The following is a 72,089-nucleotide window of genomic DNA, read 5'->3' as shown; positions in this document are numbered from 1 at the left end:
TTTCTACCTTCATCTTTGAGCAGTGGCTTTATCTGTGATTTAATATCAATAACCAGATCAAAAGGATGCTGAAATAACTCCACAATGATGGTGATTAGTAAAAAGTGTCAAGTTAAGCTTTGTTAGGTCTGTCTGTCTATGGTGTTATATTTGTGCCACATTTATGAAGGAGCAATGTGAGATTTTGAGCGCAGAAAAATATATTTTGCGAGCACAGAAATTATATTTTGAAGAGAAATGATACGCGAGCAAAACATAATGTCATTTGAGCAGGCAAAAATATATAACTCTCACTCAGTTTTACTCATGCCCACTCTCAAACTCTTGCTCGCTGCGCTGCTGACCGCTGCACGCGGGCTCTCAATCTGTCCCTTCTGTGCACGCTCAACTTTGTCTTTATGCTCGTTCAATTTGGCACAGCGTTACAAATGTGCCACAATAGCAACCAATCAGAGACTTGAAGAAGCTTAATTCTGATTGGCTGTTTCGTCTCCAATCCTGACGCTTTCATAACACGCCGAACGAGTGGGATTTTAGATTTCCAGCCGGCAGAATGGCTAGAAACTCATAACTCACCTGACATTGTGGCGTATTATTCTTTTCACCATTTGATTCTGCCATTCTGCCGGCTGGAAATCTAAAATGATCAATCGGTAACATCAGTGGCGACTGGAGGAGAATCTCAACGTTCACATCGCAGTGGGAACTCGGATCCATTCGCGTCTTTGCGCCGACTTTGTATGTCATCACATCGCCCAAAATATTTGCTTAGCGTTTGGTGTGAACACAGCATGAGATCCACTGAAACAGCCAGGAGTCAGCTTGAACTCTACTCACCCCTTCTCACTATACTTCATGGCGCTGTGGATAGGGTAGCCAGCACCACCAATGACATCACACTTGGCCCCACCCCCCAGCAGAGCTCTGACGGCCTCCACGCGTCCCAGACGGCAGGCCACGTGGAGCGGTGTCTCCCCGTTGTTGTTCAGGTCATTGACCCCTGAGCACATCCGCGAGCACATGACCTGAATGAGGAAAGGATGGCTTGATGGACACCAGCATGGAAACAAGGCGATGAGACTGCTTCACGAGTGTTGCTTAAAGTTGGATCAGATGTAAGAGTGGAGGTCCGTCTCACCTGGATGATGGCAGGAGTGTCCTGCTTGGCGGCACAGTGCACTGGCGTCTCTCCGTTGTGGTCTTTGATGTCAGTGCGAGCCTGGCTTTCCTCCAACAGCTCCTTCACACACGGTGAGTCGCCGCGCTCACACGCCAAGTGCAGCGGCGTCTGACCCGACGCATCGCGAGCATTGATCTGACTGGAGACAGAAAGATGTTGTGACCACTCTGATATGACAGTGAGCTTGCAGATACTTCAGAGTTGATACATGAGGAAACCTCTGAGCTGAACAAAGATGTTAGCATGAGCTAAGTCACAAGTCAGCATCCACGTTCTTCGGAGGCTGCATTTAAACAGCGGATGCATCACAGCAGCTTCAACCAGGCTCTTTCATTTCAAAGACTCCTTCTAATGCAGGCCAGAAATGCACCCTTCCTTTCCCGGATGCAGAGCATCCAACTACTGGAGGTTCACGGCGATGCTGTGATGATTGGATTTTAATCAACATGGCATTTACCTGCTACACTCTCAGCCTCTTGCTTGTCAACAGCAACTGGTTCCTAGGCAACGAGAACGGCAAAGGGTGAGGGCAGGAACAACAGGTAACCCTCTATAGAGCAGACCGTCTCCTTTCAGAGACCGCTCGGTTCGTCTTTCCCTTCTTCAAAAGGACGTGGCCTTTGAAGGATGGATGGTGAATTGGGACACGACTATTGTTTGTGCATTAAAGTAACTCCAGCATACTTTTCAATGGAAGAACAGATCAAATGTCCTTTTTATGATGTTCATACTTCCTCATTGTATCTTTAACCCTTTCATGCATGAAATATGATAACCTCAGTCAGGATTTTTTTTCAGGTGTTTTTATTCATCGTTACGCATGAAAAACAAGGTTTGAACTTTTTTCAACCCTTATTAAAGATATAATTACATGTACACTCAGGTGGACAGAATGCATTTTTGTAGAAATGTATTTAACAAACAACTGAATTAAACTATAAAATATAGTGTGTTGAAATGTGAAATTTTCATGTGAACTATAAAATAATTTAATTTATGCATTCATAACTAAAACACCATTGAGGAATTCCCTCTCCTGTATAGATTCCCAAGTCTCTTGCTCACGATTCATCCAGCGCTAACTTACACTGAATGTTTTCATGGCTAGCTGTACTGCAAGGAAACCTCCTCGACATACTGTTTTATAAGCCAGGTCAATGCCGGTCCTTTTCCCTTGAGTTCTGTTAGGTGATGGTTTAGGTGATGCATCCTCAGCCTCAACTCCCTCACCATCATTTGCATCTTTAGCTCCCTCAGCCTCATCTTCCTCAGCATCCTTTCCAGATTCAGTATCCTAAGCTCCACTACTACTAGCATTTGCTAACCCTTCCTGTTCTGGCGGACCTTCCTCCTCAATGCTATTATCATCATCCTCACTTGAATGTGGTAATTCCTCCGCTATCCTGGAGGCCTGTCTATTATGCTCTGCTCCTGAGCGTTACAAAATGTAAAGATCTACAAAAAAAAAAGTTTTTTCAAGAACAGCTGCAGCAATTCGTTCTTGAGAAAGTTCCTAATATAAGTCCGCGTCAGATTCAAAACATGTTCTTAAACCTGTTATTGTTGGTATCTGTGTTCTTATGAGGATTTTTCAATACATTTTCTCACTCAAATTGTTTCATTTATATGTGTTATATGATTTAATTTAAGTATTAAAGTAATTAAAGCAACAATTAAGAACTTTTCCTCATCGGTCCCCCTACAGGTTGGAAGGGAATTGTCAATTACTGCCGTCCTAAATAATTTAGCCTACCGCAGCCTACCGTCGCACGCACGTTATTTGTTTGTATGCAGAACCGGCTCTGAAAACGATGAACGAGTTGAACGATGTCCAGTGACAAGGTAGAGTAGCTAACGCCTTAGCTAATATTAGCTAACATGAGCCATAGCGATAGTTACATATATATTAGCACAATAGCTAACGCCTTAGCTAACGCCTTAGCTAACATGAGCCAATAAAATAATCGATGTATTGTACACAGATGCACACTGTTGGAAAAAAAAATATTTACTCAAGTACTGTACTTAAGTACATATCCAGAGGATTTGTATTTTACTTGAGTATTAGATTTCTTTGGTACTTATTACTCTTACTTGAATACATTTCCAAGACAAATACTTTTACTTTTACTCAAGTTAATTTCTAGAAAGGCTGAAAAGTACTCGTTACTTTCAGGTCTTCTTTTTTTTTTTTAAGTACTATTGGACACAAGCTGTGTTTGTCAAAGAAGGTTAACCTATCACAGTGCACGCTCTCCACTGGGATCTACGTAAAAGCGGAAATACGTATCCCTCCCCATAAGGATCCTGCCAAAGTAGCCACGCTCTCGACTGTGTTTGTGTTTGTCAACACAAAACCGCGACAATGGCTGAGTCTCAGATAATGATCCGGAGGAACTTTCAGAAAATCTTTGGTCCTTATCTGGACTCCATGTTTGAGTTTTACAGAGTAAAAAACATGGACACAGACAAACAGTCATGTATTTTCAAATGTGTATTGAGGGGGTTCCAGTTCCCAATGATAGAGAGTTAGTTGGACCGTGCAGGTTCATTTTGTTACAATTTCAATGATTGTTAATAAATATCTGCATCTGCAACATCTGCTGTAGTCCTGTGATCCCATTCATTTTATTTGAAATTTACTCTTACTCTTACTTTTACTTAAAGTAAATTTAAAAGCATGTACTTTTGGATACTTAAGTACCTTTAAAAGCAAGTACTTTTTTACTCTTACTTGAGTACCATGTCGACTGAGCTACTTTTACTTGTAACGGAGTCAATTTTGACCAGTAGGCTAGTATTTATACTCTTACTCAAGTACTGGGGTCGAGTACTCTGTCCATCTCTGTCCAGCAGCAACAAAGCCAAGTCACCATCCGTCTTGCATTTTGTAGCCTCCTTCAGCTCTCGCCAACGAGTGTGAGCCGGTCCGATATTCACTCTCGTTCGAGCTCGTTCTTTGTCATGCTCCCGTTTTCTTTCCTTCGCCTCATCGGACATTATACTCCTCCTTTTCTTTGCAGACTCTGCCATGACGTCAATTTAAAAACTACCTAGCTGCAAGGTATCTTCCATGCACCTGCCGGGTGTTCTCCCACTGATCTCCATGCAGAGCCTCCACCTACCGGCTTTTGTAACGGTTGCCGTAAGGCAGGTCAAATTGGTAGTCTCATTAGAACTACAAAACCACTACCCGACGAGGCAAAGTTACATAGTGCGGTTACAGCCAATAGAGGGCTGCAGAGCGAATGCGGAAGTGCCATTCACCCGGTTTTGAGGTGATGAACCACTGAAACTATTTTGGAAACATTATTTTAAGGCACTAAAACATACAGCTTCCCTATTTGCTGAAATGTATTTACTATTTTAATAGTTTTTCAAATGAATAAATACTGTACTGTGTAGAATTTGTATACACTATAATACAGTACAGCATGATATATAAATTGTAGCTTACTGTAGTTAGTTGCTTATATAAGGCTACATGATATTAGTGTTGGTCCCCCTCCCCTCCCCCTCCACACGTTGCTATTTAAGTTTCACTTTCAGTTGTGAATCATTTCTGAACGTTTCTGATGTGAGATTCTGCTTGTAGCAGCTCATCACACGGATTCTTGTGGGTCGATTCATCCTTATGTTGACAAAACTCAGAGAAAAGTTTTAATAAACTTCTTCAACATGACTATCGATCACTCTGTGTGTGTGTGTGTGTCAGCCCCGCCCCTCGGTGAAACAGACAAGAGAGACCCTGGATGAAGCGGTGTGCCCGTAAATTACATTAAACACAGTAGACACTCTCGACAAATTGTTTCCATGAAATTCCATGAAATTATGCGTTTAACAGTTGATTCCATTTCCATTGTAAATCCTGCGTTTCCCTCTGTGTTTTTAGCATCGTGGAAATCAAAGAGCCCTACTATTAGGGCCTTTCCACACGAAAACGTTTTCAGTGCGTAAAGGCAGAAGTCTTGTGCGTTTCGCCCTTCCGTCCATACGGATCCGGCGTTTCCCCGGCGTGATGGTACAGACACACCAACTCCGGCAGCGACGGATATGGACGCAACGGACGGTCGAACGCACCGGCGAGTGGGCGGTTCTGTGTTCAAGTTGGACGGGACTTGAGTTTCGCTCTGCCGTTTCCAATATGGCGGCCGGGCCACAAACGATCTCATTTTACAGTTAAACTACATGCTAAAGCATGTTTCTGAAAACATTTGAGGCGGGAAATGTGTAGTGCAGTAACATAATCTGGATTCATATTTGATCAACACTGCCTAGTTTAATAGTTTGAACGAAGTTTCTGGAGCCGGCGGCATTGCGCTGGACGGACGTCATTTGCATAAAGTTCAATCTATCGAACTTTATGCAAATTCACATACGCCGACGGGGCCACCAACTCGACGTGCCGTATCCATCATGCGGAGCTCCTGCTCTACATAGACAATGAATGGGATCCGTTGATTTGGTGTGTCTGTACCTTGAAAACGCACTTTTTTTAAACCAGCTCTCAGGATGAAAAAGAAAAAAACGCCCCCCTCCGTTTCGTGATCGTTTTCGTGTGGACGGCGAAAACGAAAACGCTGACGTCATCGCCCCGCTCCTTGACCCTCGAGCCTGAAGACCAAGTTATGCTTCCGCGTCGACACAACGCAAGGGGGCTTGCGGACCCCTTACGTCCTTGCGGACCCCCCTTACGTCAACGCAAGGGCCTGACGTGTGCCTCCCAAAAATCCTCGACGCGCGTCGAGGCGACGCAACGCCAACGCAAGACCAACGCAGCGGCATTGGCTGTGATTGGTCCGCTAACTACATCCGCTGGAGACCGCTTTCCGGTTTCCACTCATAAACACCGCCATTTAAACTTTTAATAGGCTACTTTTATTGTTTGCACCTCGTTTTATTGTTTGCACCTTCTCGCTTTTGCACAAAGAAATAAAACACCAAGTTCTGAAAAATTGTGGACGTTTAAAGCCGGAAAGTAAACAAATAGGCTATAACGAGGCTAACGACGATATACGTCAAGCGTCTCGATTGGTCGGTCAGTCTTTACAAAAAACATAGCGCCCTTTACCGGTGTGGCATTGAATTGCATTTCGACACGTAAACCCAACGCAGAACCATCACGGTCTCCAAGCAACTGCGTGGCCGTTGCGTTGCCGTTGCGTTGCCGTTGCGTTGCCGTTGCGTTATCACTACGCGGAAGGAGTGAAGAAGCATAATCAGGGCTGACAGCCCTGATTATGCTTCTTCCCCCGCGACGTCTCGTAACAACAACAATAACGGCGGCCTCCGTGCTCGTAGCAGATATTCTGCTCGTCTGTACGACGGCGTATCAGGGCCACTGTATGAAAAAAAAACGGAGCCGAGAGAGGGGGGCGATATTCCGGGAAAAAGTTGCAGATATGCTACTTTATTACGATGCTAACAAACAACCGCTAGCTAACTTCCCATGAATGTAGGCATTTATTTGTCTAATTAATCCATCCCAACGTGTGACAACGCCTCGTCAAGGTCTTTAGGGTGACGGCTGTTGGTGCTTATTGTTGGTTTTATTTATACGGGCCAAATTGTCATCTTATGGGTGTTTATTGATCGGGTGGTCGGGCGGAGATTAGCCCTCCCGTATTGCCATAGCAATTGCAAACATCCGGTCACGCTCCGTCTCTTCTTCTGCGTTTTTGTAGCAGAAACAGCGCCGCATAAGGGCCTGGAATATGTACTCTTCTTAAATGAAAACGCTTGATGCTTTTATGTATAATATATATGCTTTGTTGAAATGAAAATATTCTTGGACTTTTGGGAAATACAATTTCAAACAACATATTGGCTTTCAGGAAACCTTCTTAAGCTTTTTTCTCAAACACGTTCAACCTTACCTCTGGACATAGTTATGTTTGAGACATTCTTTCAGGCCTGTTCCCACGGCGATGTGGGCGGAGCTCCAGTCCGGGTGGTTGCGGATGCAGTCCACGATTGGCTGGGTTGTCTCAGACTTCAGAGAAAGAGTCTCGTAGAAGGGGCGGAGCTTGAGGGCATACTGGGGGAACCAGTTCATAGCGTCCTCCTCCGATGCCACTTGAAACAGCCTGGTTCACACAAATGATATGATTAGTCACATTTTATTACATATTCTTATTTTATTACACATTCACATTTTATTACACTGTTACATTTCACCATAGGGGCAAATCTGAGTGAGTGCACTTTGCAGTAATGTTTATATCATTACTCTAATACTTGTATATGTTCATATTCATTAATATATTGTTTGTATTTGTTTATTTTGTTACTCTTTTGTTTGTAAAAATGTTTATATCATAACTATAGTTTATATGCATCTATATTTATGGCTCCATTGTTAACATGTTTATATTGTTACGCTCTGATTTGTATTTGTTCTTATCGTTACTCTTTTGTTTGTATATGATCATATTAGTGGTGGGAATGGTCAGTCACCTCAAGATCCGATTCAAGTACGAATCAGAGGGTCACAATTATATTATTAAATGATTCTCGATGCATCACGATGAATCTTAATTTGGATTTAAATATAATGAGAATTTTTACTTCAAATCTTTCAACCCAATTCCTATTGTATGATACAGTTAATCTGCTACATTACTTATATACAATGTGGAAAGATTCCTGAAAAAAGAAAATGTAAAATTGATAATCCTGACTTGACTGCATCAATACAGAACCATTCAACAAAGCATTGCGTTGCATCATAGAATCGATTATTTCTCCCACCTCTAGTTCATATTGTTACTTTTGTTTGAATATGTTTATAACATTGTGTTGTGTCATGTTACTATTTATTATTAACATATACTGTATATTTTAATATTTATGATTCTATTGTTATATATATGTTTATATTGTTGTTCTATTGCTTCTATATACTCCAGCTCGCCCACTCAACTCTGCATCAGCAAATCAGCTTACTGCTTCCTGCAGCTGGTTATTAGGCTCCATGGTGAGAGGTTAACGTTACGTTGCTGCAGTGGTGTCAGTGCCGTCATATGGGAGTAGTTGTATAAGGCTGTAGCCCCAGAGCAGGATCAGGCTTCAGCCCAGGAGACAACAAGATCTCCCCCTGTGCTTCTCCACCACGGTCTGGGAGCCCAACACCAGAAAGGGTATAACACATGTTTAGCATTACTCTATTGTTTGTATATGTATTTATTACTCTATTGTTTGTATATGTTTAAATGTATTACTCTATTGTTTGGATATTTTTACATTTATTACTCTGTATATATTTATATTTATTACTCTATTTGTATATGTCAATATGTATTACTCTATTGTTTGTATTGTATTTATTACTGTTTGCATATGTTTATATGGCGTCCTGTCCAGGTGAACCCTGCCTTCACCCAATGATAGCTGGGATCGGCTCCAGCCCCCCGTTACCCTGAATACAGGTTAAGCGGTAGACAATGGATGGCTGGATGGATGTTTATATGTATTACTCTATTGTTTGTATACATTACTGTTTGCATATGTTTATATGTATTACTCTGTATGTGTGACTGTATTACTCTATTATTTGTATATATTCATATTTATTTATATGGTTTTTATATGTTTATATTGTTACTCTATTGTTTATATGTTTTCAAATGTATTACTCTATTGTTGTGTATGCTTACATTGTTACTCTTTTGTTTTTAGGTTTATACTGTTAATATCTGTTTTTATATTCATAGTGTTACTCACTGTTTGTTACTATTTTGAACCTTGACCCTGCTTCTTAAATCTATGGCTGAATGAGCGATTCATTCATGATAAGGAAGCTGTACAGGTCTATAGTGATCTAAGCTAAATCAATAATACCACATGCTGAAGTGCTGTTGATAAACATCCTGCTATAATGACAAATATGACACCACTTTGTACATGATGAGTCCCGTACTGACCTCAGGGTCAGGTTAGGCATCTCAGGGCACATCAGCAGACAGTCCCATGACTGGCATTGACTGTTTTTGTACAGGAACATGCGTCCCTCCTCTTTCAGCAGGACTTTGCCTCCTCCACCATAGTCGGACAGCGGCACGTCCCTGACCCGGTAGGGGTTGGTGAAGAGGCTTGACACAGAGGACACGGTGTCGATTAGCCGGCCAAGGAACTGCATTGTCACCTGAGAACAAAGACGGCTTAAGCAGGCATATATATATATTATAGTAGATATAGTAATAGCCATCTTTACCAACTGCAACATTAAAATCATGACACACGAATCATCAATAATTATGTTAATAATAATAATAATATATTGATTGGAAATGGGTCATTTTGCACAATGAGTACTTTTACTTTCCGTATTTTCTATGCTAGTACGTTTACTTAAGGAAGATTTAGAATGCAGGATAGAGTATTTTGATACCGTAGTACTCCTACCTTTACTGAAGTAAAGCTGTGAATACTTCTTCCACCCCTGTCTACTACGGCAGTCTGTAGGATGGTAACTGACCTGAGACCTCGTTACCACAGCCTGGAGGACTGCTGTCAACATTAATGAATGATTCATTCAGACACACAGTTCCCTCTAAACAATAGCAACAAGTGATTGAAGTGAGTGCACAAGATATTCCTCATTATGGCTGCTGGCAGTCTCTACAACGGGTTAGACGGGTGGAGTGACCAAAGCTGATTAAAGTAACCATACCGTGATGAGCTAGCACATTAGCTGAACTCTCCACTATTGGACGTTATGAGACGTTTTAGAGTCGGGTCAAACTGAGGCTGGTCCTCATGATGCTGAACAAGTGGCTTTATGCATGCTGCTCACGGGTTCCCACTTCCACAGAATCATCTGCAGACGTTGAACGCGAGGCGGCGGACGGCGTCGGCGACAATACATGTAGTCATTTTTTAACAGAAATACTCTGAGCATCTATACTACATCTAGCTTCCTGCTAAGTGCCGCTAATAGCATTAACCTGCCGCTGCGTGTCCGTCCTTACCTGCTGGCGCTCTTCTGTGTCGGCAGGCTGACTTCTGACAGCGACATCAACAGTCATGACACTGCAACCAAACGTGCTACAAATCGTGACTGACGCGCGTTGCTCCAATCAGAGCTCAAGGAGCAGAGCTGCGTTGTGAAAGGGGCGTGGCATAATACATAGAAGATGCTCGGGGTTTTTTTTCTGTCATGTTTTTTTTACACTGGAAGGTCCCAGAGAAGTCTTTTGACATCTTTGGTTCTTTATAAGCTGAAGCCATTGACAATGTATCTATTAATTGTTTAGGACTGATATCCATAACTGTTTATTATTCCATCTTTGATTTCTGTTGCACATGTAATTTATTTTATGGACAACTTGGATGTATGTATTTCAGATACTGTTAATCTTTTGATTATTTTGGGAAAATATTACATTCATACGGCACTACTCCCCTTCTACTCTAGTACACTTTCTCCAACTAGTTGAAAATCTTGTGAAAATTGAACAGTAAGGCAAAAGGCATTTCTCATCCATTTCTCAATGCTTCCTGTTTTAATGTCTCTTGCCTAGCTCCTTTGTGCTCCTTGTCTGTTGACCTTCTTTATTTTATTTATTTATTCATTTAAAATAACGTTTCTCTCCTATATTCCCATATAGTGTTGTCCTTTTTGTCCCATTGTGGGGCTTCATCTCCACCTTGGCTGTGTGGGCTGATTTTTCATCCTTTACTCTAGTCTTTAGTCTACTTTATTCTGCAACTTGGATTTGTACATTGTATTAAATAAATAGATTAATAAAAAAAATATCCGCCAATGTGATAAAAAGATCCTGATGTCATAATAATGCAGCATAAAGCAGCAACAGTGTTACTTCACTCGGAAACTCATCATTTCCAAGGGCTGTCAGCACCCAAACTTCACTGCTTCTTGAGTGAAAGGGGCAGTAGGTTGGCCTGCACTGTGTTTAGTGCACATAGCTGTTGCTCTGCACTGCTACATGGCCCTTACAGCTGATAACGTTGTTCTGACCGATGCTTAGCAACCACTCTCAGGTCCCCCTCAGCTAAATACTGTTAGCTTTGTCAGCATGTTGGCTGTTGTTTGCGATGACACCGTATCCTGCACGCGCTGCGACCTGCAAACTATAGACGGGGTGATGATAATGACTTTTGGGCTAAAGAGGTCGCTGTGGTCATTTTGGATGAAAGAAGCTACGTTTCACTGCGCGTAATGATGCACAGGCACATCTAATCCATCCACTAATACATTGATCAGAAACCACTGATCGTTTCGTCCGCACAAACTGAAGTCCTCACTATTCTTTGGTGCAGAATACATGTCTATGCACAAAGTAATCACTATTGATGATTATAATAATATTTAAAGTATTATTGAGGTTATTACATTGCTATATAACAACAACATTTATATTTACACTATTTATGAATAATAATAATAATAATAATAATAATAATTACAACAACATATTATCATTGCAGTCATGTTGTTATTGTATTATATTTAATATTATAGTTATTAATATTGGTATATTTTATATTGGGTTATTATAATAATGTATACATAATGTTAATATAAACCGCTAAAATAATAGTAATTGTTATTACTATTATTATTATTATTATTATTATTATTGTTATTATTGTTGTTGTTGTTGTTGGTTTAATTCATCTTAATGCTGTTTTCATCTCTGTTCAGTAACTAAAGAATAAACTGCCCACTGCACAAAAAGAGCAAGAATCCCAAATATCCGTTTTTTGATTCTGTTTAGAATATGGACTTTTCTGATGCATATCCTGAGTTTTGTTGATATGCACCATATCTGGTCAAATATTAACCCATTATACATCATGAAGACAATATATTGTACAAACAATATTTTGATTTTGTCATGTATGTGTTCCGTAAATGTCCTCAGGGCGAAAATACCCAGAATCCCTAAATATCCATTTTTTGATTCTGTCTAGAATACGGACTTTTTTGATGCATATCCTGAGTTTTGTTGATATGCACCATATCTGGTCAAATATGAACCCATGCAATATGAAGACAAAATATTGTATTGGGATACGAGCAGCATTTTACATTTTGTCATGTATGTGTTCTATATATGACATTAGATCATATCTGATCACAATATTTTTTCCAATGCATATTTAAGTTTTTGTTGACATGAACCCCTAATCAAATATGGATGACGTATACATCTTCTTGTCATATACAAAGTATGAATATGATGCAATGCAGAATATAGGAATATAATGACACCTCATTTTGAGTAGAATAATTGCAATATCTGTAGCATATATATCACCTTTTCTCATATAAAACATATTTATTACAGATTTTGCTGCTAGGCCTGTTTTAGGTGAGATATTTAACTGATATTGATAGGTCATGACAATGGACAGAATCTGGTGATTTATACTGGGAAAAAAGGGCCAGAATCCCAGAATATTTCATTGGATATGTCACTGAATTTTCTGTACAATACAGAACATTTCTGATCCATATCCTTAGTTTATTGATATCCCATATTTGGTAAAATATGACCCCAATATACATCATGGGGACATATCTTATATTAGGATACCACAACATCTTATTTTTGTAGTGTGTGTGTGTTCCAAGTATCACCTCAAATCATATCTGGACATATCTGACTGATCACAAAAAAATGTCTGGAATATGGACCAAATCTATGGCATATCTGAATGTGTTACATACTGTATACAGTCTATATTAAGTTGATATATCACTTAAAGCCATATCTTGACTCTGGAACCGCTAGAAAATACAGACAATTTCCAATGCATATTTGAGGTTTTGTTGACATGAACCCTATCTAATCAAATATGGATGAAGTATACATCTTCTTGTCAAATACAAAGTATGAATATGACGCAATGCAGAATATAGGAAATTAATGACACCCTACTTTGAGTAGAACAATTGCAATATCTGTAGCATATATCATCACCTTTGCTCATATAAAACATATTTATTACAGATTTTGCCACTAGGCCTGTTTTAGGTGAGATATTTAACTGATATTGATAGGTCATCATATTTCAATCATTTAGTTTAGTTAATAATGCTAATATAAATTAATTGTCACATGACAGCTGCATGAATTGATCCTCCTTCACCCAGACAGAACAGCTCTATGTGTGATATTCCTGTTAAAAGCCCCGTGTGTTGGTGGCTTTGTGACGGACGTAGTGCAGCAATAGTTGGTATATAGATATGCTGTCTTCTTGGCTAATTTACAGTCTTTTTCAGTCGCTAACAAGCGTTTGTCCAACCAGTTTTCACAACCACATTTTCAAAAGTCTAAACACAATTAGCACACCATTGGTCTTCTGTGGCCATACCATTCACACATTCCATGTCGTTTTCACACAATATGCAGTCAGTGAACACATTTCCTCAATGCTTACATTTTCTCAACAGACAAGCTTTACCTCCCAACAAAATTATGGATTGTTTTTGTATTATTTACGAATGTTAACACACAACTACGGAAGCGCATTGCATTCACTGGATAAAAAAAAATTAGACGAGATCTTTTCTCGTAATTACGAGATCATGATCTCGTAACGAGATCTTTTCTCATAATTACGAGATCCTGATCTCATAATTACGAGATGTTTTCTCATAATTACGAGATGTTTTCTCATAATTACGAGATCATGATCTCATAAATACGAGATCTTTTCTCATAATTACGAGAGCCTGATCTCATAATTACGAGATCTTTTCTCGTAATTACGAGATCCTGATCTCATAATTACGAGATATTTTCTCGTAATTATGAGATCAGGTGTCTAATTTATTTTTTTTATCCAGTGAATGCAATGCGCTTCCGTACTTATTGAAGGTGTTTGATTGTAAAAAAAATATAGGAAAAATATGTAGAATAGTGGTATTTTTATGCAGAATGAAAATGTTACTTAATCTGAATTAGATGTATTATTATAGATATTTTACTTTAATTTTAGGGTTTTTGTTTGGCAGCCGTAGCTGCCAGTCATTTGACTGTTTTTAAGGTGCTTTTAACTGTTATTAAAAGGTGTTTGATTGTAATAATTTAGGAAAAATCTGTAGAATAATGGTATTTTTCTGCAGAACTTTTAGCATTGTCACTTTATTAAAGGTGTTTGATCATTAAAAAAAATAGGAAAAATCTGTAAAATAACGGTATTTTCCTGCAGAACATTTACAGTTTTTGCCTAATGCTTAAACACTAAAAGTGGTTGCTATGCCCAAATCATCACAACCTCTAGCTTTGGTGACCATGCCCTAAACAAAAGCACCAAACCTGCAAACACAATATATGCTTTGCACTGTGTTTGAAATTCTCCAACACACTTCTTGCAAAACACTACACACTGTTTTTTTACATAAGACACATTGTTCAAAAAGGAAGACTCGTGCAATCATTGGGAAAACACATCGATTTCAAATACAAAACACAACTAAAATTGGAAAAGCACACTGACTCACACACATGAAAACATTTAACATCTAATTGTAGACCAATCAGTCTAAGCCATAGCACTACAAATACACCTGATGTGAGCTCAGCTCCTTTGTGCCAACTTTGGAAACATGGAGGCAGGAAGAGGGAGAGGAAGAGCAGCAGCAAGACGAGGAAGAGGACGAAGAAGGGGAGCAGGCAACAGAAGACAGATATCCGATGACATGAGGGCCACTTTGGTGGACCATGTTATAAATCATGGCCTTACAATGAGGGAGGCTGGGCAGAGAGTCCATCCAAACTTGAGTCGCTACTCAGTAGCCTCAATTATTAGAACGTTCAGACTGGAAAACAGGTATGTTTTAAAGTTTCCACACTAAAATGTACCAAAGAAATTACAGTATTGCACATTGTTCAAATGCACAGTACAATACATTGCTGTATTACTGTAGGTCTATGGGTTTAAAGTATGATGTTTCATTTTCTACAGAACTGCCAGACGACCTGCACAGGGTGGAAGGCAGGCTATGTTCAGTGATGAACAGGAGGCGGCCATGGTCAATATTGTTTTGGCAAATAATGAAATCCGGCTTCGTGATTTGAGAGAGCAGATCCTTGCAGATCAAATAACCTTCACTGGCATCAACACTGTCAGCATATCTACACTCTCCTGATCCTTAAAAAAGCACAACATCTCACTGAAGCAGCTATATCGAGTTCCATTCGAGAGGAACAGTGCGAGAGTCAAAGACCTCCGTCATGACTATGTGCAAGTAAGCCACACACACACACACACACACACAGTATTGTGTGTAAATGTATATGTGATAGTCCTGTGTTTTCAATCACACTATATTCACTGTACATTATCTACATTTTTCTGTTTTAGAGGTTCCTGGAACTTGATACAGCTCCACAGCAGCATGAGTTTATTTTTGTAGATGAGGCTGGGTTTAACCTGGCGAAAACCAGACGTCGGGGCCGAAACATTATTGGGCAAAGGGCCATAGTGCATGTCCCTGGTCAGCGCGGGGGAAATATCACCTTGTGTGCCGCCATCAGTGTACAGGGAGTCCTGCATCACCACTCCATCCTCAGTCCCTACAACCCAGGCCTCATTATTCGCTTTCTGGACACACTTCATGAAACAGTAGTCCAGGACGGGCCAGAGCAGCTCCAGTTTGTTGTCGTCTGGGATAACGTCAGTTTCCATCGGGCTGCTCTGGTCCGGGACTGGTTCACCAACCATAACAGATTCATTACACTCAACTTGCCACCGTACAGCCCATTTCTGAATCCAATTGAGGAGTTCTTTTCAGCATGGCGCTGGAAGGTTTATGACCGTCAACCACATGCCCGCATGCCTCTTCTACAAGCCATGGAAGAGGGATGCGGCGACATTGAGGTGAGGTCCATACAGGGTTGGATTCGGCATGCAAGGAGATATTTCCCCCGTTGCTTGGCAAGGGAGGACATTGCCTGTGATGTGGATGAGGTGATGTGGCCAAATGCCAACAGGAGACGGGATCCATAGCCTAAATGTCTTCCAATCCTTTTCTTACAGCTCTGTTTTGTAGAACATTTTAGTTACCATGTCTTTGTGTTTTTGTTTTTTTTACTTTTGCAAAAACCTGAAAAAAAAATAAAAATACATTCTGAAGCGTTTCCATTTTGTTTTCATGTGTCTAGATCAACTGCAGTGGAGCAATCTTTCACAAAAAAAATCTATATGAGACTTTTAAAGTCAAAAACCATCCAAAGTACTAAATACAGCTGTGTTTTGCATAAAGCACATCTGTGTGTTGTTGCTGCTAGGAAAGAGCGCAAACAAAGGTGCATTTGTTTAATGTTTTGATGCTAAAAACAGTTTTGAAATGGGATTGTTAGGTTTTGTTTCAAGAGTTTCATTTTGCCATATAAGTTAAGAGTTTATCTCCATGTGCTGTGTCTTACTCGACCTGTGTGTTAAGTTATGACACAGTGAGCCAAAGTCTGCAACATGTGTGTAAGCATTCGGCAAAAACTGTAATGAAATTTTCTGTAATAGTAATGTTTTTGAACTTTATTTGAAATAAAATATTTTACTTTAATTTTACGGTTTTTGGTTGGCAGCCGTAGCTGACAGTCATTGACCGTTTTTTTTTTTTTTAATTTCTTACAGTGTATCCTTTTGTTGTAGCAATATATAATATGAAACTGTTAACGGATTTAGCTTGATAACCGTTGTTCCTCTGGTAACGTTGCAGCAATGCGAAAAAGGGAAGTGAGCGTTTTCGGTGGAAGGAAAACGGGTTCGTTACGATTTTTCACGTGATATGACAGTAATGAGAGGAAACACTGTGTTTAGACCAGTAAATAACGGTTGTCAGTTGGGGCCTACCCGCTTGGCGGTTAGCGACATAAGACGTTTCAAATCGTAAACCCAGCCAATAGGGGACCAGGCCGCTTTAAATTATAAGCTGTGTCCCAATTCGGGGTCTGCAGCCTTCGGAAGCTGCATTTGAAGGCCGATTACGTCACAGAGCTGCGCGAAGGCTGTCCCAATTCATCCAAACTCGAAGGCTCCTCCAAATGCGTCCTCCTTTTCCCTGTATTCGGAGGATGCATCGCTACTCCTTCGCGGCCTTCCATATCCCAAGATGCTTTGCGCGCCGCTGTTAAACGAACAATGGCGGCGGGAAACGGCAGCAGCTCCGGCACCGGCAGCAGTGTATATTTAAGTGTTAAAATGCGTGAACTTAATAATGCTAATACGTGTAGTCACCAGAATGTAGGGCCAGCTACGTGATGTAGCTTAAAGCCCAAGTTATGCTTCCGCGACACAACGCAAGGGGGGTTACGGACCCCTTACGTCCTTGCGGACCCCCCTTACGTCCACCGCAAGGGCCTGACGTGCACCTCCCAAAAATCCTAGACGCGCGTCGAGGCGACGCAACACCAACGCAGCTTGTTTTTGCCAAGTTAATAAATACTTTGATAAAGGAACATAGAAAAAAACTCCAAGGCACCTCATGGCATGGTCATAAACTTCAAAAACAGTCCTTCAACGCATCAAGCCTTCATCAGGAAGTTAAACATTAATTTTCTTCATTTCTTTATCACTACATGAATCCCATTACAAAGAGTTCCTCAAACAGTTTTTTTTTTGTCCATGAAGCACTCCTTTTGGGAGGCCCACTGCTGCCACCTGGCCCTGGTTTGTCCTCATGGATGAGGTATTGGGACAGAGGCCGTCCATTACGCCACCTGTCCTAATTGCCTCCATCCCTGAGGACACACCAGGGCCAAGTGCTGCAGTGGGTGAGCAGCAGCAGGAGGAGGAGGAGGAGGAGGAGGAGGAGGAGGGGGAGGAGGAGGAGAGGCAGCCAGGACCAGCAGGAAGGAGCAGAAAGAGGAAAAGGGATGAATTGGTGGAATTGATAAGGGAAGACATGAGATTACAGAGGGAGATTGAGGAAAGGAGAGAGAGAGAGAGAGAGAGAGAGAGAGAGAGAGAGAGAGAGAGAGAGAGAGAGAGCAGAGAGAGAATGGAAAGACTTTTTGGTTTATTGGAGAGTGTGATTGAGAGGCGTTAATTTTTTTTGGGGGTGTGCAGGTTTTTTTTCTGTTCAATTAAGTTCTGTGTTTGTAATTTAATTTGTTAATGAAAAATATTGTATATAGTTAAATTAAAATCTTATTACCTACACTATCTGTTCCACTTCTTATTTACTATAAAGTAAACTTTTGAACTGCTTTTCACAGTGACAAGAAAGTACATTTATTTTTTTGTGTCATTAAATATTTACAAAGTTACAATAATAGACAAGTGGGTGTTAACATGTAGAACTATTTACAAAAGATCATCAGAAATAACTTTACAGAGAACATGTAGGCCTATACAGTATTGGCTGAGCAGGAGTGGTGCTGCTGGACTGGATGGGATGCCACAATAAGGACCCCGGAGTCTTCTGGCAATGAGTGGGACATCATCTGGGAGGTGGGGGGTGTGGGATGCATGTCTCCACTGTCCACCACATCGTCCATCATCAGGGTTTGCAGGGCTGAGGCAATCGGCGGATGCCATGTTACTAAAATGAGAGGCAAGAATAAAATACTAATACTAAATGCTACTGCACAACATTTAAACATCCCACCACAAACAACTTCAACAAACAAAACTTTACAAAACACTTTAAATAGGAATGATTAAAATGATTTTACATGCCCTCTAAAGGTAGTGATGGTCGAGTAACCCCCCCCCCCCCCCCCCTCATCCTTTGGCATGTCGTCCTGCACTTCATCCTCTGGGGCCATGAGCGTGCCCTGGAGTGATGGACGTTAAAGCGCTGGGCTCCCACACCTTGCACTGGTCGTTTGTAGGGAGTGATGAAGGGGAGTGGATGTTGGAGGCATGGGTATCCACCGTCTGCCAAGATGAAGTACCCTGGAGGAGGGTAGATGCCACGCCTGAACAGTTTGCTGTGCCGGAGGACCCTGGAGTCGTGCACCGACCCCGGCCAGCCCACATGCATGTCGATGAAGCGGTCCTGATGGTCACAAACTGCTTGCAGGGGGATGGAAGTACACAGTGCAGGCTATGAACGCAGGTTACTTTCCCGCTGCTGCTGCCTCTATGTTGGACTCCAGCACTGCAGGAAGGCTACACTTCAGACTCCGGTGCGGTCAAGGGAGGGAGACTGACATAAACCACGTCAGGGGCGGGGTTAGGGGATGGCTTCTTGCGCTCAAGCCCCGGATGTTTTTGCCAAAGCCCCGAATGTTTACAGTAGGGGGAAAAAGCTAAAAACGGTTTATGTCAGTCTCCCTCCCCTAACCGCACCGGAGGCCGGGTGGTTAGAGCGCATGCCATGAATGCGCACATACGCAGCTGACCCCGGTTCGAATCCGGGCCAGAGGCTTTTTGCTGCATGTCACACCCCCTCTCTCTGCTGTGTTTCCTATCTGTCCACTGCTAATAAAAGGCGTCTATGCCAGAAAAAATATTTAAAAAAATATTTAAAGTTATAGTTTTTGCTAGATGGTTTTCATTACCATTAGTTGTAATAACAGTTTGCATAAGCAGAATATAAGCCAGAACTTTGCCAGAACAAGTTTTTGTTGGGTAAGGTAACTCGTCCATGCCTTTGTCTCCACCAGGCTGGACTACTGTAATGCTCTTCTTGCCGGGATCTCCAACAAAAACATCCAAAAACTCCAATACATTCAAAACTGTGCTGCCCGGATCCTTACAAGGACACGAAAATTTGACCACATCACACCAATTCTCAAATCCCTCCACTGGCTCCCTGTCCCATTCAGGATTGAATACAAGGTTTCCCTACTGACCCACCAGTGCCTCCATGGTAATGCTCCTATTTACCTGAAGGAGCTAATCACCCCTCAGCCCACTTCACGACACCTCCGCTCCGGTCAGGCAAACCTCCTGCAGATCCCAAGGACCAAACTCCGAACCATGGGAGACAGAGCTTTCTGTCACGCCGCCTGTCTTTGGAATGCTCTCCCTGACCACCTGAGAGCACCACTGACCCTGGACACTTTTAAAAAAGGCCTAAAAACCTACCTTTTTAAAAAAGCCTTTCATTAGTTGTTTCCTTTGTAGAGACGCTCTCTCTCCAAATTTTAACTTTTACTTTTCTTTTTTTATGTTGCACTTTGAGATTGTTTGCTCAATATAAAGTGCATTACAAATAAAATTCATTATTATTATTAATGTTTCACAATGATGGTCACATCATAGCATTAGTTGAGCATTAGTTAAGCATTAACAAACATTAACAGGTAACTAGTGGTCAAAAATCACTAAATCTGTTGAGCATCCTCAGGATGGGGTCCCGAGTCTATGTACAAAGTTTGGTTTCCATACATGAAAGTGTTGCTGAGATATGGATTCGCTTCCTGTTTTAACCGATGGTGGCGCTAGAGCGTTCAATGAAGAGTCCTGAAAATTGGTGTGAGTGATGGGACAGTGTCTTGACTCCAGGTACCAAGTTTGGTTACGTTGAGTCAAAGCATCGGTGAGACGTCAGCCCACTTCCTGTTTGGCGGCTTCGCCGCCATTTTCAATTGCCTCTCACAGGAGAATAAACTTGAAATTGAAAAAATCTTTGAAATAACTTTTGTGCAGATTGGTCTTAAGATCATCTGTGTCAAGTTTCGAGCGAATTGAACGAACTTTGTGACCCGTGAAGATTTTTAAAGCTTTCTGAGATAATCCAATATGGCGGAGGTCCAATATGGCCCTAAGTGACGGGCCATGTATCATTGAATTTGGGTTGATCCAAGGATCACAACGCTACCTCACTTGTGAAAATCAGATGCACAAGTCAAGGTCCACGTCAGGAATGCATGTCCAACTTTCACCCATTGGTGGCGCTAGTGTTGGGCATAGAGTTCTGTTAATTGGTGAGAGTGATTATGGAACAGTCCCGAATCTGTGCGCTGAATTTCATAACTTTTGACCAAGTGGTTCAATTTTCGGCCAAATTTTGACCCGTTGGTGGCGCTAGACGGCTGGGTTTAGAGGTCCGTAAATGAGTGCGAGTGGTCAGTACAGTGGTCCGAAACTTTCCTCCAAATTTCAGCACTTTTTACCAAGGCGTTCTATGGGCTGCCATAGACTGCAATGGCAGAGGAATAATAATAAGAAAACATGGAATCACTATAGGGTGCCTCGCAGCTTCGCTTCTTGACCCCCAATTATAAATTACAGAAAAATGTTAATATATAATGATTGAGTGAGTTTATTTTTAAATCTGACACTACACAAAAAATAATAATGATTCATTTTTGCTAATCATTGACCTATCCCAGACTGTGATTGTGTGACCATTGTGGCCAATTTGCATTTAGTATATGGAAGATAATTCATGTTTTATATATATTTTTTTCATTGTTTTTTATTATTATTTAATAGTTATCATCAGGACAGATGCTAATGAACAAAATTGAGTAAAAGATAAAAAAAATGATATATAATAATTGTACGTTTACTTTTTTGACACAGACATTTTTGTCCTCTAAGGGTCACAGTGTATAGTCAATTGAAAGGGTCCATAAGGGTATAATAGCTAATAGTAAAATAAATGATAATATTGTGCTTTCACGGAGGAGCGCGCGGTTCTTTGCATCCTCGTGAGTCTTCATCGTTGCCAGGACGACAAACGGGGCTTACCCGGCCATGTGACCACGTGACAGATAGGTTCGTGCGTGCGTGTGTGCGTGCGTGCGTGTGTACCCGTGCGTTTCAGAGAGACAGAGGTGTATGTATGTACATAATCTGATGATCGCCACCACCATCTCCCCTCTATATATATATATTATTTGTTGGTGTCAGTTGAATGCATTGTGTGACATTTCAAATGTCATGCCATTAAAACCTTGTGAATTGAATTGAATTTAGAGAGAGAGAGAGAGAGAGAGAGAGAAAGAGAGAGACGTCCGTCCGCGCGCGCGCGCGCGCGCACACACACACGCACACACACACACACACACACGGTTCGGCAGCGGTCGGCCCGAGCAGACAGCCGAGCTTGACGTCTGGAGAGGGAAACAGAGACGCTAGCTCACTCCGGGCATGAAAGAAAAGATGGAGCTCTCTGCGACGGGAGATCGAGTTTTCGCCGCGGAAGCCATCCTGAAACGCCGCGTCCGTAAGGTGAGTACAGCCGCCGGCCGCCCTGTGTGCTTCAGCCCCTAGTCGTTGGCCGCGGTTATCACGGCTCGGCACGGCTCCGGTCTGTTGGCCCGGGGCTGTCTTCTTGCGCCTATACAACGCTTATGGAGGCCTTGTGGCTAGCGGATGCCTTTACTATGCTAGCCAGAGCTAGCTAGAAGCTAACCAGCGAGGCTATCAGTCGGGTGTTTAAGCAGTAAAAGCAGCGACACGGAGACGGTGCTGGCTGCAGAACGAGGCGGCCCAGCCGAGGTGGTGATGACGGCCGGGCTATGAAACGGAGGGGACCGATGTGTCTTTCAGCTAATGTCGCTAAAGCTCGTGTGGACGAGGAGCAGCAGCCCGTTAAAGCCTGCTTCAGACCACTGGTCCTCTGCACGGTGTGGACAACGGTTCCCCACACATAGAAGCATTCAGATAGTGTTGATGGAGGGAATCAGGCTTCTAATACGTGTCTCAGTGTTTTATCACCAGTGCGGCCTGCGCTCTGGAGAAGACCCTATACATCATAGTGGGGTACCATCTTAAGTGGCTGGTAGTCCCAGTTAACAGCAGGCCTCTGGGTACTTCTGAATTCCCTGCCAGAACTTCCAAGTTGCACCTTTCCCGCTGAGAAGTCATTCAAGCATTTACACCAAAGCAGGAGATTTTGGGTTAGGGTCAGCAGCTTGCACAGATGTTCAGTGGCTCATCCTTTTTGTAAATTACGTAAACGTCATATAATGTTCCAAACAACTTGTAAAGATGTATGATGCCCAGTATTGAATGTATTTGATGAGTGATAACAGTGAAAGGGCTAATCACATGAGAAGAACAAGTACAATTTATTCATTGGAGTACAATCAAGCTCCAATAGGATATTTGCTGCCCATGAGTTTCAGATGAAATGCATTCAAAAGTCTGTTGTCACATACAAGCTGTTTTCGTTGATCCACCTTCTGTCTGTTTCTTGCAGGGAAGACTTGAATACCTGGTCAAATGGAAAGGATGGGCAATGAAGTAAGTGCTTCTCTTGACTTTACCTCAAATGGGAATTAGCATCTAGGAATGGGACGATATGAACATTTAATATCACGATTATCCTGGCCAAAATAATTGCTATAATATCCTAATATTTCTAAAAATATGCTTAAAACTCTTAAACTCAAACATTATGGACTCACTTTAACTTTCGTTAAGAAACACATATTGGTATTGCCTCACAGATATGACACATCCTTTTTAGTGAAAAACAATAAAATCATCTTCAATAAGATGATCCTAACTCATAATGTCAGTATAAATAAAAGTCAAATAAATAAAATGTATTTGTATCATGTATTTTTTAAACCAGTCTCTATTTTTTCACTTCTCTACCATCATACTGAGCTGGACAGCTTTTTTAAAGTCAGTGATGATATTTACGATTATCCTGATAATGGAAATTCACCACAATCAACTTATTGGGAGCGTTTTTTCAATTGCAATCCGGCTTCCATGAATACACTCATTCATGGCTGAAAATCACCACTTTTGCCAAACAAAATTAAATTTAAATGTCTAAAAATACACATTAACATGAATACAACCTATAATAGGAATAATATAAATCTTCCTATTTGTAAAATGTTATGTTGTGAAATTCTGGTGTATGTTGAATCAGTCAACAATTGCTAATTATTTTAATAGCTTGGCATTACATATATACATTATTATGTAACACTGTTATACCTGGCACTATAGGCTGCACAACACATTATTAGTGGCCCAGTTTAATAAGGAACACAGTTATATATGAAATGTAATAGGGGGTCCCTCCACTGGGTCACTATCAGCCGAAGCCCTCTGCTGTAGACAGAAATACCATACACAGTCACACATTCATACACACAGTCTGGTCTGGTCTCTGGATTCATGAGGATACAAGATTAGTTTCCTTCACTTCGCAACAACACGAGGAGAATCTCAATGCTGATAGGCTTTAATGACACTGCATAGAGTGTAGCAATATATAGTAGAAATGACTTGAGGGAGTTTGCATACTTGCCTTATTCACGTCGTGTCATTCACACCCCCAGGCTGCAATTCCTGTCTGCATTGACTTTGTATGCAATAGTGCCTCATCAAAATGATGTTTGCAATTGGCGTGAACACAGTATGAGTCATCAGCGTACATGAGGTGGTTAATGAGACTCCATGCATCCAGACGTACACTCATGCAACAGGTGACAGTATTCCTAGGGCCTTATGAAATCTGTTTGAATTTTTTCCAGATTCTGTTTTATTTTTCCCCAAATTCCTTATTTTAATTTTTATTTAATTTCTTCATGTTGCTGCATCCTTGGTTTTTTAGGCACAGCACTTGGGAGCCAGAGGAGAATATTCTGGATGACAGGCTGATACTGGGCTTCGAGCGAAAGTGAGTAAAGCAGTACGTCAGGAGAGCACAAAGTGCAGTCTCGCTTCGCAAAGACTTAAATGTGGTTTGAGTCCGTCATTGTCTGCCATGCTGCAGAGTTTGACTAATTTGGTTAATTTCAGTCTTCATTTTGCACATTGTTTTATGCATTTACTTTACTTTAAGAGCTCCTGCGAGAGTAGAAGATATGATATAGCTTTTTCTTCTATGGCATAAAAACAGTCTTACATTGTGCCTCAGTCACGAATATGTAAGTAGAAATATTCTTACTGTGCACAGAAAATAATTTCCCTCAGATTCACGATATGTGAGCACCGACCAATGTTGTTGTTACCACCGTGTCAGTGCCATTCCCCTTCAATGTAGCAATGTTAAATGCTACACTGGTTACAGTGTTGCTGAGCAGCAGGCTGGTGACCGGTGGCAGCAGGCTGGTGACCGGTAGCAGCAGGCTGCTGGTGACCGGTAGCAGCAGGCTGGTGACCGATGGCAGCAGGCTGGTGACCGGTAGCAGCAGGCTGCTGGTGATCGGTAGCAGGCTGGTGATCGGTAGCAGGCTGGTGACCGGTAGCAGCAGGCTGCTGGTCACCGATGGCAGCAGGCTGGTGACCGGTAGCAGCAGGCTGCTGGTGACCGGTAGCAGCAGGCTGCTGGTGATCGCTAGCAGCAGGCTGCTGGTGACCGGTAGCAGCAGGCTGCTGGTGATCGCTAGCAGCAGGCTGCTGATGACCGGTAGCAGCAGGCTGGTGACCGGTAGCAGCACGCTGCTGGTGATCGGTAGCAGGCTGATGACCGGTAGCAGCAGACTGGTGACCGGTAGCAGCAGACTGGTGACCGGTAGCAGCAGGCTGGTGACCGATGGCAGCAGGCTGGTGACCGGTAGCAGCAGGCTGCTGGTGATCGGTAGCAGGCTGGTGACCGGTAGCAGCAGGCTGGTGACCGATGGCAGCAGGCTGGTGACCGGTAGCAGCAGGCTGCTGGTGATCGCTAGCAGCAGGCTGCTGGTGACCGGTAGCAGCAGGCTGCTGGTGATTGCTAGCAGCAGGCTGCTGGTGACCGGTAGCAGCAGGCTGCTGGTGATCGCTAGCAGCAGGCTGCTGGTGACCGGTAGCAGCAGGCTGCTGGTGATCGCTAGCAGCAGGCTGCTGATGACCGGTAGCAGCAGGCTGGTGACCGGTAGCAGCACGCTGCTGGTGATCGGTAGCAGGCTGATGACCGGTAGCAGCAGACTGGTGACCGGTAGCAACTAGCTACCTAGCTAAGTTCTAACTAGCAGACATCCGTCTCCACAGCTGTGTCCTCTCTCTTCCTGGTGAGCTGTGACATCACTTTTCAGCCCCACTAACATGTGTTGTCACCATAACAGCGAACAGCAATCACCATTTTATTTTATACGAGTCATAAAAACAGTTCCATATCCGTACTACCCCGGTTCTATTTTTGTGTTTTGTGTCTTTTCGTCTGTCCTCCTCCTCTCTTCCTGTGTTGTAAAACGTCCATTTCTGGTGTCAAGCCACTTTGAAAGAGAGCAGATGTTTACTGCAAACTAAATGGGCTCATCAAAGTGAAACTAAAAGGGTCACATGAAGACAGGATGTTCAGACCACCAGCTGCTCTACTTTCACTCCCAGCTTTCATCACCGTCTCTTTTCACTCATTACGTTTGCTCTCATTGTGCCATTCTTTGCCAGCCTGTCTACCGGTGTGATCTCTAACTGTCGTTTCCTGTCTCCTAGGGAGCGTGAGAGGGAAATACACGGGCCAAAGAAACGGGGACCAAAACCCAAGAGCTTTGTCACGAAGGTACGCTGTGTGATGCTGCTTTTGATGAAGATGAGCTCTCAGTCCCACACGCTGCGACACATCAGCACATCATACCATCTGTGTCAAACCTGACATGCTTGATAAGAGTCCGGTCCAGGGTCTGTGGATGTACACAGGCCAATATTGACCCATAGTTATAGCGCCACCTACTGACAACAGGAAATGAGCCACATGTGACAGTCATCATCTGATTTCCAAGACATAACCGTGGTGTGGCCTACGTCTGATGTACAGCGATATGATGCGTGATGAGTGTTGGCTCTCTAGCGCCACAAGGTCCAAGCTAAGTATCAAAAACGCACGCCGTCCCGCCAGAACCCACGTGGAGTGCGAGGGCCCACTCAATGCTACTTGCAGCTTTAACACTGCAATAACAGGAAGCACCAGTTAAAAGCAAGATTGGCCTATGATAAATAATGAAATCCTTAAGAATTCTTCTCTTTCCTTGACCTCATGACGTTTTCTATTGAGAGTAGTTAGGAAAAGACATCCATGTCCACGGACCGTGTAGAACACAGAGCTAGGTAACTAAAGCCCCTTATACACAACGCTCTAGTGTAATTGGGCCTTCACACAAAACACAATGCAAATTATTAATGTGATCAAGTTATATCATCACCCTCTTCAAATAATGGCCAATGTCATATTTTGGAGCCAAATATGTTTTATATTTATTAATAATTTCACACAAAAAGGTTATACAACTATATTTTATTGTGTAGATGACAATTGTCATAAACAATTGTTACATGTTACTTTTTTTAACATCAAGACATGCGTTTTAGGCTGCTATTAGCAACAGAAGTTGTTGATCCATATTGTGACGAAGGAGGCAGGTTTTCTACAAAATGAAGCACAAATCTTAATGCTTTATCATCTCCATCAGGCTCGTGCTCAGAAAGGAGGAGCCTCAGATGCCTGCCAGACTACGTCACGCTCCTCTTCGTCCGCTTCCGGACGAGCAACTCCTTCCTCCTCCTCATCACCTCATCCAGCGTCTTCGTCCTCCTCATCCTCAACTGTGGCACCTTCTCCCAAACTCAATTCCCTTGCAGCCACCCACAAGCTGAAGAAAGACATTCATCGTTGCCACCGGATGTCTCGGCGCCCTCTGCCCCGCTCAGACCCCATGGCGGCCTCCTTCTCCAACCCCGGTGGCTTCCCCTCCCGTCTGCACGCCTCCCCCTTCTCCGAGACCGTCCGCATCCTCAACCGCAGAGTCAAACCCCGGGAGGTTAAGAGAGGTCGGATCATTCTCAACCTGAAGGTCATTGACAAGCCAGGAAGGGGAGGGGCTGCTGCAGGCAGTAGAAATGTTACAGCAGGACGCCAAAACATCCCTTCCCGCAATCGCATCATCGGGAAGAAGGGAGAGGCACCATATAGACCTTTTCAGCCCCCTCTGAAGATGCTGGGGTTCCCGATGTATGGGAAGCCGTTTGGGCTGCAATGTGGAGGTCCTTTGTCCCACCCAGGTTCCAGCACGGGGGCCAGGAGCACCCTCTCTACATCCTCACAGCACCAGTCACCTCCTTCTCCTTCCAGCTCCACCGGCGCAGAAGGAAAATCTCAAACTAATGCCTCAGCTGCTCAGTCCCAGCCCACCACAGCAGCCGCACCTTCTAGTGAGGCTCCCAAATCCAGTAAACCTCACACAGAGACCCAGAAGCCTGCTACTACTGGCCTGTCCCTGAATGCCAACCCTGTGGCATCAGCATCTCCTCCCCCCCCCTGCTCACATTCGTCTTCTTTTGACGAGGAGGACGATGGCGCCCTGGACCGTTGGACGACCCCAGAAGGAGGCAGGAAAAGTCCTTGCCAACGCAGGGCTAAACACCAGCAGCCCGCGGCCCCTGCATCCATCACCCCTGGGGACAAGAGCTCTGCCCCCGCCGAACCCCAAAGGGCACCTGCCGAGGGCGACCCCAACTGGCACCCTGAAATGGCACCGAGCTGCAAGGACGTGGTGGTCACTGACGTCACCACCAACCTTGTCACTGTCACTATAAAAGAGTTCCCCTCCCTGGCCTCTTGCCCTGCCTCACCCGCCGCTAGCCCTGAAAATGCCTCCTCACCGCCCCCGAGCTCCGCCTCTGACGAACCCTCTCCAGCCAAGCCATAGGAGACCAGATGAGGTCGATTGACGATGGAAGAAATTATCATGCCAGGGTTACCACTTCAGCCCTAAAAGGTTTGTCCATACTTGTGTAACGATTAATGAAATGTAACCGCCCAGCCATTGAATAGTAAAAAAAGAGCATATTTTTTTTTAAAAGAAGTGTATACATTTGAAAACGTGCAGCTAATACGCCCTTAAATTGCCATATTTTGTCCACTTGCACAACACAGCACTGACTCTCTGAGGCAGATTCAGATAGAAATGGTGTTTGTTTTCTGTTTTTTTTTTTTTGGTCCATAAAGTGACACCACTGTGGTCTGTGTGTGGTGAACTCTTATCAAGCACTCTGTCAAAGAAACGATGCCATTTGAAATCAAACGCTGCTGCGAAGGCCGTTATTGCCAGCCTTCGGGTGTTCTGCCAGTTTCGTGCCCCCTAGTCTCATTGGAAGTCCAGCTTGGTAATGATAAATGAGGTGATGTGTTTTTGCACTTAACACTGTTGAACTCTCATATATTGCATCAATACAGCGAGGTAAACGCAATGCACTTGACTGCATCAAAAAACGACCTATTTTATGTAGTTCATCAATTTTTCAAGGCCTTTTCCTCTCGCTCTGTTGAATGCACATGCATATACAGTATGAGTAAGTATTTATATCCACGCACAACCTTATAAGCTGCAAAAGAGAATACAAAAACAGTAATTTTTAAGTTATTGCTGTCCTTACCGTCTTTACCTGCTTGCCTAGCTTTCTCACAAACCCACCACCTTCTTTTACTCTGACGTCCACCAAGACTCTAAACTGGCCGGCAAAACGTTCCCCGATTTGCACCATGTGATGTCTCAACTCGCTGGGGTCTAGAAGATCCATGGGCTGAACACAGTTCAGGCTGAAGCCACCAACTGATGCAGCTCAAAACAATAGTGTGTTGAATAGTGTTTGAGCTACTTGGCAGGTGTTTGCAGTGGGTTGGAACATGTATCCAGGCAGCTTCACCTTGTACAAATCAATAGTGAGTTCTTCTCTTCCCTTCCACTTTGGGGGGTTAGGGTTTCCCATTCCTTTGGCCTGCTGTGTCTAGACCTTGGCTCATACTCTGGTGTACCTGTGTGTAACAATATTATAAAAGAATCTTCCGCATGTGTTGCCTTATAGCTGCTCCGTTCAATCCCGGCTGCACTTCTGGCGACGTTTACCTCGTCTTTCAAAAAAAAAAAAAAAAAAAATGAGAGAGAGGGAGAGAAAATCATGATATTGCAATTGATGAGGAGTCTTCTGATGTTTCTTTTTCCATTTGTTGTTCAACATTGAAGAGGAAGATGTCTCCTCCTCTCCATGTACTGGATGGTTTTAGTTGTTGTCCATACTCTTTCAATACTCTCATATGTTACACGTGGAAGGATTTATTCCAAAACGACACATCCATTATGAAGAAAAAATAACTAATGAAAGTGGTCTGTAGCTCAAATTCAAATTGAGGTGAAGGGACAGTACTGAACTTAAATCCTTACTTGACAAAGTGAAAACAGATCTATATTTTTCAGAAGTGGATGAACTAAAGGAATATTTTCTTCTCCGAATGGATTTATCCAGATTTGGAATAGATTTGTTCATCTACTAACTATATCTGTAATATATCTGTAAGTGGTGGATAGAAGTGACTCTTGCAGTTGGTAGATGTGTGAGGTTTGTTTTTTGTTTTTCTCATCTGGAGTAGCACAACTCAACTTAGTGGCCTCTTTTTCAACCAAATAGGGCTCTTGATTTTATTATTTGACTTTTTTTAAGCCTTTGGAATTGTTTTACATTCATGTGATGCCATTCTAAGTGCTCGATATATTTGGCATTGATAGGTGGGGAAAAGGAAGGATCTTTGTTTTAAATGTGTCAATAAAGATGCCTAATGAATTGTGCTTTTTAAGACAATTTTTTTCTTTCTTTGTACTGTAATACTTTTTAAAAATAAATATGCATAATATTGTTAATGTGATTATGTTTATGTTAATGCCCTTTTTAATAGTCCAATATGGGTTTGATCAGCAGGCAAACTCTGATTTTAATGTGTCAAGACTGCAGTTTTGTCTGGTATAATGCCTATATGAATTATGTACATTGTGTTTCTGGTAATTGTGTGGAGGGTGATGATGATGATGGCGATGTTGTAATGTATCTGAACTTCTGAAGCATGTTTTGCAAACCCTTATTGTACAGATGATGTATTCCATGTCATGTTACCTGTTTCTGTGTTCTTGTACGAGGCTTTTAATTAAAAGCTCTTTAAAAAGCCATTTGCTTCTTGTTTCTTTGGGTCCTCTCATAGATTTTGTTTGCTGCAGGTTAAAGGAAGACACCGCTACATAAAACGGCCAGTTAAGCTTTAGCAGCAAAAATGAACTGAATTAACAGCTGCAGAATGAGAAAGTAAAACCGCTTCTAATTTTTAATTTCAAGAACTGCAGCGACACATTTTACACAGTGGTGTACTAGTAGTAAGTATACTGTAACACGGTTTTTATGTTTTCAGCTTACTTTTAAATCGTATTGATAATGAACGTTACTTCATTGTTGTTGGAATTGTACATTAACTTTAGCCCTCGAAGGTACTGCTAGCCGGTTAGCCTACTGATGCTAATTTACCATCAAGGTTAGCGAGCATTAGCGAGGCGGCAAATGTGCAGTTTTAACCGACGTTAACTATAAAGATAGTGCCCATCTTAAAACGTGGTTATATAATAACTAACGGTGATTACAGTTTTTCTCGATTGTTTACACACATTTTCTGAACGCATGCCTCATACTCTCAGAACTCTACACACAAATCAAAAAACACACACACAATGGGCAAACCCCTCAATTCTCCTGCAAAATGAAACTTTACATTCAAAACAATGTTATTTCTTCTCAAAATGGTATTTTGCTTTCAAATGACACACACAAACCATGATATGAATAGACATTTATAAGAACCAGTTGAACACTGATGTGCTCAATGTAAAACACGATGAACACTTCTTCTCCATTTACCATAATGACTTAGGCCTTTTTTTGTTCAGTGTTACACTCACTACAGACAGTACATACATAAATGTGTTGTAAAATATTTTAGAATATTGTTTTTATATATTTTATTTTTCCCACAAGAATACTGTAATGTACACAGTGTTCATCCCAACCAACACAAAGTTGCATATACAGTGGTCTACATACAAAACCAGAAGAATTGACTGTATACAGTTACAAATAAGACAAAAAAACAACAACTATCCCGCATCCTCTCTTCTGTTTCGCTCTGGCCACAGCACCTCATCCACATCACAGGCAATGCAAGCGATGGCCGAGCAGCGGGGGAAATATCGTCTAGCATGGCAAATCCATGCTAGGCTCCTGCTCGTACCTCACTCCTCTGGCTCTGCCTCTGTTGCCAATGTTGGCATCCATTGCTCCAAAACAGAAGAGCTCACCTGTTGCACTTTTATGCTAATGCTCTGATTGCAAATTGTAAAACTGTGTTGCAGGTGTTTGCCCATGTGATGAGTCAGTGTGCATAGTAGGGAAATTAACTTTAGAATTTTGAATGGCAGTGTGTTCCTTGTGAAAACAAGAGATTTTCTTCATGAAAATTGTGCCAAATGCAGAGAATTGTGTGTAGTGTTTTGAAAAAAGTACGTTTTAGAACTGCAATTTGAGTGTAAAGCAGGAATTGTGCTTTCAGTTTAGCAGAGTTAGTTCAGGGGGTTGGTGCATGAGTTACATGTTGTGGTCATTGTGTCTCAAGTTCCAGTATTTGTGTGTAAACAATGGAGAAAAACGGTAATCAGCTCTCTCTCTCTCTCTCTCTCTCTCTCTCTCTCTCTCTCTACGTACTGTATGTTATTTATTTTAAGACCCATCATGTGATCACTTTTAATCAGTTCATTGTGTATTTTTTTATTATTTTTTATACTATTATTATGTTGGATTGTGTTGTAAATATTGTGTTTTACTTTTAATAGTTCTGTTTAAGGTGTATGGTTTTATAACATCTTGCCAAAAGGACTACAGTTGCGAATTAGCCAGCTGGCTAAAACTGGAGTGGCACATTTATGTGTACTGTCCTTTTTAAATAAATAAACTCAAACTGAAACTATGTTCAATTTAGTTCCTCCCAGATAGATTCTCTTATCTATCTGGAAGCTTACTGAGAACGCCCCTCGACTCTGTTGCTCCTCTAAAAAAGAAAACTATAAAACAAAGTTAGCTCTGTGGTATAACTCCCAAACTCGTAAATTTACATTTACATTTAGGTCATTTAGCAGACGCTTTTGTCCAAAGCAACTTACAATAAGTACATTTGTCAAAAGAAGGAAACAAAGAAACCACAACGTATCATTGCCGATAAAGTAAGAGCTAAAAATAGAACAAGTGTTAGGTCCTCATCTGAGTTTTTTTGTTTTTTTGGGGGGGGGGTGTTAGTGTAAATCAAAACAAAAATTGCGTAATCTTAATAAAGATAAAACATTACAGCCTGTAGACGACCTCAGCCAAATGCTATACATTATTTTGCATTTAATAATCTTGTTTGGTTTGTAGGATAATCATTGCCTGTTGCATCTTGCGCAACATCACCATGAATCATGGTGTAACATTTCCCCTTCAGCCACCACAACAAGAGGATGTGCGTCCTGACCCACTCCTGGGACCAGACAACAGACCTGACCCACTCCTGGGACCAGACAACAGACCTGACGCACTCCTGGGACCAAACAACAGACCTGACGCACCTGGGATCAGATAGATGGAAAAAGCTTGTGTTATCATTAATGTGTTTGCTGTCTGTATGTGCAATGTGGATGTCATGAAGGTCAAAAGGTCAACTAAATTAATAAATTAACCACTAAAGATGAGTGCAGGATGGTTACCAACTTTAGATCAGCTGTGTGCCAGCAGGTGCAGCCATCACATTTCGGTTTCTGATGCTTTTGTCTAAGCATTCACTTTTAGTGTGGAAACAACTGTAACAGTAATATTCCTGCTGTAGTGCGTAAATGCTCCTCAGAGAGGCACTGTAGGTGCATTCATGATCAGGGAGCAGAGCAGCATCGGTCTGTTTTCTCGCTCATGAGAGCTGGGTGACATCAAGGTCATCATGTGTGTGCATATATATATGCTTGGACAATATATATATATGCTTGGACAATATATATATATATATATATATATATTGACTTTATCCTATAGGCCTCAAACTAGGCTGGTCATCTCATCATAGTTCTAACTGGGAAACAAGAGACAATCACACACAAGGCCTCGTGGCTGTCACACTGGCTAAAACAGATTGCACCATCTCTGGTGTCAGGGTCACATCATCTCAGTTTTAGATAATGCTGCCTCCAGGGGGAGCTGTTCTTCCTCCTCTCCACTTAATACAACTTTAAGGTCCCACATCACACACAAATACATGTCAATTCACACACAAATGGATATCGGTATGTAAAAATATGTATATGTATATATATTGCATGTATGGTGCATTTATGGTGCATGTATACTGCATGTATGGTGCATGTATGGTACATGGTGCATGTATACTGTGATAAATGTAATAAGATTAACACAAACGAAAAATCAGTTTCTATTTTTTTTTTTTTCTAACATTATCATGAAACAACTAAACCAATATGCAACATTTACACACTGAACGGTCCCTTTTCTCTCTGTCTTCCTCTGTATCGATCCACTGTACACGCAAACGCACGCACGCACACACACACACGCGCACGCGCACACACACACACACACACACACACACACACACACACACACACACACACACACACACACACACACACACACACGCATCCCTGCTATGACTGACGCATGCTCACACCCTGGCTCCTCCTCTCCTCGCGGTCCCCATGGTAACGCGCGGAGGAGAGAGCAGCTTAGCAACACGGAGACTGAGAGGGAGCATCTCCGGTCCAGACAGCGCGGGGACATCAGAGGGCGACAAGAGTCACCAGCAGAGACATCTCCGGATGTAAGGCTCGTTTTTATATCGAATGTGATGACGTCCATGTGGTTTAACTAAAAGAGATCGCTTCTCTTCCTGTTGTGTCCACGTCCTTCTTTCCACAGCAACAATGAAGTTCGTGGTGGTGCTCGTGGGAGCGGGGACCGTGGTCATCCTGGGCGTCGTCATCTGCATCGTCGCCAGTGTTTATCCCCGGAAACGCGCCGAGCCTCTCGGCAACAACGGCACCCTGTCACCGGAGACTCTGCTCGAGCCCCTGGAGTCCGGATCGGTGGCGCATGCCGGACCACTAGGCGCTCTGCACGGCGCCGAGTCCTTCAACGGAGAGAACGGGCTCGGCGGCATCGGCCTGGAGGTTCCCACTCTCAACGAGCTCCATCTCGGGGAGGAGACCGGCGGTGGCTCCGCAAAACAGTTCAGCTTCAGCCGCTTGATCTGCACACCTGTACCGGTGGGAGAATGCAAGAGCAAAGACGTGAGGCAGCAGCAGGCGGACGAGCCGCTGTACGGGGCCGGGGACGAAGACTGGACCTATCTCCGGAGCACCGCGGAGGAGCTCCGTCAGATGGTGCTGCAGCAGAACGACCAGATCCTCATGGACCAGAGGACCATCCGGGAACTCACGGGGAAGCTGAGCGAGTGTGAGAGCGGCCTGGAGGACGAGAGGAACGTCCCGGAACGGAGCATCGGGGTCTGGAGCGGCAACCGCCGCGTCATGGCCGGGGATGATGTGAGCTCTTCCGCCGCGGCGCAGCTGCAGACGGCGCGGGCTGTGGAGGAGCTGGCCAGGGCCATCATGGACCTGAAGGACCGCATCGAGAAACTCGAGGTAACTAACCTGTTTGAGTTTAGACAGCAGGGCTTCTGGACCGAGTATAATTCTATTCTATTCGATAATAATTCTCTCAGATTTCCCTATTTATCTAAATTTGAATATTCAGACTTCATACGTATGCAGAACTAATGAGATGCTTTAGTTGGTGACCTGCTGTCTCTCTAACTCATCTATCCTCTTCTCCCCTCACCTCGCCACTGACTACCTGTTTTCTATTTTTCACATAGGCCTACTAATCTGTCCACATATTTTACTCATAATTATCAGACATTTTACGCAGATTTTTCCACCATTTCTTCGACTAATTTTGATAACATTTTTAGATATTTCGATATTTATTTTTCAAAACAATTTTCCTGTTGTTCACATATTTTATTCTTAATTCTCACAGATTTTTGTTTTAAATATATTGCAGATTTTTTCACATACTTTTGACTGGTTTCCATGTATCTTACATATTTTAATAATTATATTTTCTCAATATTTTCCAACCATTTTCCCACATTTCCGACCATTTTCTCGAATATTTTTTCCAATATTTTATTCTTAATTCCCATATATGTTTCCACAACTTTTTTGTATATTGTATTAATCGTTTTCAGATAGATTTGGACATATTTGACACCTTTTTCTATATTTTTCCATGAATGACTCGTGACAGGAGTTCTTGCACACGTTTCCCATGGACCCATGGGAAATCATACCTGCTGGCCCTACACACCCTCCCCCCATCACGTCAGCCTCTACCCTCAACCTCTTCATCCGATAGAGACATAAATAAAAGATGAGGATGCTGGACAGGAAGGAGATGGTGTATCTTTGTATGTGTGTGTGTGTGTGTGTGTGTGTGTGTGTGTGCTGCATCACTGCCAGTTCTTTCCAAGCACACTCAGTTACAAGAAGTTTGTCTCAGTCAGTGTGGATTTATATCCTGACTGTCCAGGTCCAGTCCTGCCTCATCAGCCCTCTTCATAATATATATATATATATATATATATATATATATATATCACCCTCCGCCGCTAATAGCAGCATCTCTTTACTGCTGTTTCTATTTCCAACTTCTGCTGTGAATACTAATCCTGCGACACCAACACACCGCCTCTCACTGTGTTGCTCGTTGTCGTTTCACTGCCCTTCCTGCAGGTTTATTTCAGGTTAAACCCACTAACATGAATAGAAAACCAATCCTGTTTGCTACAAAGAGACTTAATGTTAAAAGTCAACCAGCTAGCAACAATAATAGTAATTCACAAATAAGTAGGACTCACAGTTTATTCTGCTTTAATGAATACTAGCAGTGAGACTCCTTCAGCATTCAGATGTCCTCCGTTATCAATAGTCACAGACAATATTACTGATCAGATTAACATCAGCTTGTTAACACCTGCTCAACATACTGTGTGTTTAAATGGCTCATCTTTAGAAAAGACGGATCTGCTCACTTGAGTTCAGTGTCTCATTAAAAAGCCAAGCTCTTCATTTGCCTGTAAAAGGGAAACTCTGAGCTTATCATGACATTAAAGAGCACAGACATGCACAGAGCTACACCTGAGAAACACAATTCACAATCAGAGCTGAAACAATCAGTAGACAGAAGACTGGTGGGTGATTGGGGTTGAAGGGGGGGGGCAGGATTATATTCTTTTATAGGGCCCCAAATCTCTAGCGCTGCCCCTGCCACTCATACAAAGACTTGCTGTCATATACTCGCATGTTATAACGAGTAGAGACATGTTTTTCTCTGACTTTTTGAATCATTTTCTCCTGCGCCCCCTGCAGGCGGAGATCGGCCCAGCTGCCTTGAACGTCACCGACACGTCCATGGGTATGACCAGCAGCAGCCCAGCTGGTAACAAGCCTCCCGCTGCGCCCACCGGCAGTGCCTCCTCTCCACCGGCAGCAGCTGCCCCGGAGGGTCGCCGTCCTTCCTCCCCCTCTTCCCCCTCTTCCCCTGCCACCAAGCCTCCATCTAAGAGCTCCCCCGGGCGCGGAAAGGGCACCTGGAGAGTGGAGGACCTGGAGGGGGAGCTGGAGAGGAAGATAAAGCTGTTGGAGAAGGAGCGTCAGGCCATGAGGAAGGAGACGCAAGGCCAACACGAGAAGATCAACCAGGGCATCGACACGGTCACCCACCGGATCACGGAGCTGGAACACAGTGAGTCTGGAGCAGAAGGAGAGTAAATGAAGGGTGAACTAATGAGGTAAACAAGAGCAAGAGAAGGTTGAAATGAAACTTTAATGAGCTCTGTGGGTGAACTGGGTCAGCACAGCAGCAGTTCATATGATGTTGTTGAATGTCAACTAGAGCCAGGAGCTGAAAGAGTCATCACACAGCACAAACAAAATGAAATGAAAAAGAAATGACATAACTTGTAATTTATAATCTTATCTCCTGTTTATGTTGTTTGGTAATGTCACATTATTTTTTTAGATACGTTTTGATTTAGACTAGTCTTAGTTTTTGGATGGAAAAGCAAATTAGTTTGAGTCAAATTTAGTCTCTTGTATCCTTCATAGTATTAGTCGCTGAAAAGTCATTACATTTAGTCAACTTTTAGTCCAAATGTTTCCTCCCTTAGTTTTGTCAGCATTTTTTAAAATGAACTTTTAGTCCTATGACAAATGTCATCATAGTCTTGCCAAAAAACCCACTAGTTTCATCATTTTAATCAAACATATTTCACATAATATTGAGGCAATATCTGATGAAAAACATACAAACATATAAATATGGAACAAATACAGTTAAAACATGTAAGAGCCACCCCACTAATACTCTTAAACAGTAAAGACTCCTCATCAAGAATTTCAGTTAAAACACTTCTGATCGTCCTTATTTGTCTCTCCCATACACCTCCCATGTGGCTCGATGATGGGAAGTTCATTATGAACTCACATCCATGTTCCTTCAACTGTTCGTGATCCAAATCCTTCATTGCATTCATGAACTCTCCTCTTGCGCCTACAAAGTTAGTGCCTTGATCACATCTCAACTGTCTTACATGTCCACGTATTGCGACGAATGTACGCAATGCATTGATAAATGCATCTGTAGTAAGGTCATCAAGCATTTCAATATGTATGGCTCTAGAACACATACAGGTGAAAAGAAGACCATACTTCTTCAGTTCCTTTCTTGCTTCCTTCACATAGAACGGTCCAAAACAATCTATGCCACAATATGTGAAAGGGGCTGTTGTTTCCATTCTTTCTTCTGGCAAATCTGCCATTTTTGGATCTTGTGTGTTCCGTCTGTACTTTCTGCACGTTGTGCACTTGTAAATCTGCGAGGCAACTGCACTGCTGCATCCTATGACCCATATTCCATTGGATCGCAATTCATTGGCAGTTATTCCTCTTCCCTGATGATGCACCTGTTCGTGGTAGTGCTTAATAAGCAACGATGATACATGACTCTTCCTTGGCATAATGGCAGGATGCTTGACATGTGGGTGAAGAACAGATCTTGTCAAACGCCCTCCAACCCTAAGCACACCATGCTCATCTACAAATGGGCTTAGCCTGTGTAGTTTGTTTGCTTTGTCTTTGGGTTTCACTTCCTTGCCTTGCTTTACAGCTTTGATTTCACTGCTGAATGCTTCCCTTTGAATCAGCTTGATTATGAACAGTTCTGCTTCCTGTCTTTCTTCGATACTTGTAGCTTCACTTACTTTAGCTTTGATGCCCTTGATCTGCTTAGCATGTCGCTTTAGACAAGCAATAGCCTTAACAGCTCTTTTCCAGTCAGAGAACTTTGTTAGGCGGTCTAACAATGACCTGTCTTCCTTCACCTTGGTGTTGAGCACCTGGGCCTTTCGAAGTTCTGGATCATCATCATTGACTTCTCCCACCATAACATCTCTTCTGGGTAGCTCCCTTTTCCATAGAAAATCTGGTCCAGTGAACCAATTTGAAGCAACAAGCTGATCTGCCGACAGGCCTCTTGAAGCATGATCCGCGGGATTATCTTCAGACTGTACGAAGTGCCATTGTTCGTCATCTGTAGTGGACTTGATTCTTTGGACTCTGTTCGCTACAAACACATGAAACCGATGACAACCTTTGAGTCTGTCCAAAAATGTTCTTGAAGACCTTCTATTTCAAGCTCATTTCTGAGCATAACACTTGTCCTTGCTGCTACCACTGCAGCTGATAACTCAAGCCGTCGCACTGTGGTGACTTTGGTAGGAGCGACACGTGCTTTTCCCATGACTAGTGAGCAATGAACATCTCCATTGACATCGACTACTCTGAGGTAAGAACACTCCCCATAACCGGTGACACTGGCGTCTGAGAAGTGGTGAAGTTCATACTGCTTGACATCTGTGAAGTTAGCTGGTAAATAGCACCTTCTTATCCTTACCCTAGACAAGTTTCGCAGATCTTGTAGCCAAAATTCCCACTGTGGTCTTAGCTCTTCTGGGAGTGGCTCATCCCAAGCAACCTTGTCTCGACACAGTTGTTGTAAGATCTGCTTTCCACGGAGGATAAAGGGCGCTACAAACCCCAACGGGTCGTAGATGGAAGCTACTGTAGAGAGTACTCCTCTTCTGGTAGTTGGGTGTTCCTTAACGGTCACTCTGAACTGGAAGTCATCAGAGGATACACACCATTGGACGCCAAGAGCTCTTTCCATGAGCGGCTCTCCCAAAGCCATATCCATGTCCTTGACGCTTTCAGCACACTCCTCCTTCGGTATCGATTTCAATACCTCCTGGCTGTTGGAGACGAACTTGTGTAGTCTAAGCTTTCCTGTGCTGCAAAGCTCTGTCGCTTCCTTGATTAGCTGGATTGCTTCAGCATCAGACGTCGCACAAACTAGTCCATCGTCAACATAAAAATTTCTTTGGATAAAATGAACAGTGCTGGGGTTAAACTTATCCTGACCTTGAGCAGCTAGATGTTTAAGTCCAAAATTGGCACAGCCAGGTGAGGAGGCTGCCCCGAATAGGTGGACCTTCATCCGAAAAATTGATGGTGGAGATGCTGGATCACCTATCTCCCACCATAGGAACCTGAGGTAGTCTTGATGTTCAGGCCTTACGTGGAACTGGTGGAACATACGTTCCACATCACACATGATGGCAATCGGGCCCTTGCGAAACCTACAAAGGACTCCCACCAAGGTGTTTGTGAGCTCTGGACCAGTGAGAAGGTGGTCATTCAGTGACGTGTCTTGGAACCTTGCTGAGCAATCAAAGACCACTCGTATCTTCCCAGGTTTTTGAGGGTGGTACACGCCATGGTGGGGAACATACCAGACTGGCTGCTTGTTAAGCTCTTCTTCAGGGACCTTTTCTGCGTCACCACGAGCAATGATGTCCTTCATAAAGCCTATGTAGTCATTGCAGTATTGCTGGTCTCGCTTGAGCTTCCGTTCCAAGGACATTAGGCGTTGTACAGCACATGATTTATTATTTGGTAGATTTGGTCTGTCTTGTTTGAAAGGTAAGGGCATTTCAAAATGACCATCTTGCTTCTGTCTGATTCCATCTTTCAGCTTTGCCAAAAAATGAAGATCTTCCTGAGAGAAGGTTGTCTCTTCTCCACCTCTCTCACTGAAATCAGATTCCAGCACCTTAATTACATCATCTGGAGTGACCATTTCACTGACCTGGGTATTGCAAACATAATGGACTTCTCCTTTTAGCTTCACCATTGCTTTCACTTCAGGCATGACTTGTTTTACGATGATGCGGTGACTTACTCCAATAGCATCGCCGTAGTGTTCACCTGGGTCACCATAACTCACTATGCTCCAACCTAAATCGGTCTTCTGAGCAAATGGCTGGTTTTCCTCTCCACAAACGACTTCTCGTGGCATTAGAGCTTGTGGGCAGTTGTAACCGATCAACAGACCAATTTCGCATTCCTTTTGAGGCGCGATGTGTTCTGCAAGATGCTCTAAATGAGGCCATGCCTTTGCTGTCTCAGGCACTGGGATGTGTGTGCGATTAGCAGGGATGAAGTCACGTGTGTAAACAGTCGGCACTGTAATCTTCTTGGATGAAGATAGGCCCCTTATTTGTAGGATATTAAGTCTTTTACAGTGTACAATTGTCCCCTTTGACGACATTGTAGATAGTTTTAACTTCACTTGTTCTGTGTTTGTATCAAGAACATCTGCCACTTCATCAAGAATGAATGAAGAGTCACTCTGTGAATCTAACAGAGCGTAGACGAGAACTTCCTTGTCTGGATCACTTGACATTGAAACATAGACAGGTACTATTTCCGACGTCTGTGTACTATTACCATCTCGTACAACCCTGTTTGATGTTGTTTCCTTTGTGACATCTTGTGGTTGAGTGCATTAACATACACAGTACAAAGTAAATACAAATATATTCGGGAAATACAAACGTTACACATACCTCGCTGGCTGCACATAACCAAGAGGGAATGAGAAAAACACCCGGTTCAAAGTAAAAATGAAAAACATTTCCTTCTTTAACTCCACACAGTAACTTCTTTGTCTAAAACAGCCGAAGAGAAAAAACGTCTTGCCTCGTGTATGGTTTACCCATCGCACCTTACAGTGTCCGAGTGCAACGCAAACGAACTTTAGTTCCTAATTAACTCAATATTCATAAAAATAGATTAAATAAATATAAATTATTTAAATAAATAAACAAACATATCAATAATGACAGAAATAATATTTATGGCAGTTAAACTCCCACCAAATGACAATTTGTCATTTCACTTTACAATTAAACATTTCCACCATACAGTATACTATGAGCCTTACAGTTACCCAAATACTGTTTTTATGAAATTGCAACCATAACCTTTATTCTGCTTCAAGCAGTAGAATAGTCTTTTGCACCGGCCTATCAAGGTAAAGTGGCTTGGAAGTGCGTCTTCCCTGGCTGTCTAAGGTCGAGTCACTAATTAACAGTTTCACCTTCCGAACCCTCCCATCAGCGCTCGGATACACCTCTGTCACTCTTGCCAATCTCCATTGGTTACGTGGAGAACTGTCCTCCTGCAGGATGACAATGTCGTTAACCTTTGTATTTCTCTTGTCCTTTTGCCATATTTGTCTTTGTTGAAGATTAAGGAGATACTCCTTCTTCCACCTTGTCCAGAATTAATTTGCCAAAAACTGCACCTGACGCCATCTCTTGCACAGGTATAGATCCTGACTCACAAACTCACCAGGAGGTGGGAATATTATGTTGGACTTCATCATGAGAATGTGATTAGGCGTAAGGGGTTCAAGGCTTGTTGGGTCATTTAAATGCTCTGTTGTCAGAGGTCTGCTATTTATAATAGCCATCACTTCATACAGAAAGGTTCTGAGCGAGGAACTGTCGAGGCGTTTAGCAGACTGGTCAAGAATTTCAGTTAAAACACTTCTGATCGTCCTTATTTGTCTCTCCCATACACCTCCCATGTGGCTCGATGATGGGAAGTTCATTATGAACTCACATCCATGTTCCTTCAACTGTTCGTGATCCAAATCCTTCATTGCATTCATGAACTCTCCTCTTGCGCCTACAAAGTTAGTGCCTTGATCACATCTCAACTGTCTTACATGTCCACGTATTGCGACGAATGTACGCAATGCATTGATAAATGCATCTGTAGTAAGGTCATCAAGCATTTCAATATGTATGGCTCTAGAACACATACAGGTGAAAAGAAGACCATACTTCTTCAGTTCCTTTCTTGCTTCCTTCACATAGAACGGTCCAAAACAATCTATGCCACAATATGTGAAAGGGGCTGTTGTTTCCATTCTTTCTTCTGGCAAATCTGCCATTTTTGGATCTTGTGTGTTCCGTCTGTACTTTCTGCACGTTGTGCACTTGTAAATCTGCGAGGCAACTGCACTGCTGCATCCTATGACCCATATTCCATTGGATCGCAATTCATTGGCAGTTATTCCTCTTCCCTGATGATGCACCTGTTCGTGGTAGTGCTTAATAAGCAACGATGATACATGACTCTTCCTTGGCATAATGGCAGGATGCTTGACATGTGGGTGAAGAACAGATCTTGTCAAACGCCCTCCAACCCTAAGCACACCATGCTCATCTACAAATGGGCTTAGCCTGTGTAGTTTGTTTGCTTTGTCTTTGGGTTTCACTTCCTTGCCTTGCTTTACAGCTTTGATTTCACTGCTGAATGCTTCCCTTTGAATCAGCTTGATTATGAACAGTTCTGCTTCCTGTCTTTCTTCGATACTTGTAGCTTCACTTACTTTAGCTTTGATGCCCTTGATCTGCTTAGCATGTCGCTTTAGACAAGCAATAGCCTTAACAGCTCTTTTCCAGTCAGAGAACTTTGTTAGGCGGTCTAACAATGACCTGTCTTCCTTCACCTTGGTGTTGAGCACCTGGGCCTTTCGAAGTTCTGGATCATCATCATTGACTTCTCCCACCATAACATCTCTTCTGGGTAGCTCCCTTTTCCATAGAAAATCTGGTCCAGTGAACCAATTTGAAGCAACAAGCTGATCTGCCGACAGGCCTCTTGAAGCATGATCCGCGGGATTATCTTCAGACTGTACGAAGTGCCATTGTTCGTCATCTGTAGTGGACTTGATTCTTTGGACTCTGTTCGCTACAAACACATGAAACCGATGACAACCTTTGAGTCTGTCCAAAAATGTTCTTGAAGACCTTCTATTTCAAGCTCATTTCTGAGCATAACACTTGTCCTTGCTGCTACCACTGCAGCTGATAACTCAAGCCGTCGCACTGTGGTGACTTTGGTAGGAGCGACACGTGCTTTTCCCATGACTAGTGAGCAATGAACATCTCCATTGACATCGACTACTCTGAGGTAAGAACACTCCCCATAACCGGTGACACTGGCGTCTGAGAAGTGGTGAAGTTCATACTGCTTGACATCTGTGAAGTTAGCTGGTAAATAGCACCTTCTTATCCTTACCCTAGACAAGTTTCGCAGATCTTGTAGCCAAAATTCCCACTGTGGTCTTAGCTCTTCTGGGAGTGGCTCATCCCAAGCAACCTTGTCTCGACACAGTTGTTGTAAGATCTGCTTTCCACGGAGGATAAAGGGCGCTACAAACCCCAACGGGTCGTAGATGGAAGCTACTGTAGAGAGTACTCCTCTTCTGGTAGTTGGGTGTTCCTTAACGGTCACTCTGAACTGGAAGTCATCAGAGGATACACACCATTGGACGCCAAGAGCTCTTTCCATGAGCGGCTCTCCCAAAGCCATATCCATGTCCTTGACGCTTTCAGCACACTCCTCCTTCGGTATCGATTTCAATACCTCCTGGCTGTTGGAGACGAACTTGTGTAGTCTAAGCTTGCCTGTGCTGCAAAGCTCTGTCGCTTCCTTGATTAGCTGGATTGCTTCAGCATCAGACGTCGCACAAACTAGTCCATCGTCAACATAAAAATTTCTTTGGATAAAATGAACAGTGCTGGGGTTAAACTTATCCTGACCTTGAGCAGCTAGATGTTTAAGTCCAAAATTGGCACAGCCAGGTGAGGAGGCTGCCCCGAATAGGTGGACCTTCATCCGAAAAATTGATGGTGGAGATGCTGGATCACCTATCTCCCACCATAGGAACCTGAGGTAGTCTTGATGTTCAGGCCTTACGTGGAACTGGTGGAACATACGTTCCACATCACACATGATGGCAATCGGGCCCTTGCGAAACCTACAAAGGACTCCCACCAAGGTGTTTGTGAGCTCTGGACCAGTGAGAAGGTGGTCATTCAGTGACGTGTCTTGGAACCTTGCTGAGCAATCAAAGACCACTCGTATCTTCCCAGGTTTTTGAGGGTGGTACACGCCATGGTGGGGAACATACCAGACTGGCTGCTTGTTAAGCTCTTCTTCAGGGACCTTTTCTGCGTCACCACGAGCAATGATGTCCTTCATAAAGCCTATGTAGTCATTGCAGTATTGCTGGTCTCGCTTGAGCTTCCGTTCCAAGGACATTAGGCGTTGTACAGCACATGATTTATTATTTGGTAGATTTGGTCTGTCTTGTTTGAAAGGTAAGGGCATTTCAAAATGACCATCTTGCTTCTGTCTGATTCCATCTTTCAGCTTTGCCAAAAAATGAAGATCTTCCTGAGAGAAGGTTGTCTCTTCTCCACCTCTCTCACTGAAATCAGATTCCAGCACCTTAATTACATCATCTGGAGTGACCATTTCACTGACCTGGGTATTGCAAACATAATGGACTTCTCCTTTTAGCTTCACCATTGCTTTCACTTCAGGCATGACTTGTTTTACGATGATGCGGTGACTTACTCCAATAGCATCGCCGTAGTGTTCACCTGGGTCACCATAACTCACTATGCTCCAACCTAAATCGGTCTTCTGAGCAAATGGCTGGTTTTCCTCTCCACAAACGACTTCTCGTGGCATTAGAGCTTGTGGGCAGTTGTAACCGATCAACAGACCAATTTCGCATTCCTTTTGAGGCGCGATGTGTTCTGCAAGATGCTCTAAATGAGGCCATGCCTTTGCTGTCTCAGGCACTGGGATGTGTGTGCGATTAGCAGGGATGAAGTCACGTGTGTAAACAGTCGGCACTGTAATCTTCTTGGATGAAGATAGGCCCCTTATTTGTAGGATATTAAGTCTTTTACAGTGTACAATTGTCCCCTTTGACGACATTGTAGATAGTTTTAACTTCACTTGTTCTGTGTTTGTATCAAGAACATCTGCCACTTCATCAAGAATGAATGAAGAGTCACTCTGTGAATCTAACAGAGCGTAGACGAGAACTTCCTTGTCTGGATCACTTGACATTGAAACATAGACAGGTACTATTTCCGACGTCTGTGTACTATTACCATCTCGTACAACCCTGTTTGATGTTGTTTCCTTTGTGACATCTTGTGGTTGAGTTTTTTCCTTAGCATGACTTCTTTCCTTAGATTGTTCTTTCAGGGCTCCAGAGTGCGACCATTTTGGTCGCGTATGCGAGTGCGACTGAAAAAAATTGTAGGTCGCACTGGTGCACCTAACGCTGCTCGGGTGGAAAAAAAAATCATAAGCGCAGCATCTCTTTATGTTCTCCTGACGGTATCGTGGTCTAAACCAATAAGAGACAGAGCTCGGGCGGGTCCTTGCCTCTGATTGGCTGTGGTCCTTTTCACTGCTGTAAATTGTGTCAGTTCGAAAATGCGAGCGAGCAGAGCAGGTACTCTGAGCGCTTCGACGCTGAGCGCTTCGATTTTCTTTGAAAATGAAGAGAGGCAGAAAGCCTTGCCCCGTGACTAATTAAAAAGCCCAAAAATATGCCTTCAGACAGGACTGGTTGAAGCAATTTCCCTGGCTGATGTACAATGAAGAAAGGGACTCAATGCACTGCATTTATTGGCGGGAGTGCGGTCAGCATTTGGCCGGTAATAAATAGTGCGTTTGTGGAAGAGTCAACAACATTTCGCATCGAGACATTGAAAAAGCGCAATATGTCCAAAAAGCATACTACATGCCGTGATAAGTGTGTTAATAAAGTGGCCCCTCATCCAGCTGCATTTCAGCGTCAGGCTGTATCAATCACGTCCGCTGAGGAATCTGAAATGATTATAAAATTCAACGTCGCATACAATATTGCAAAGGAGGAGTTGCCGTTCACTAAATTTAAGTCCGAAATTATTCTGATGAAAAAAATGGCGACACACTAAAGAACAAGACAGCTGCGGAGGTTGGAAACGCCACGTACACGTCATTCATGATTGACGGCGACACAGACGTCTCTACGAAGGAGTGCGTTATTGTCTACTGCAGCATTTTGCGTAAAGGGAGGCCGGTCAACATGTTAATTGGACATGTCCGGTGGAGCATGGACACGCACAGTGTTTGAAGGCCCACATTACAGCATGAGAGATCATGAATAGGAAATTGTATAGTAGCCTATTCCTAATATTATTATTAAAAATGAATAGCCTAAGTAAAAATATAATTAGGCTAGGCTAAGATCACATAAACAGTTTTCCATTTGCAATCTATAGGCTAGTGACCTGTATGATCTTTTTATTCTTGAGGAATTTATGCTGCCACAAAGCAAGCATTTACTGCGCTTGGGCATCAGTGTGCAGATTGGCTGGAGAAAACGGGTGCTCTGGGTGCTGATGGTGCTGCAGTTAACCTAGGCCATAAGGGGGTGTCATTATGTAAAAGGAGAGCGATAAAAAGGTGACTTTTTGGCGTTAAAGGCGACGCGATGAAAAATGTGGGTGCACCTAAATTTTGTGCTGGTGCACCTAAAAAAAAAAGTTAGGCGCACCAGTGCAACCAATGCAAAAAGTTAGTCTGGAGCCCTGTCTTTCTTTATTTCTTGTTCCCTTTTCGAACGTTCTTCGTGCAGGCATGTGGGGTGCCTCTTTGTGCAAGTATCGCAGACCATGCGGTTACTGCAACTCTTAGATTGGTGGCCAGGGCTCAAACAGCCGAAGCACAGCTTTTCACTTTGAATGAATCTGACACGGTCAGCAACTGGCTTCTCACTGAATTTGTAGCACTTGTGTAAGCTGTGTCCTGGTTTCTTACAAAACACATGTGACTATTTTCCTTTCACTGGTGTTTGTTGGGTTGCAAGCAATGCTGGCCTCCATTGACAGAAACGTCACAAAATAACTGAAGTTTGGGAACCTACCATATTCAAGTTGATATTGTGTGGCCTTTCGGTTCCATCCAGTACTTAACCAGTCAGGTAGCTTGGTAGCAAGTTTTTGATTCTCAATTCCATCATTAAGAACGTGGAGACTCTCATTGTTAGCCATAGCACTTTCGCAACTGCGTAAAAAGTCCACAAATTTCCTCAACTCAGCACTCTCTTTTGAAGCAATCTTTGGCCACGCATGTAGTTTGTCTCGGAAAGCCTTGGCAATTACAAAGGGTTGGCCATATCTTTCATTAAGCAGGTCCCATGCTGCATTGTATGAGTCTTCTGAACCAACCAGAAAATGACCTTCTAAGGCTTCTTTAACGGCTCCTCCGACATATTTTTGGAGGAAGAAGACTTTCTCTGTGGTTGGAATATTCTTTCTCTCAATAAGTGTCCGAAAGGACGATTTCCAATGATTAAACTTGAGTGGATCTCCACTAAAAATTGAAGGCTCAGGAATGGGTAGCCTGTTTGCTGTTATAGCCTCAGCTAAGATCTTCACCAGCTCTCCCATGTCATTTTGGAGCACACTTTTTGGAGTCACATCTCTGAGTGGTGGTGGGTGCTGATCAGCAGTACTCACCTGATCCATTGACTGTATAACTGTAAGCAACTCAGCCTCAGGGTTCTGAGGTACAAAGTCTGGGGCTGGATAGAGCTCATTTGCATCATACACTTGAAGCTTTGCTTTAGCTTTTTTAGCTTTTCCAAACGCTCAAGCTCTCTCTTCAGATTTTCAACTGACCTTTTTCTTACAGCATTCTCCTCATGCTGTCTCTTTAACAGAGCTGCTTCTTGTTTCTCTCTTTCTATCTTGCGTTCAAGTTCCTCCTTTTCTCGTTGAAGACGGCGAGTTGATGCAGCTGCTTCTTGGTCTGCAACTATCAACTTGTTTTCAGCTTCAAGTCTCTGCAGTTCTGCTTGGTGGCCTTCTTGCTCAGCCATAATCTTCAATACAGCCCGTGTATGTGCATACTCAGCAGCAGCTTCTTGTCTTTTGGATGAGGATACAGCAGAGTGAAGGGATTTAGACTTAGGACCTTTAAGTTCATGAAATGAAACACTGGAGGTTGAAGATGCGAAGAGCTAGCATCAGGCCAAATAATCTCTTCCTCTGTTCCTTGAATTTGAGACTGTGCATTCTGTATTACAATGCTGGTGACTGATGCACATCTGTCCAACTTGCGTCTCATGTCATGAGCTGGGCTGTCAATGTTTCTGTATTCATTATAAACACTGTTCAGCTCAAATTCTACCCTTTGAATACTTTCAATGTGTTCTTGTAGGATATTGCTGGGATCTTGTCTGATTACAGATTTTTTAGCCACCTTAGTCAGTACCTTCCAGCGTTCATAAATGCTGTCAAAGCGAAGTGATAATCCTTTCACCTTTTCCTTCTGAAATTCCCTTCCCTTTTCCGTTAATGTTCGAGCTCTTTCACTTCTACGGAGCTCTGCAGGCTGTACCGCTTGTTGTTCAATGTCAGACTTCTCTGACGCAAGATCCTTTTCACTTGTTTGTGACATCTTAAATTATTTGTGGATTGCCTGTACTCAGTTAACATTAGCTGTGTAGTTAACAGCAGATATTTCCACAAAGACAGAAATTAAAAGTCAAACTATATAAGGTCAATGTCCTTAGTCCTTAGATCATCCCCTTAAGTAACAAATGTTGTGAAGCTTTGGTAATATCACAATTACACTTGACAACATACTTATGGCCACATTTAAATGAACATGCTTAGAAAATAAAAACTTCAAAAACACTGAAAATATTGGCTTGCTTAAATGTGCACAAATGTTTTCCTTTTTTCGAGTTATGACTTAATTTCTTCAATTGACAATATATAAATGCCTCTTCATACACTTTAACCACAGTTATTATTAAGGTTACACACAGTCCCTTGTAGTTTTCAAACTTCTTGTCACCTTTCAGAACACAAACTTAAGTGTCTGACTTATGGACATCTTCATGAAAAACTGATGAACTAAAGTGTCCTTAACGATAAACATGGGCTTATCTGTATCCCGTCTTGATGAGTTGTCGGGTTAGCAGGTCCGTGGCGCGCGCGCAGATCCGGGCCGGTCGCGCGCAGATTCGGGCACGTCACGCAGTATAGTATTAACAGTAGTAGTAGTATCAACAGTAGTAGTCCATGGCATGGATCCATCTCAACCATGTCGTCGTAGACCAAAAAGCAGCAAAATCCAGTATGTTGAGCAGTCACACTCTCTCTACCAGAGAGAGAGAGAGAGAGAGAGAGAGAGAGAGAGAGAGAGAGTCAGTGTGTCATTATAACCCCCCCTGGCAGTCTATTCCTATAGCAGCATAACTAAGAGCTGGTTCAAGGCAAACATGAGCCAACCCTTACTATAAGTGTTGTCAAAGAGGAAGGTTTTAAGCCTACTCTTAAATGTGGGAACGGTGTCTGACTCCAGAACCAGAACCAGAAGACGGTTCCACAGAAGAGGAGCTTGATGGCTGAAAGCTCTGGCACCTGTTCTAATTTTGGAGGCTTTAGGAACTACAAGTAACCCTTTATTCTGAGAGTGTAGTGTTCTAGTAGGACAGTAGGGTTCAATGAGCTTGTTAAGATATGATGGTCCATTAAGAGCCTTGTAGGTGAGGAGAAGGATGTTGAATGAGAAGAGAAATACCAGTGTCTTTGAATGAATACCACCCAATAACGCATCGTCCTTCTCTTTTTTCATCTCCCTAGCATTGACAGAGCCGTCCTTCCCTGATGGCTTTGTCCTCTCCTTCCCCATGCGGACCAACTACATGTACGGCCTGGTGAGAAAAGAGATCACAGAGATGTACGCCTTCACTGCCTGTGTGTGGCTAAAGGCCAAAGAAGGGGGCATTGGTACCCCCTTCTCCTACTCGGTCCCAGGGCAGCCCAACGAGCTGGTGCTGCTGCAGGGAGTCCACAACCCTGTGGAGCTGCTCATCAACGACAAGGTACATTCAATTCAGTTACATTTATGTATACTGCTCAAAATAACAAGTAAGCCTCAGAGGGCTTTACAATCTGTACAATATGAGCAATCTGTCTCATCCGATAAGGAAATCTCCTTAAAAAAAAAAAGAAGGCATCCCACTCCCAGGATGGACAGAAGTGCAATAGATGTCCAAAGAAACTGTCTTCATGTGATACATGTGTACTAGATTTACATCTGGGTGAAACCTGGGGCTGCCTCATTGAACATTTGTAGGGAGAGCTATCGATCCACCTTGCCAAACCAAAGCACAAGAACAATATCAGCAAACACAATTTAAGACTTTTAATTTGTTCTTTTTTTTCATGGAAAAGGCACTTTTTGCTGTCACACCTCGGCAACAATGTTGCATGAAAACACCTAATAAAGCAGAAATTAGTTCCTTGTAATTACTCTTAGACTTCCTGTTCATGAGTCATGTAATGAATAGGAATTGGTACAGAATAGGTAGTCCCAAAACAGGTGATGCCCTTGAACAACAAATTACATTTTAACCACAAAAAGAAAGAATGTTGCAAGAGATCTTCTCAGGTTATACAGCCAGTCGTTATTGAGGAAAGACAGCATCGAGCCGAGCTTTTTGCAGCTGTTGGTTTATGCATTAATGTTTACCTTTTATAGCTGATGGTTCCCATGGTAGAGAGGAGTGGGGGTTTGCAACAGTGGTAGAGGAAGGTTGAGACTGTCCATAGGCTGTAGTCTTGCTGATAGAAACCACCAGTGTGTCCATTTTCTGCCATGATTACTAACCTCCAATATCCAATTAGAATGCAAGCTTGATGTGTATTAGCTCGCTTGAAACCACTTTGTAAAGAAAGGTGTTTGTTTTCTGACCTGTAGGTGGCGCAGCTGCCCCTTTCCCTACCACAGAATGAGTGGCAGCACATCTGTGTCAGCTGGACCCTGAGAGACGGGGTGTGGAAGGCGTACCAAGAGGGGAAGATGAAGGGGAGGGGAGAGGGACTGGCTGCCTGGCATCCCATCAAACCAGGAGGAGTCCTCATACTGGGACAGGAACAGGTGACACATATAGCATGGATGGATGAATGGATTTAACTGATGGAGGAATGAATGGATAAACAGAATGATTGATGGATGGTTGGTTGAACAAACTAATAGATGGACCCATAATGGACAGATATAGATGGATATATGGATGGATGAAAGAATGGAAGGGTCACAGCTAGATGGATGGATCAAGTAATGAAGAATGGATGGTTGGACGGATTAATGGGTGAATGGATGAATGGATAGATTGGAGGATGGATGCATGAATAATTAATTGGTACTACACTGAATCGGTACCATCATGTCAGACTGACTGGTACTATGTCAGGCAACAATTTCGCTGACTGGTGAGCCGGAAACATGACGAAAATAATTCATTAATTATATATATGAAAAAAAAATCATAAAGAAAACGGGATTGATATGTGGAAGCTGTGCATGTTTTAGGGGGTAGGAGCAGAAAAACGGACGTTGCAGTTTATATGTTGCTATTTCCCGTGGTCGGATGAACTATTAGAGCGCCCAGCATCATTTTACCAGGACTTACACACGCTGAGCACCGACTCTCTCTCTCTCTCTCTTTCTCTCTCGCTCTCTCTCTCTCTCTCTCTCTCTCTCTCTCTCTCTCTCTCTCTTATTCTTATTCTTATTATTATATGATTATTCAGGGAGCAGGAATCTTTGTCTAAATGGAGACAGGGCCAGCAGAATAGCCGCTGTAGCTTGGCGCTACCAGCTAGCGACTCAGTGCGGACGTAATTCTCCTCATTAAAGGCTCATTTATGCTTCCATTTCGTGCGTAAATAGAGACGTGCGTTATCAACGTTCTAAACGTCGCTGCCCTCATGCTTTCATGCGTCCTCTACGTTGGAATGGACGTTGAGCAAAACATCCTCTAGAGGGCGTCGTTCACATTAAAACGTTACTCCAATAAAGTTTTTAAAAAATAAGTTTATCACAACAACAAACATGGCGACTGGACAATGGATGAGACAATGATCCTGCATCTATTGAGAAGGAGGCAAAATCGCAGGCAGCTTTGTAGATGGCGGTGGTCTGTGAGACCACTGAATACATCCCTTTCTGTGCACAATGCCCGACACTAGCCCCACGATTTCCGTTGGAACTGCAACGTTTGGTCCGTATCGGTACGCATCTGCAAGCTTGCAGGATACGGACAGAAATACGGACGAAATATACGCAGAGAACGGACAGAAGGCTCAGTCCATATCCGTATGCGTGTCTAGCGTAGAGCATAAATGAGCCTCTCCGTACGGACTCCGTACTACGGAGCTCTAGTTTTGGTGTTAATCCGGAGTTGCTGTTGTAGAGGCAGTTTAGTAAAATTATTTTTTTACTAAATACTCCAAATCTCCACCCTCCATAATCGCTTAAAAAATTAGCTAGCTTTATCAAGAGATGAACACAACGCAACAAATCTTCCGTTATTTCATTCATTGACGTTGACGTCGATAACATACTGTGATTTGATTGGCCTGATGCCAACGAGTTCGCGGCTTCCCTTTGCACTGTCCTGACCAATCACAGGGGAGCAGTGTCGTGACAATAGCCTCACCTGATTGGTCAATCATTCTTTCTTTTTTTTCACCAAGAGAGGCCAGCGCAGACAACGGGGTGCAGTAACATGTTTTCAACGCTCATTCACCCCGTAACATTTAGAGGGGCGCTGTTTTACACATCATGAAACGCTCAATAATTAATGAAGAGAGACGACAGACACCTCACAGAGGGATTACGGAAACTGTTAAAAAAGTGATTTTATTAAATGATAGTTACATTCTGAAAAAACTGAGGAAGTCTGGCTTCCCTTGGCCTCTGCAAGAAAACACCACTGACCGATAGTCATAAAGCGGAAATAAAGCAAGATATAGATTTTTTCTGCCACATGGTTTGCTGACTGGTGGTTAGGGACCACTGGCTTAAGAGACCCATGATGACACATGAATGAATGGATGATATAGAGGTGAATGATGATATAGAGATGAATGACATGGAACAAGGCCGACAGTAGTGCGATGTATTAAATACAATACATCAATATTTCATTCTCTTGTTTTGTAAATTCTTGTTTTGTCACTGATAAAAGAATAATACAGATGTGCAACAGAAAGCATCCTGATTGGAAACTGTCATGGGATGTTCATGGCCCGAGACAGGAGGGCTCTACACACCACGCAGAACATCATTAGTGACAAGAGGTGCCTGCACACATGTTGTTCAGTAACGTTACACCAGCATTTAAAGCTACCAGGACGTTATTTGTGGTCACAACCATGACGTCGACTTTGATTTGATTGAGTTTTACAAACAGTGGTAGTCAAAATGTTTATAGACACCGCCAGTGTTTTACCGGTGACTCTCTGCTGAATGTGTCCGTAGTACTACAAGCTGAAGGTCACCAGTCAACATGGTCACTAGTTCAACTGAAAGCACAGGTTGTTGCTAGCATCAAAAAGTTTCATTTTGGATGATATTATATTGCAATTTAAAGTTGAGCTCAAATGTAATTTGCAGAGGATGTATCTACTGAATCATGACGCGTTCCCGGGTGAAAGATAGCCATGGACATAATGTTTCGCTAAAAGTTGCAGATTAATAGATGTCATTGGTTAAAATTGGTTGGAATAGCTGATGCAAGCAGGCGTCATGTTTTGTTTTTCAGGAAGAAAGGAATATTGGATTTGGATCTAAAAAAGGAATTCTTTTTTTTTTCTGCAAATATTGTTAAAAACTTTAAAAGGAACATTGTTGTTCATTTATCAACTCAAGATAAACCTGAGAAAGAACAAGGTGCGTATGTTTTGATCTCTCTCGCCGTTCCTCAGATAAAATAGAAATGTTCAAATATTTTGTAGTAGGTGCAGTCACAAGTCGTAATGGACCTGATTGTGATGCCAGCCATGGAAATGTATCACATTTGAGCTGGGAAAGAAATGTAGCGAAAACATCTCAACCATCTCTGTGGATATAAGTGAATATATTTGGACCACATTTTATTGATCAGTGTTTAGGGTTCCCTCCTGAGTGTCAAAAACATTTTAAATACGACAGTAACAGCACTACATTTTATATCTTATTAAAGGGATAGTTCGGAATATTGGACATAAGACCTATTTTCCAAGTGAGCCGGTGTGTTCGAGACGTCTGGAGACGTTTTCAAGAAATTTCATTCAGTTCTTCTAGTTGCCGAGTTCGCTTGTGCTATGGCTACACAAGTCAATGTTTCTTAGCTAGACAGGCATTAAAAACAGTCTTGCCCACTCCATAGTGCACCCAAGGCAAATCAATTAAAACACTAGACTGTCGATGTACATATCTGTGTTGATAGAATAATATTTGAAACAAAACTAACCTTGCATCGCATGAATCATCCATTTTTTGAGGAACTAGTTTCTCAGCAGCAGCGGAACTTTACTTTGCTCCGTCGGACTCAAAACTCTAAGACGCGCCGCCCGAAATACTTCCCGTAAATAGGCAATCGAACCGGGCCAAACTGTCGGCACTTATACCCCCAAGGCTGTCTGAAAAACCCTCGGAGCTCACTCAAACACCGGGCAGCCCACGGCCACGCGAAGCCACAATTACGCAGCGCGAACCCGGACCACTGCTCCGTCCGGAGAACCGTAAACCCTTGGACGCGTTGCAGGGATTCCCTCCGGTAAATAGACACATGAACACCGACGAATAGTCGGGCATCGTGCCCTCAGAGCTGGGTGAAAAGCCTGTGGACCACAGACCAACACCGGGCAGCGGGCGGCTCCGCAAATCCACACATGCAGACTCTCCGTCAGACTCAAAACTCTAAGACGCTCCGCCCGAAATACTGCCCGTAAATAGGCAATCGAACCGGGACGAATTGTCGGGACTCATCCCCTCAGACCTGGGTGAAAAGCGCTTGGACCTCACGCAAACACCGGGCAGCCCACGGCCACGCGAACCCACAATTACACACCGCGAACCCGAACCTCTGCTCCGTCCGTAGACCCGTAAACCCTCGGACGCGTTGCGGGGGATTTCCTCCTGGCTCCACCAGTCTCCGTTTGTTCGGTCCCGGTTCTCAGCTCCAGCGGGGGCTATCTCGGTCTCGTTCTGCCCTTTGAGCATCCCTCTCGCGCAATTCTTCCTCTGTATATTCAGGCTCGTACAGGCACGGTTGGGTTTGGGTGGAAAAAAAACTCCTCATCTGAGTCTTCAAAAGTTTCACTATATTCTCCAAAAGTGTCCATTTCTGTGAGATTGAAGAAACTAGCACTGCAGGCTACTCTGCGTCTGTAGCAATGACAGCAGGTAAACAAACTATTATAGAACCGGTAACTTATAAGTGCTAGGTGATATCAGTCCGCCGCTGCCATAGTCTACTAGGAAATATGACACGCTGCTGCTGCTGCTGCTGCTGAGACATAAATCCTTAAAAATGCAAGGTTGGTTTTATTTCATACATTCTATCAACACATATGTACATCGACAGTTGCCATGCTAACTAGAACGATTGACTTGCGCTAGCCATAGCACAAGCGAACTCGGCAACTAGAAGAACTGAATGAAATTTCTTGAAAACGTCTGCAGACGTCTCGAACACACTGGCTCACTTGGAAAATAGGTCTTATGTCCAAAATTCTGAACTATCCCTTTAAGGATTTCACAATTTCTAAATCAGTCTCAAAACCCCCCCATTTGGGATTAATACTAATCGTATATTGAAATTAATAAATACGTTCTCTGATTCTGGACAACTACAACCCTACAACAGAGATTCCTCTGAAATGAGTTTAAGCGTGTCGATCTGCCTTCAGAGTGAGAGGGACGACCTTGGATTTTCCCCATTAAAATCTGAACAACACATCCACACAACAGCAATTCATCATTCATCCTAAAATGAGATCAATAAAGTACTTCCTGTCTTACTGTAAAGAAATATCCATTCAAATTGAGGTGTTGCATCATTACAGCACTGGACTCTTCGGGTTGTTCCTCTGACACCAGGGAGGCTAATGTCATATCTCAAAATGCTTGTGTAATGATGGTTTCTCACTAATGAGAGAGATGATATTCTGTCTGTTCATGACTCTCTCTTAAAATAGCTCTCCCTTTCTATTCATCCACAGCCCCTTCTACGCTGTCTCTTGTTTGTGGGAGAATCACTCCTTTTTTCTGCACCGTCGTTATTATAAAAGCTACAGAGACAGAAAGGGGGGGTCAGAACGTTCCTCCTCTGAGACGCCAATGGAGGTCGTCTCAGAGGAGGAACGAGGCGAGACGAGCTCTTTGTGAATGGAGTGAGCCGGGAAGCCCGAAGATAAGGTGACGTCTTGAAGACGTGTTACTAGGCGACCCGCCGCCGGAGGATATAACATGCCCACAACGTTAATCCGAAGAAGATAGAAAGGCGGTAGTTGCTCACACGAGCCCGCCATTGTATCATCAACGTGTATATGATGCACAGCAACTTGAAGAGTTGTGTAAATATGCACGAGGAGCAAACAGTCACCTTTCATTGTTGTTTTGGTGCACTGGAGCTAATTGTATTTCCAACGCTAAATAGGTCTATTTAACATCTTGTTTTGTAAATTCTTGTTTTGTCACTGATAAATGAATAATAATTATACAAAAAAATACAGAGGTGCAACAGAAAGCATCCTGATTGGAAACTTTACAAACTGTCATGGGATGTTCATGGCCCGAGACAAGAGGGCTCTACACACCACCCAGAACAACAAGAGCACAAAAAAATTTGTATTTACAAAAAAAAAAGGATTTGCAACTAAACTAGTATACAAACAATTTAGTAATACATACACAACAAGATATAAAACACTCAAATCAATCAACAACAAAAAGAAAAAAAACATGAAAGTAGAGAGGAGGAAAATAGAGGGGGGAATGGGGAAAGATAAGAAAGATGCCATAATTTATTATTTAGTCCTTTTCATGTTGTGTTTATATTTGGATTTTCTTGCTGGGAGGAGGGAGGAATCAGCTCTGGATGTACTGTAGAAAAGGAGACCAGGTTTTATTGAATGCCGTCATATTGTCTCGTATTGATGCTGTTCCAGATTTGCATGGACGGTTAATAGATTGAGCCAATGCTGGGTTGAGAGTTTTGATCTGGGGCCCGTTTCACAAAGCAGGTTCAACAAACTCTGAACCTAACCCTGAACTCTGAGTTGACCAACTCTGAGATGGGCAACTCTGAGTTTTCGGTTTCAGAACAGCGGTTTTGAATTAGTTCAGTCAACTCTGAGTATGTAAACTCTGAGTTACGCGCGTGCCTGCCGACTCTACAAAGCCATCATCAATGGAGCTCCGATACTACGATTCACCGTGGCAACCGGGAGAGCGTTATTAGATATTACTGAGTGTTTATGTAGAAAACGAGCTCATCCTGAGAAAGAGGAGCAACGTAACTGCAGCAAAGTAGCGATAGTTGGCGTGGCATACAATTACTGCCCGATCTAATGTGTATAACTGAATGAAACAGTCTATTGATCTAAAGGTAATAAGTGTTCATTTTCAGCTTTGCAGAGCGACACTGTGGTGTAACGGTTAGCAACGCTGCCTATGGTGCAGGTGACAGGGGTTCAACTCCCGTAGTTCACAAAGTAGTGCAATGAATAAATTACCATTTTCATTGGGTGTAATCCGCCCAGGCACAGAAAGAAAGTGGCTTCAGTTGAAAATTAAGCATAAGAATATTGCGCAAATACGTTGACTAAGGCATATGATTTTAATCATATTTCACATATTAAACAGTAAATATAAGCAGGTATTTCAACACAGAAATGTACTTAAACATTTCATAAATCTCCCGCAAAAAAGCTACCTCCGCAAAGAATCTGGTTGCGGATTATGACCGCAATATGAAATGTTGAAAATGTCGGAGAATATTGTTTAGATAATATCTAATGTGATTGAAAGGAAAGGTAATCAAAATCCTCTCACGATGCAAAGCTGCTAGAATCACTTTTATTTCCATATCGATTAGGTTGACGATGAAAGGACGGCACATTTTTTCAGAGTTGGTTCAGATTCTGGAAAAAGGCGGAGACATGTAGGGAGAAACTCAGGGTTTGTTGAAGCAAACCTGCTAGCGAGCAGGTTAGGTTCACGGAGTATGTTACCCGAGTAACTGACTCAGATTTATGCTGAACTGGCTTTGTGAAACCGAAAAACCAGAGTTTCCCTCATCTCAGGGTTAACTAACTCAAGGTTTTCACTAAACCTGCTTTGTGAAACAGACACCAGTTCTTCCAGTTGAGTAAAATCGTTTTCTTGGCTACAGTGAGTGCTATGAGAATGAACATTCTGAGACGTTGTGAAGCAGTGATTGAGGAGAGATCACCTAAAAGAGTGATGGAGGGAGAGAATGGGATGCTGAGGCTGAGGAAGTCTGACAGCTTTCTCATGACCTCCGACCAACAGCGGCTGACATGTGGGCAGAGCCAGAGTGCATGGATGTGGTTTTCTATTGTAGAGCGGCAGTATGGTGTTGCTATCCGTGAAACCCATATATAGTGCATTTTGTGAGTGGTGATGTGTACTAGGGTTGTCAAAAGTATCGAAACTCAAAAAAGTATCGATACTAAAATGTTGTATCGAGATACGATACTCATTTTCAAAAGTACCGAATATTTCTGTGCACTTTTCAGTTTCAGACTTTTTTTTCCAGACAGGTGCAGCTGCTGAGAATACAGCATTTCAACAGTGTAATGTTCATGTTAACTGGTTTGGCTAGTGTCATTTAGTTTATTGTTATGTATATAAAGCATAGCCAAGGAAGGAACACTTAAGTTAATTTAGTTTTTATCAGGCTTGCCTAATATTTACAACCTCAAAATATTGTTCCAATTGTTATTGTTTATTTTATTTATTTATTTGTTGCACTACCTCAGACCTGCAACTTGTTATTTTTGCTTTTTTTTTTGTTAATAAAAATATTTTGGGGTCTTTTTTTCATCCTTGTGGTATCGAAAATGGTATCGAGTATCGAATATTTTCCTGAGTATCGGTATCGAGTTGACAATTTTAGTATCGTGACAACCCTAATGTGTACCCTGTGTATGATTTAGTATTGAATGAGTTGAGTCTTAGAGTTGAGTGACATGGAGAATGTATTATTGCATATGGTTTGCCAGTCTATGTCGGTATGTTCTATATTTAAATCTGAGGTCCATTAATGTACTGTTATAGAGATAGTAGAGTCATGGAGGAAGTAATCTATAAATTTGTGATAATACTTTTTAGGTTGTAGTGAACGTAGTTGATTGTCTTTTTATGGCCTCTTTCAAATGTAGGTGTTGGTAGTGACAGAGGTTGGGTGAGTTGTGTGTTTGTTTCAGAAGGTCAAAGGTCATGAGAAAGCTGCCAGAAAAAAAGGATGTTGCCCCTCTGTAAAAGTGAAGAACTTCTTCAGATTCTTTATGCAATACAACTATTTGCAAGCTTTTTATTTATTTTTTATTATCTCCATCCATCATGGTAAAAAAATCCTGTTTGATTGTGATGCTGATTCCCAGCACCTTAAAACCTTTTACTTACTAATGTATTTGACCCACTCACTAATAGCACGCATACCTTGATTTAGGGTGTATTCATTTTGGTGGTCAATACTCTTGCGCGGCTTGACAAGCTATTTCACTTCACCGTACTTCTGTTGCCAAACTGCCTATGCACACTTTTGTTTGTCAGCATTAGTCACAAACTGTAAAAAGGTCTATAAGTCACCTGCTGTCAGGGTTATGTTACTTTTTGGGGGAAGGATCTTAAGCACAGGAGTTAAATTGAAACTGAAAATAGTTTCTCCGTTTGAATCTCATATACAAAATCCCAACTAAACTTGGTCTCTATTTAATCTCCAATTCTGCCATTCAACCTTTTGTTTTTTTCCTCTTCTACACAAGGACACATTGGGCGGACATTTCGATGCCTCCCAGGCCCTGGTTGGGGAGCTATCGCAGTTCAACCTGTGGGATCGCGTGTTGAAGCCGGCGGAGGTTGCAGCCCTGGCCGACTGCAGCTCCTCGGCGCTGGGCAACATAGCCCCCTGGACCGACCAGGATGTAGATGTGTACGGCGGTGCCACCAAGGAGTCCCTGGACCCGTGCCACACCATCCATAGATCCAACCCCTCCAGCCCCAAACAGTGAGGGTTGACTGCTGGGAGAGATCGGCCATATCGGAGGCTGTGTTTGATTGGTCCATTTATGATATATATCACATGGGGGGTTGTTCATTGGGGATGGGAAGCTTGCTGGCGGACTGAAATGTGTGATGCAGTGATTTTGTTTTTCGTGTTTACTTCTGCCATGAGTTAAATCACAGAAAAGAAAAGTGAAGGCTGCATGGGTGTAGCAACAGGACACTTAATAGATTGATTATTTGCTGGTTAAATGCACCACCTTCTGTTTTAGGTAGCAATCTGTTGGGCCAGTCAAGCACACTTTCAGGGTTTAATGTGTTGGATGACGGATGCCATATCTAAGGGTGTCTTCACCTTGTGTCCAGTCAGTTGTTTTTAAGGCTAAAACCTGGGATGCTATCATGGTTGTTTTGATTTCAACACTCATTGGGAAACAAAGTATAAACTGTATACGATGCTGAGTAACATCTGTGTACTTTTACGATTTCTACACCATGATGTGGTACAACAGTGGTCTTCTGAATGTATATTGTGTATTCTATATCTCTGCTGATGTTGCTCTGTCGCCTGTCACAGTCTTGCACAATGAAGTTGATTAGACGATGCAGCGCCATCCGTCTGACGCTGTCATGAACCTGAGTGGTAAAACTGTATTGTATCTTTGAATGTAAACCAGGTGGAATGTAAGTGTTGTTTTGCATGAGCAAAGTCACATTTCCTGTCACTAAAAAAGCAAAAGTGTGTAAATTACAGTGTTGATGTCCCCAAGCTGTCCCACACAGATGTCTCTTTGGTAGATCACAGCCACATACAATGATGTTGATTTATCCACTGGTGGCCATTTTGTACTCAACATCTGACTCTTCATAGAGGATCTACACCTACTAAACTACTTTCAGTGACTACAATTATGGGCACCAAAAAATCTGTTTTTTCCCGTATTCTTAAAAAGAAGAAACTATTCCTTCTAATCTGTTTTCATGGCTGATGAATATTACTTTATTATTACCGTTTACATGCAGCCGTGAACTTCTTTTTACCTATTCTTAGTAATCACATACATCCTGTCATCATCATCACATACGTCCTGCCATCATCATCACAAAGTCAGGGGTTTGCTGGTCAAATACAAGGGAACTATGGTGCAGAAACTGACTACATGACCCTAACTCTCCCAAGTACCTGGCAGGTGTGGGAATGAAGGGCTCCCAGGGAAGGTTAGGCTGGGTGACAGGAAGAGCCGGAGCAGGAACTGGAACTGTCAGCGTAGGGCTAAATGGACATCTAGCTACTTGTGAAAACACAAGGAAATTGCACAAGGCAAAAATCTCTAGGAAGATGCTAGAGAGAAGTAAACACAGCTCTACTGAACAAGACAGAATTATCTGGGTGGTCTTCATGGAGAGGGTGATTAGTTAGAGTGAATGCGGGTGTGCTCCATCAGTCTGCCAGAGGAGAAGCTAGCCACGCCCCCTGTCACACACAAACCCTGCAGAGGAGGAGGAGAAGAGGCTCCAATACAGGAACCTCAGGCCAAATCACAATATCCCCCCTCACAGACTCAAGGACTTTGATTTGCTTTCCTGAGGGTTCAGGTCCATCCCACAGTCAAATTGTAAAAAGTACATGAGGGCTTGCTTGCGCACTTTTAAGCCCTTTATGCCCACTTTCCGTTAGCATCTTTGCCTGAGGGAATTACCCACAGTTCATAGCGTTACGACATGAAACACGGGGTTACCAAGGGAAGCCCGGAGGACTTAAAAAAAAAGGTAAACAAAGGGGATGGGAGCATGTGTGGAGTATTACATTTACAAAGAAAAATTAACATTATAGATTTAATATGGAGCATAAAAGACTTGAAATCATAGGAATGTCATCATAGGCTACACACCTGGTTTAAAGTGATTCTTACCTTTCTGGCATTTCACACAGCACAAATTTGAACATGAACAATTCCGCCTCCCTCCAAAGCCCCACCCTCTGACCCCTGCCTGACCTCTGATGCTCCCTCCTCCTCAGACGCATGCGGTGAATGTGAGAAGCGCAAGTGAAACGGGTCAATGGAGTCAGATACACAGGTTTGTTTACACTACCAGCGAAATTAGCGCTGATGCTAGCGCTAAAGCTAACGCTAATCTTCCTTGCTCTGCTAGCAAGCCGTGACCGCTGCGATGGATGACAGACAGGAAGCTCGGCCAATCAGTTTATTCGGTCCAATAAAATGATTGGTCAGACTTTTATCAGAAATATATGAGAATTAAATATTGATGAGTTTCAACACCTGATGGATTTATTTTACATTTTAGTGTGCCATACTCTTATTAGGGGCATTTTAAGATTACAAAAGAAAAGTGTAAAAATGCCAGAAAGGAAAGAATTGCTTTAATCAGCAACCACTTATTTTAATTTTGCTTATTGAAGCCGTTTTAACTAAAACAGGTAAATAAATTAATTGACAGGTACGTCTGGTCTGGGATGATAAGATCCTGGAAGACGTTCTGATCAGGCTGTAAAATGTTATATAATGACCAACATTTTTAGATAATATATGTTGTGTCCTCAAAGTTTGTTTCAGATGGGACATCACATGCCTAGTGATGTCCCATTTGTATTTCTACCATTTCAAACCCTCACAGCCTCTCACTCCATCTACCAGGTGACATCAGTTAAGCCCCTGAGGGTTCAGGGCTTAGACCTTAGGGGGGACATTGGGATTTGGCCTCACACCATCACTTTCACTCTGTCCTTGGTTCAAGCCCCTGTGATGTGTTTCTGTTCCTGTTGGCTCTGGGCTTATTTTCACTGTTCTTTGGCCGTTGTTGCTTCACCGGGCAACACAAGTTGTAGATATTGTCTGTTCCTTTCCCACCACTCCTCCCCTTGGTACGAGAGATACCGTGCTTTCCACATCTTTTCCTCATTCAACCTAAAACTGGATCTCTCGGATGTAGAAGTGGCAAATCCTTCACTCCATGTCGCCTGTTGTAGTAGATTGCCTGTAGCCAATTAGCCTCTGCATCTCTATGTCTGATGAGGTCATCACTGGCCATTTAGGGATCAGATTATGTTTGAGCAAAGTAAGTCTAGTCCTGATCTTGCATCCCATGAGCAACTCAGCTGTGCTGACAGTAGGTCATCTTATTTAATGATGTGTTTTGAAGCTTAAACAGCACGTTCTGCATGCCAATTTTCTAAAAGATTGCTGGGACTGGATGTGATGTGTGTGATGTCATACTGTCTTCAATAGTCTTTTCAGGTCTCACTTGTGTACTGTGGACCGATATCACTGACTATGTTTTCAGGAATGCCACATTTTGCAAATGTAAATTGTAGTTATCAAGCGCAGAATGTCCAAGTAATGTGAATAATAGTCTGATATCACAATGTAGTGTTTGGCTTTATATTCACAAATATCAAAGACTGCCTTCTGTATCTATGGTCGATCTGGCAGAAGTGTAAGTTGCAATGGCCAGTTTTGCAGAAGTGGCATATTTCCACAGTATTTTTTAATATCAGCAGGTATTTTGGGCCACCACACAGGTTCTACATTTAGACAAGCTTTGATCTTTGTCATGTATGTGCTCCAGTATCTAAGTAGTAGCTAATTGCATTTGTAGCGTGGTAGTGACGGTAGCGAGGCCATGTTACCGGGTAACCAGTTACTGTGTTAACTGGTGACTTTCAGCTTGTAGTAAATTAAATAAATATTTGAGGTCGATAAGCGACAGATATATCTAAACTTGATTCAAGGCTTTTATGAGGACATTTACATGTTGGCATCAGCATATGAGCGACCACGGGTCACTGGTTAAACCCAAACAGTGGTGCAGGAATGACTCTTAAAACCCAGACATGAGTCAACATTTGTACACTTCCTGGTCAAAGTCAATGTGTTTTTTGATTGCATTTTTGGCCGGATGTAGACATCATGACATCACCCATTGGTTTGAGGACTATGTTTTTGTAGCCTCGATTTTGACAATTTGGCTGTCACCATATTGGAATTATTGCATCCAGTGAATGGCAGTGACCATATTTGGACTGTGGAGGGGGAAGCAGAGAGAATGCAAGTCGAAGGCACTTGGGAATGGCTTCACTATTCAGAACCGGAGGTTGCCGCCTGTTTCAAATGAGGAAATAAATAATGTTTACAGCCTTGTACAGTTACGACCTCTATAGCAAATATCCCTGTTTAATGTCTGGGGGAGAATTTTGATATATATCTTCTATTCAACTTATATTAAGGCTTAAAGTTTGGTATAATTGAGGGCATGGCCTCTTTGAGTGACATGTGGGTGTCATCTCAGGTCACTAGGTGCTAGCTGTCTCCACTGCTGCGTCACCTGATCCAGCCTCAGCTCCACCGACAAGTCACCTCTTTGTCACTGCGGATGGCGACGGCCAGATATGCCCACTTTGAGCTTCACAACGCCTCTTCAGAAACATATGGCTGATGTAACAGGGACTACGTCCATGTTTATAGAGACTATGGTCCAGTGGTTGTAAACAAGTTTAAAACAGTGCTGCAGGGATGACATATTTTTGTAGTTCAACAGGAAGCTAGCATTCTCCTGGTTCCCTGACAAAAGCCAATGATTTTTGCATTGGATTTTTTTATTGCAGAAAATAAGCTCTGTGGCAAACACACCTTTATAATACTTACAGATTTTGTTTATGATTTTTGAGCATGACTGCAAAAAGCATAAGTAAAAAACTAACGTCAGGATATAGACGAACTACACGACCGTCATATGACTTCACATCACCACCAATGGAGCATTCTGCATTAGTTCTGGCAGACCATGTAGTCAAGCCCGCTGTCAGCTGTTAGTATCTTATGGGTTAAATGCCAAAGCTAGCCCACATCAGCTGATCCACACCAGCTGATCTGCTTCCCTCGCTCATTAGTGGCCACTTCCATTTAGGGTACCTTATTTAAGCTGCATCAGTCCGTCCACTTTCACTGCTTCCTCTACAGGCTGCTTTGCATTGTAAAGCTCGTCATGAAACTTTATGGGAGCATTTAATCAATTGCGGTCTCTGCTTGTACTCACCCTGCTAATGGCTTCCAGCATTATGGATGACTATCCGTGGCAAACCGATTCTGACGAAGAAGCCCAGCTTTCTCAACACCAGACGAGCCATGCAGAGGATACAATCCCGGGAAGACAACAACACCTCCGTCCTCAGGAGCACTCGCCTGGCAAGCAAATCTGGTCTTCCCACCATCAGCGAATGGCCTCTGCATAAGATTCTGACAGAACTAAGCTAAAGGTGGACTAGTGTTCTAGTGATGATGTTTAGTTGTCTCTTTTGGCCAACTGCCTTTTATAAGACATGTAAAAGCTTCACCATTCACAGAATTTTAGTGTACTGTTGCCATTGCGAGCGTTGTAGGAGGCCACTTCCGTATGTAGTAAAACAAGTTGAGTTGCAGACTCACTGAGATTTGACAGTAAATCTAGTCCACAAACCAATTGGTGACGTCATGATGACTGCGTCCAACCAAAAACACATACAAAAACCCACACTGAGTTGAGATGAGTGATCAGGAAGTGATAAATGATGACTCATGTCTGGATTTTAAAACTCATTCCTGCACCACTCTTTAGTTTGTAGCTGGTGTTGCAGCTCTAAGTTGATTGCATACATACATACATACATACATACATACAGACAGACAGACAGACAGACAGACAGACAGACAGACAGACAGACAGACAGATAGATAGATAGATAGATAGATAGATAGATAGATAGATAGATAGATAGATAGATAGATAGATAGATAGATAGATATACTTTATTGATCCCAAGCTGGGATGTAGGTGCCCTCGTAAAAGCCTTGAATCTATTTTAGATAGATTTATGTTTATAATCTACGCTTTTTATTTACCAAAGTTACTACGAGCTGAAAATGAGCACGAAATAAGCAGTTAACAGGGTCACTGTGTAAACACATGATGACAGTCTTGATCCTGTCTGTATTCTGTCTGTATTCTGTCTGTATTCTGTGGTCAGAAGCAGACATTTAGATGGTGGTAACAGTTTTAATGTTTCAAGCTTCTAACTTGCTGACTGGGACCAAACCACAAAGATTGACAACATGATTTTGATTAAAAAGAGGCTATTTGGACAGATCTATCTAGCTGCAGATGAACTGACATGTGTGTGTGCAGATGGAGAGGCGAATATTCAGCAGAAATTCTGATCTCTGATGTAGACATAATAGATTACTCACTATTTGAAAGAAGACTGATTTGTGACTGCTGATCTGCCACACATTTCTTGGCGTCACAGCTGAACTGTGATCTGCTGTGTGACTTCCCACTGCCAACGTTTCTGAATATTATTTGTCTTAGTTGTGCTTGATTTCCTGTCTTTCCCTCTGGGAAATGTGATTGAAGGTTTAATATTTTTTATCACAGAAATCCCACCACCATTACTTTATGCTGTTGCTAATGAGCAATTGATTTGAAACAGGATGTAATACCAGCAGCCCCTGCCAAAACCTTTCTAAATGTTTATTATTTTGTCATTTTTTTAGAGGACATAACAGTAAAGAGGAAAACTGAGAGTGATGATGGTTGGATTCCAAACTGGGAAGTCTGCATGAAGGACTGTTGTTTTCTACTTTAGTGAGCTACAAGGTGCACCATCCAGGCACCACAGCCTCCTTAACGTCTGCCCAATGGAGAGAATGTCTGGCAACCCATTGAGGGTGCATGCGCTTCGAGCAACAGTAGGTCCAAATCCATTGTTTTGCTCATAATGCGACTCAGATGTGTTTTTCATTGTGAACAGCACAAATCACATGGAAATGTTTAAAGTCATCATGCTTGACTGGTGTACAAAGTTTCATGACATTGGGACTGTAACCTGGAGCACTGGAAACATCACTTCCTCTTATATGCCGAAAAAGCAGACAGACGGCTGACATGTAGAGACAGACGGGTAACCAGTCTATCACAGGTAGACATGTAGAGACAGACAGGTAACCAGTCTATCACAGGGAGACATGTAGAGACAGACAGGTAACCAGTCTATCACAGGACTGACATGTAGAGACAGACAGGTAACCAGTCTATCACAGGGCTGACATGTAGAGACAGACAGTTAACCAGTCTATCACAGGGAGAAAGACAGACAGGTAACCAGTCTATCACAGGACTGACATGTAGAGACAGACAGGTAACCAGTCTCACAGGGCTGACATGTAGAGACAGACAGGTAACCAGTCTATCACAGGGCTGACATGTAGAGACAGACAGTTAACCAGTCTATCACAGGGCTGACATGTAGAGACAGACAGTTAACCAGTCTATCACAGGGCTGACATGTAGAGACAGACAGTTAACCAGTCTATCACAGGGAGACATGTAGAGACAGACAGGTAACCAGTCTATCACAGGGCTGACATGTAGAGACAGACAGGTAACCAGTCTATCACAGGGCTGACATGTAGAGACAGACAGGTAACCAGTCTATCACAGGGCTGACATGTAGAGACAGACAGTTAACCAGTCTATCACAGGGCTGACATGTAGAGACAGACAGTTAACCAGCCTATCACAGGGAGACATGTAGAGACAGACAGGAGAGAACCCACGCTAAGACAGGGAGAACATGCTAAGTCCAAACAGAAGGATCCCAACCCGGGATTAGAACCCAGGCCCCTCTGGCTGTGAGACGACCAGGGGCGGATCTAGGATTATGGGAGATCCGAGGCTTAGCCCAGAGGGACGAAAGATGTATGCGCAAAGTTCTGGCATATATTCTGCGTATGCTAACTGTTATTACAACCGACGGTAATGAAAACCATCTAGCAAAAACTCTATTTTTAAATCTTTTTTTTAAAGATTTTTTTCTGGCATAGATGCCTTTTATTAGCAGTGGACAGATAGGAAACACAGCAGAGAGAGGGGGTGTGACATGCAGCAAAAGACCACCAGCCTGGATTTGAACTGGGGTCGGTTGCGTATACGGGTATTCATGGCATGCGCTCTAACCACTCGGCCACCTGCGCACGTGAAAGATACTACTTTGTCAGTCAATAACTTCTCACACACCGAGTATTAATGTTAACATTCACAGACCTAAAACATCTGTTCCGACGTTGGTCGTTAATTGTTGGTCGTTGCGCCACCGCTGAGAAAAACTTTCTTCTGTCCATCATGTAGCTACGTCCATCTGACATGTCGATTTGAACCCGCGGGCGGAATCAACACAGGAAAGAGAGAGAGGACACACTTCTTCTTGGCAGGACAGGCTATGAACGCAGGTTACTTTCCCGCTGCTGCTGCCTCTCTGTTGGACTCCGGTACTGCAGGAAGGCTACACCAGACTCCGGTGCGGTCAGGGGAGGGAGACTGACATAAACCGCGTTGAGCTCCCCCCCCCCCCCCCCCCCCCCCACTGTAAACATTCGGGGCTTTGGCAAAAACATCCGGGGCTTGAGCCCAAGTAGCCATCCCCTAACCCCGCCCCTGGAGACGACAGTGCTACCCACCACACCACCATGCAGCTCGTGTTATGTTGTTTGTTATATTATGTTTTTTGTCATTTTTGATCTATTTTCTGTCCATTTCTGTCACTTCTGTATGTTTGTGGTCAGTTAGCGTCTTTCTGTGATTATTTTACATTGTTTTAGTCGCTTTACGTCTCTGTTTTGTCCGTTTCATGTCTCCTTGTAGGTCATTCTCCATCTCCATCTATATTTCCATCACCATTAATGCCATTAATGGAACACAACAAAACATTTATTATTTGTATTATTATATTGTTATTATAAATTGCAACAAAAATTGGCAAATACATAAAAATGCCTTGAATGAGAAATCCTGATTTGTGTGTAGCCACTGATCAATTACTCAATCAATCCATGACGTGGGTGAATTAGTCAGTGAGTCCCAGTTTGTCAGCAGAGCCACATGAAACACCAACAACCTGCTTCCTCTGCTGCTGAATTATAGATGCACCTCAATTACCTCTGTGATGCCGGCGGAGATGCTGGAAATCCTTACGTGACCTGCTGCCAAGCTATCTGACACACACACACACACACGGTTGATCTGTCCTTAACCCTGATTTTCTTCATCTTCATCAGCGTTTCTTTTGTTTGTTGTTGCTCAGGACTCATCTCATATTTAGCACACAATGTGAATGATTTCCCATCAAGATTGAATACTCTCCTCAAGGTCTTCATACCTCCTCCTCCTCCTCCTCCTCCTCTTATATCCATCTCTCAAGTTGGCATCTTTTCATTGCACCTTGTGTCAGAAACACCTCCACCTCCTTCCCTCCATCCTGCTGCTGCTTGCTGTTGACACCGTTAAACCTTGCAGCCTCCGGCAGTGTTCTCTGTGAGAGTCTCACCTTGGTGCTTCTACTCCCGCTCTCACTCTCTCTCAGTGTATTTCAAGATGTTTCACTCTATATCTCACATGAATCACTGTTATTTCTCTTCTTTCATTTCATAAAGAAACAAACTATAATACATTTTAAATCCTCCAGTTGAAAATATAGAGATTATTTTATACTTGTTTTATACTTATTCTAAGATATGATGTCAGACATCATGACTAGCTCTTTCATATGTTCATATGTTCATGCTTTAAAGCTAAAGTTAATAATCCTCTTCCAAAACATTTTGGTTATATTTATTGAAATTATCTTTACATTCCGACAGAAATCAATAAATAAAATTTGCTGACTGAAACTTCAATTAAATAAAATTTTGTTTATAATGTCATATCACAACAGAAGTTATCTCAGGACGCTTAACACATTGAGCAGGACTAGAATATGCTCATGATTTTCAGAGTCAATATATTTCAAAGTCCCAACATCACCAGGAGCAAGAGTTACAGCGACAGTGGCAAGAAAAACTGCCTTAATAGGCTTTTAGGCAGAACTCTCGTGCAGCCCAGGATCTTGGGTTCCATCTGCATTTGGTGTTGGTAGTAGTATAGTAGTAGTATTAACAGTAATAGTAGTATAGCAGTAGTATCAACAGTACTAGTCCATGGCAGCAGACACAGCCATGCCGAGATGGATCCATCCCAACCATGTCGCCGTAAACTAAAAAGCTGGAGTAGTGGAGCAGTCACACAGCGGGCAGGTGGAGCTACAAGATGGTGTTTCCAGCATCAGGCCAGTTAGCAGTCTGCGTCGGTCAGGACCTCAGCAGACTGATCTCATGAAGTGGCATATGTATGACGCTCGTGGGAATTTTATGAACTCAATGTTGTCCTGAGGGCAGAAACATTTTTGATTGGTTCAATCAGACAACCAATCGCAACAATTAAAAAAATTCAAGGAGCAGTTTACAGCCTGAGCATTTACAAGGTGAGCAATTTTCTCTGAAATGGAACATAGTATGTGCAGCTTTGTGTGATTACATGTGTGATAGCTTAAATGTGTGATACATGTTAACCATAAGCGCTAGCTAAGATAGCTAGCCTGCTAGTCAAGCTAATCAGGTGAGCTAGACAGCTTTGATAATGAACATTGCATTATCGTTACTGTACTTATATTAAAAAACAATAGTTATGTAGGCCAGTGTACAGATTTGGCTTTTTTCCATGGCTGTTAAATCTCATCTGGTCCCAGGGCATAGCCTAAACCGTAATGACTTTGACGTACCTGCTATGCTAGCCTGTTGTTTCAAAGGCAAGTACGTTTTTTAGCTCCTTATCACAGAGAGGTGGAAGAACAAGATAATTCCGAAAAACATCAGCTTTTTAGTATTAATGAGCAAAATTATGTGTGCCTGCCCATAATTGTTAACCACAAGCACTAGCCTAACTAGCCTGCA

General features: G+C 42.7%; 3 protein-coding genes across 5 annotated transcripts in view; 2 read left to right on the top strand and 1 right to left on the bottom strand.

Annotated features, from left to right (window-relative positions):
• pla2g6 (phospholipase A2, group VI (cytosolic, calcium-independent)) overlaps positions 1–10,223 on the bottom strand; it is a 34,163-nt gene extending 23,940 nt beyond the window's left edge. For 2 of the 3 annotated variants that reach the window (XM_084005583.1, XM_084005585.1), the window contains exons 1-5: positions 10,150–10,223; positions 9,103–9,323; positions 7,057–7,266; positions 1,139–1,319; positions 838–1,025 (exon numbers count right to left, since the gene is read on the bottom strand). In XM_084005583.1, the coding sequence (XP_083861709.1) occupies positions 838–1,025; positions 1,139–1,319; positions 7,057–7,266; positions 9,103–9,323; positions 10,150–10,206 (857 nt within the window). In that variant the 5' untranslated portion in view covers positions 10,207–10,223. Of the gene's footprint in view, positions 1–837; positions 1,026–1,138; positions 1,320–7,056; positions 7,267–9,102; positions 9,324–9,583; positions 9,689–10,149 lie in introns of all 3 variants that reach the window. The other variant, XM_084005584.1, reaches the window with a different exon arrangement.
• An 11,906-nt stretch (positions 10,224–22,129) lies between these two features.
• On the top strand, positions 22,130–30,932 carry cbx6a (chromobox homolog 6a). The gene is made up of 5 exons (XM_084005557.1): positions 22,130–22,285; positions 23,259–23,302; positions 24,636–24,701; positions 26,438–26,504; positions 27,412–30,932. Exons 1-5 carry the CDS (start codon positions 22,205–22,207, stop codon positions 28,645–28,647), a joined length of 1,494 nt encoding a protein of 497 aa, XP_083861683.1. The 5' UTR covers positions 22,130–22,204; the 3' UTR covers positions 28,648–30,932.
• Positions 30,933–34,543: 3,611 nt separating this feature from the next.
• nptxrb (neuronal pentraxin receptor b) lies at positions 34,544–62,239 on the top strand. The gene is made up of 6 exons (XM_084006370.1): positions 34,544–34,664; positions 34,763–35,487; positions 37,276–37,651; positions 50,829–51,070; positions 51,949–52,128; positions 61,035–62,239. Exons 2-6 carry the CDS (start codon positions 34,768–34,770, stop codon positions 61,278–61,280), a joined length of 1,764 nt encoding a protein of 587 aa, XP_083862496.1. The 5' UTR covers positions 34,544–34,664; positions 34,763–34,767; the 3' UTR covers positions 61,281–62,239.
• The last annotated feature ends 9,850 nt before the right edge of the window (positions 62,240–72,089 follow it).

Source organism: Eutrigla gurnardus (genome assembly GCF_963514095.1).
Source record: "Eutrigla gurnardus genome assembly, chromosome: 3".
NCBI lineage: Eukaryota > Metazoa > Chordata > Actinopteri > Perciformes > Triglidae > Eutrigla > Eutrigla gurnardus.
This window is presented reverse-complemented; position numbering and strand designations above follow the sequence as displayed.

Coding starts and splice junctions, on each gene's coding strand:
- cbx6a (XM_084005557.1), top strand. CDS start 22,205: ATGAAAGAAAAGATGGAGCTCTCTGCGACGGGAGATCGAGTTTTCGCC. Junction 23,303..24,635: donor TGGAAAGGATGGGCAATGAA/GTAAGTGCTTCT, acceptor TTGGTTTTTTAG/GCACAGCACTTGGGAGCCAG. Junction 26,505..27,411: donor CCAAGAGCTTTGTCACGAAG/GTACGCTGTGTG, acceptor CATCTCCATCAG/GCTCGTGCTCAGAAAGGAGG.
- nptxrb (XM_084006370.1), top strand. CDS start 34,768: ATGAAGTTCGTGGTGGTGCTCGTGGGAGCGGGGACCGTGGTCATCCTG. Junction 37,652..50,828: donor GATCACGGAGCTGGAACACA/GTGAGTCTGGAG, acceptor TCATCTCCCTAG/CATTGACAGAGCCGTCCTTC. Junction 52,129..61,034: donor TCATACTGGGACAGGAACAG/GTGACACATATA, acceptor CTTCTACACAAG/GACACATTGGGCGGACATTT.